A 70,886-nucleotide genomic window follows, 5' to 3' on the forward strand; every position below is an offset into this window, starting at 1 on the left:
TTTTTTATGGACAAAGAAGAGGGGGGAGGGGGAATCGTAGAACAGGTGAGGAACATGAGGTCTCGAAACCTCTCTATATATTTTAGGCAGAAACAACGCTACAAGTAGTTACCTCTTACATGTACGTACATGTAGATGAACCATTCTAGCCCTTTATCTCATTTTAATTCTGACCTCCACAAACTACAAAGTACAAGCGGCCTACTCCCACTTTAATGGCACTCAATTCGGACATAAAATTATGTTCTCTGCCACTAGCAGAGACACTCACCCTTGGTCTTCTCCTCCTCTTAACCACCACCAATTCTTGATCTCCTTCCGTAGTCGACTCTAAACCCTACAACGTCTGCGGCTTCACCGTTCGCTTTCTTGAAATCACCCCTAGCACCATCCCGTTCCAGCTACACCCACACTTTGAATACTATTATACTCATGTATCTGAATGAATCCTAATAAACCCAAAATCACACCGATCAATCATGAGCCGCCACATGTCTCGGTCAAAGTAGGAAGACCATCCCAAGGTCGGCCACCGTATATCTCACTTGATTAGCCCGGATGGGAAAAGACGAACAAGGAAGTCCAAGGACCAAGTCCAGGTACTACATGCAGGCTACTATCACCAACAACAAGATATACATTATCTCATGGGTACAGGGTACCGCCTACCAGCAACATAGTCCCAAATGGACTCAAGCACCAAGGACCTCATCCAACACACTAAGACGTATAAATGTCTATTTATCAAGAACATCCACCCTACCGGGTAGGGCTGCAACAGGGTCGGGTTGGGCCCGGCTTTACAGAACCCTAGCCCAACCCTAAGTCCCCTTAGCTGGGCCCAGACCCGACCCTACCCTAACTCAGGGCCAGAAAAATCCAACCCTGACCTGCCCTCAGGGTCGGGCCGGGCTGACCCTGATTGGCCCTGATCATGGGGTAAGAGAAAGAAATGCATGGGTTGGAATGGGCCGGGGAGAACATTATCAATTTTACATAAAATAACACTATAATAAAAAGTATATATCAGTTATTGTCTTCATATATAATATATTATATAAAAAAAATGTAGGTGACATTTAAAGTTTATAATGTATATATTATATCAATATATATTTTATAGTATAACTTAAATCAGGGTTGGGCCGGGCCGGGCCAAGCTTAGCTTGAGGCCTCAACCCTAACCCGACCCGACCTTGACTCAGGGTCAGAAATTTCCAGCCTTGACCCGCCCTCAGGGCCAGATATCTCAACCTAGGCCCTGTTCGGGCTCAGGACGGGCCAGGGCGGGTTCGGGCCGACAGGGCCAAACTTGCACCCCTACTACCGGGACTCTATCTCCAGTAGGAGAGCAACCAACCAAGAGAAGAATCCTACTACCTAGGAACGTCTATCTACTATGAGGGTTACTCGTAGGGGTGTCAATGCCAGGCCTGCACCGGTAGACCCGACCGCTTAAAGACCGAACTGGCCCGACCCGATTAATAAACGTGTTGGGCTTTAGCCCGACCCATTTATAAACGATCGTTCCCGGTGCCGGAGGTGACACCATCGGGTGCCCGACCTACCTGCCCGTTTAATAACCCGACCAAGCCCGACCCCCTTTGCCCCGTTTAAACCCGACCCCCTAAGCCCAATATATATTACCTATTCTACCCCCAAGCCCAAGGCAAGGCCATGTCCAAACGGCCAAAAGAGAAAAGACCCAAACGCAAACGTTCCAACTTCCAACGCCCTAACGACCTAGGTAACCTAACCCTCCTAAATGACTAAGTAACCATTAACCCTAATTAACCTTCCAAATTCCACCTCTTTTTTTCTTTTTTCTATTCAGTCTCGCAAAGTCAAAATTTCATAGTCTCACACATCACACATTCACAAGGCAAAGGGAGAAAAGAAGAAAAAGAAAGAAGGGAGAGAAGAAGAAGAAGAATAAATAACGGGAAAGGTAATAAACTAATAATGAATATATTATTTTTTATGAAGAATCTATTATTTTATTATATCGTTTTGTCATGTAGTATTCTAGTTCTTTCACTTTTTAGTTTTTATCTTCATCTCTCTTACTCTCTCCCTCATGGTTCTAAATGCTACACTGCCTACATCTGTGATCTTTATAAGAGACTAAGAGAATATAAATCAGATTGGCTTGGGGGTTGTGTAATACTTTAAAGGATCATGATTTGAAATTGAAAATTTCTTCTCAGACCGTTTAGTGCCTGTTTAGTGTCCGTTTAGAGTTAAATAGGCCATTAGCCCGACCGAGGCCCGTTTAAGACCCGTTTACCTTGAATAAGGCTGCCCCGATTAAAGACCGAACACCGACCGACCGAAATTAAACAATACCATGTCTGGCCAATGCAAGCCCGAACACCTAAACGGTCGGACACGTTGCAGCCTATAAAATTGGTGAGGCCCGTCTAGGCCCGACCGAGACCAACCGAACCCGACCGGTTGACACCCCTAGTTACCCGTCATCAACCGGGACTCTCCACACCGCCACAGTCTACTATAAATGCGAAGGTACTCTACCCCCATCAGCCCATGTTGAATGCTAACTATTCATCTGTTTGCTCAGAGAGATCTAACTTAGGCATAGGAAAGTCCTAAGTCGAAACCACACCGGTTCTTCCTTGTCACCCAGGTCCTTTTGCAGGTTACGGCACTCGAAGAGACCACCAAGCAATTTCTTGACACAACAAATCCAACCCAATTATTTTATTACAAATTCCACATATACACTTCTATCAATCCATGTTTGACTCTCATTGTTTCCAAATTTAGCAGCAACCTAATGTATGAAGGTAGTAGTGGTTAATTATTTTCATTACATATTACTAATATTTGTTTCGATTTGGACGATTTCTTAAACGTTTTGGTTCAATTTAAACCGTTTAACTAAACGGTCCTAATTTTAAAACCAAAACGGAACCATTTATTAAACGGTTTCACAGTTCCAGTGCAAACGGCTTGGTTTAGTTTCGGTTTGATTTTGACACCCTTGCTTAAATCACTGTATAAATTTTTTTTGATTAAAAACGAAATCCAAGGTCATCTGTTGTAGAACACGAAATTTGTAGTAAGCCAAGTTAAATTCTTCGAACATTCCAATATTACTGACATTTATTTAAATTATCACCAAATATTATTTCAAGAAAAACCATGCATGAAAGGTATAAGGGTATACAAATTTGCTAAAAAACGATTGGGAGGCATAAGATTGCAGGTTGATATATACAAAATCTGATCTCCAATGACACAACACGTGCAACCGACCAAACCGAGATACGGCTCATGAAATAAGAACCAGCAACCTAGTTGAACCCTCAACCGTACCGTTGCCTCACACCAGAATAATGCATAAGGAACTTTACACGAGGGCTACAAAGAGCAGGGACAACACCAGCTCAGCCACTGATAAATTCTGTTAACGGTTCCGCCCTGATTCTCCACATACCTAAGGAATGCGTGACTCAAAGGACAAGGACAAGTACAATGACTGAGCTCAGCTCTTCTCCTCTTCTCCTCTTCTCCTCTTCTCCGTCCAAAATACTCTCTCCATCGTAGGCTGGAGTTAGCTCTAAGCCACTCATCCACTCAGTCGATTGGTTTGGTTTCCTTGTGTGTAGGTTCGAACCAGACCAGCGGAGGATCTCACAGCAACACAGGTCTTAACAGTATTTATCTTGGAGGTCGTCTTGTTGGCGAGTTAACATTCATCCAAGGAAAATCGAAGGAAAACACTCTTGAAAGAAAAATGTGTGCAGAACAACAAAGAGCTACAAGTACAAAGGTTGTAGTTCAGTTCCAAGTACAACGGTTGGGTTTGATATTTTTGCTGTTAAGCGTAAGAGTGAGACGGTGAATCAACAAGTTTCGCCTACTTCAACCACTACAAGTTTCATTCAATGCAGTTGGGCATAATAGTAAGACGGTGAAATTACAAGTTCCATTCAACCAAGCCATTATTTACTTCTCATGCTTCCACTTCTGTTTCTTTCTCATTCAGTTCGGCACCAATAATAAGAGTGGTAAGAGTACTCTCTCTCGTTTCTTCAGGTCCCCAGTTTAAGGTTTCATGGTCAAAATATTTTGTTTCAGACAAGAAAAAAACAAAAGTTGCAGCAGAAGTTAGGAAACTAAGTGGAAGAAGATCAACCGAGGCAGTTGTGAGGTGGTGCAAGGACATGATCCAGTCTCTGCAGTTGTATGGTATATTGGTATGTACGGTTGGTCTTTTTATGGTTTCCCAGAAAAAAAATAGCAACCATAGCCAAGAAGACCATTTATGCAGCGGATCATAAATGCACTGATGGAAAGTTCTTTATTGACCAAAAAATTTGAGGGGAATTGAACTGTCGAAGGGAGCACATAACAGAAAAGCATCTTAGTGAATTTCTATTTCACATTATTCCACAATAGTATTGCAACACCCGTTAGTTCCTCCCCCTTTAAAAATTCGGTACTGAACGGCTTGATTTCAAAGATGTCACACATGAATACAAGGAAAACCCATCATGCTTGGAGCAACCCGATTTAATGAAAGTACATATATGCCACTAGGTGATGACAAAAGAAAGCAAACACTAGAACTCAAAATAAATAAACAGGACAACAATAGAGGAGAGATTCGTTCTCACCTGACCCATCAAATTTCCAGATCCTAGAATCCCACAACCTTTAATTCCTTGCTAAAACATATAGACTGGTTAAAAGTGAATTATGAACATTTCACACTCCGATAGGCATAGGATGATTGACAGTAGTCAAGCAAGTGGGGGTACCCGCTTTTCCATCTTACTAATTTAGCAGAGGCACATTGATCAGCCTCACAGGCCCCAGTTTCCCCAACCTTCACATGTTGCTCAAGAATAATTGTAGTGAGCTTTGCACAAAAGTTAGCATGCAAACCATAGATGCATCGCCTGCTGCTCACATTGCGTAGATTATCTCCCCACTGCTGTCTACATCAAGATCAGGATCAGTCTCCAGGTCCATGTCATCATCATCCATATCCAGGCCGTCAGCTAGATACTGATTGAGGCTACGAGTTCCTGCAGCAGGTATGGTAGCCTCAGCTATGATCTGCATGATATCATCAACACTCTGCATTGGTTGATCAGGTTCTTCAAATTGGTTGTTCATTTTCTCATCATCCATGAGGTCCGCAGGAAGGTTCTTTAGAAACCACTCGTGGTTCCTGATCTCAGACATGCTTATCCTCTGCCGTATGTAATATTCGAAAGTGTGAGACTTGTTAATAGCCCAGAAAGAAAGAAAAAAAAAAGAAGCAAACCATTATAGTTCGCAAAAGAGCAATCATATCATCAGGAAAAGTGATGAGAGAATGCAAAAAAAAATTATAGTTCGCATATGATTTAGAAAAGACGATAAAGGCAGACAAATTCATCACTAAAGAATACATGCAAAAGACAGCAGCAACATCACTGGCAGCTACTTTGCAAAATCAACAAATTTATTCCAGTAGAAATGTAGAATGATACTAAACAACTCAACCCCATATTTCTGTTTCATTACTAGTGAGGCAAAGAAATATGATTTGGTCCATAACATTAAACCCTAGGACCTCTAGGAGCAAAAAGGTACCAACCCTTTAGGTGGTTGCCCGACTACATATTTAGTCACTTCAAATAAGAAGGGGAAAAATGATTCAGAATAACACCCAGAAGAGGTTATTTAACAATACTATAAAGATCAAGAGCAAAAAAAAAAAATTCTTTCTTTTTTAGAATAAGGCTACTACAGGAATGAATTGTATTTCAACAACCATACTAACCAACAATTAGAAATATAAGTCACCAACAGATACTTGATAAAAAGGACTCCTTATCCTGGTTAATAGTGGGCTCTACCAGCAGAATACTGATGTTTATAAGGCAATATTAGTCCAATAATTTCACTAATTACTCTATAAAACTAGTACAACATAGAAACTTGCAGAATGTAAGGCTCATAAGAAACATATTTTACTAACCGTTCCTGGGTTGGAGACAAAAATCCTTGAGATCAGGTGGCGGCACTCAGGAGATATGTGAATAGAGTCGGGGATTGAATACTGGACACTCAATATTCGCTGCATAAGACAAATCCCCCACCCCCCAAAAAAACCAGTCAATATTCACAGTATAAGACAAAAACCAAATGAACAAATATTCCACTTGACAATTCTCTAACGATAATGACTGACCAAGTACCTGTATAGTCTTTCGGAAGTTCTTCGGCTCCTCTGGGTCCTCAAAAGGGTATGCACCCACCAGCATCACATAAAGGGTTACACCACATGACCACACATCTGCAATCTAGTATGGCAAAGAAGCAAGTTAGTGGCATGAGGTATGATTTTGAGATATGGCCTCATGTGTATGAAATCCAAAAAGATCTCCATGCTCATAAGATAAATACCCCACCCAAGTGGAGTTGGGAATATTAACAAATGCAAGGTTAGATAATGTTATATTATCAGTTCCGATAATCCCATCGCAGATCATGTGTATTAGAGGGAAAACTCATCTCTGAGTGTGTGTTTGTGTCTCTTTGCAGGGCAGGGAGAGAGGTTCTTTAGCATATAGTAACCCTAATCCACTTGGCATGGAAAAATGATAAAATGGCACACTTGGTCATCATCTGGACATTTCTATACTACAAACATTGCTGGTCCAGCCATAAATAAATAAAAATTCTATTCCAACTCATTTGTATTCGGCAGAGAAAATCACCTTCCTTTTCACTGGTGGCTGTATGTATGTGTGTTAAGGGGGGAGGGGCAGGGGGAAGGAAGGTCGGGTTGTAGAACCCTCAGACACTTGGCATGGATAAGCTAAAATTGCATGCTTGTTTACATTACTTGGTCCAGCAGAAAAAAAAAAAAAGGAAAGAGAAGAGCTTCCTACTCTCTCCACCCCCCTCCTCCCACCCAATGGATAACAATTTCACCGAAGGAGAGCAAGATAATGAACATAGACAAGCCCAAAAAGCGAAGGCACCAGCAGGAGAAAAACAAAACCGAAAGGTAAGAGCTACAGAACTATGGTCCCCACAAACTATTGTATGCCTCACTAGACACCATTGCTTGTTAACTAATGAAATGTACGAACAAAAGCCAAGAACCACACACTCGGCACGCCTAATTAGAAGCAAAAAATCTCCACATTCTTCCAGAATTCAGCTAGATAGATGCATGGTGGCTAGTGAAGGGAAGTCCCTCCACAATGAAATGGCTGCGACCTCTCAATCACGCCACCTGAGAGGCTGAGACCATAAAAGAAGGGCCTTGGCCCACTCATTGGCTGTGTAAACTAGAAACCTAGCTCCCTAGGTATTCCAATCTTGCCACCATCCCAGAAAGGCCCGTTTCTCAAAGTCGGCAAGATTCAAATTGAGTTTGACAATGCCAGAAGCTGGAGGGACGCAACCCAGGAGGAGAGGAGGGGATAGTTGGAAATCTATCTGAAAAGCTCATGTACTGCACCCCAAAGCTCAAGGCTTAATAGAACACTCCTAGAATGATCTACCATAACTCTCTAAAGCCCACAACACTCGATCCTCTTCACAGGACTGAAGTGTCAGCACTGCAGTATCCTTCTAACATCCTCAAGAATAACTCTTTACAAGACTAAAACCAAAACGAGGAGAAGTGGAACCAGGATTATGGACATATGGTCCAACTAACCCTCTGTCGGCGTTATTCACAAGGCAGGAATGCAGATGTGCCTTTCTCCTCTTATGATTGCTCGAGCAGTCCTTTCTTCTGTGATGAATTATTGGCACCAGTCCTACATATTTAGGAGAGACCAAAGAGAAAGTGGAGTTGAACAAAATTTTAACCTTGTGTCTCAGCAATTTTCCAGCCCAAAGCCTTTTTATTTGGTCAGTTCATGCCACGGGACTCAATGTGCAAAAAGAGATCCTTTCCACATTTGATCTACATGAATATAGGGATGAAGGTATCGGTAGAGTGAATCATGAAAAATTGATGACAGGGAAGTGTGGTGGAAAGAGTCCCAATTGTACAAGGATTGGGTATCCCAGTCACTCTAGGGGTCTTTAAGAAGAATCCTAGCTCAAGCAATGACTCTGAAAGTACAAATCCTTGTCACACAAGGATTTCTTGTCCAACTAAGATTATGGGCAACCCTAGAGCTACTAGGATAGTCCAATGCTTACCCAAATAGGAATCAAAACATAAGTTTCTAAACAAAAATAGGAAGTCAATTAGGTATCCCAACCCACATACGAATAGATAACAGAAATTATACACTAGTACTCCAAGTGAGGAATTAGAATCCAGACATAAGAAGAATTCCTCATTCAAATAGGCAATTGCAATTCAAACTTAGGCAGGAACTCAGAAAGAAATATCAGATTGTAACTGGTAGTTCAATCTGTTAGTACAGACTATTTAATCTAGCGCTAATACTGAGATATGTTAGTAGGGTAGTTTAGGTATTATGATTTGTTTCCTATTTTCTTATTTTACTGTTGTGTCCCATGGTTCCTCCAAGTGATTATATATTGAATGAAGTGGGAGCTCTAACACTAAGTTGAGACTCCCAAAGTTACACAACCTATTGTCTCTCATTGCTCTCTCCTTCTTCTCTCTTTCTCTTCTCTTTTTTTCTTCTCTTATTATTTACATGGTATCAAAGCAAGATCTCTAGAGACTGCTACAACTTTCCTAGTATCTTGTCTTTTCCCTTTCAAGGTTTCAATCATTATTCATTGATTCATATCATTTAGTTTGCGGATTCTTTCGTTTTTTTGTTTGAAGGGGTGCAGCACCCTATGCTATGTGTTGGGACTGTTTAGAGACTAGGTTCATGTTTGAAGATTAAGAACTAGGTTTCTCTTTTCGGTGGTGACTGGTTTATGGAGTGAAGACTGCATTGGAGTTCCAGATTCAGAGATTGGAGATCGATGGGTTCATCAGGGTTTGAGATTGACTTTTTATCAGGGTTTTGAGTTACAGCAGAAGTTTCAGACTAAAGATTTGGGAAGGCTGACATATTTTTTGGGTGTGGAAGTGGCTTAGTCAAGGAAAGGGATTTCACTTTCACAGCGGCAGTATGTTATTGATCTTCTTTCAAAGACAAGATTGTTGGGCTCTAAACCTCTAGATACTCCCATGGATCCTAATTTAAAGCTGAAGGCAGTGATGTTTTTGGTGATCCTGAGAAGTATCAGAGGCTTGTTGGGAAACTAAATTGTTAGACTATGACTCGACCTAACATTGCCTTTCCTGTCAGTGTTGTGAGTCAGTTTTTGTCTGCTCCACGGTCATCTCATTGGGATGCTGTTAAGTGTATCTTGCGGTAAATCAAGAAGTCTCCTGGACGTGGTCTGCTTTACTCTGACCATGACCATGGACGTGTTAAGGGTTTTTTAGATGCTGACTAGGCTGGATCTCCTGTTGGCAGAAGGTCAACTACAGGTTATTGTATGTTTGTTGGAGGGAACCTTGTGTCATGGAAAAGCAAGAAACAAACAGTTGTGGCTCGATCCAGTACAGAGTTGGAATATCGAGCTATGGCACATGTTACATATGAGTCAATGTGGGTGAAACAATTGTTGACTGAGCATGCGTTTACAGATGATTCGCCTATGCAATTGTGGTGTGATAATCAAGCTGCTGTCCATATTGCTTCGAATCCTATGTTTCATGAAAGAACGAAACACATCGAAGTGAATTGTCACTTTGTTCGAGAGAAGCTGCAGCATGGGCTTATTTCTCCTCGTCACGTTCGTACAGGAGAGCAACTTGCAGATTTGTTTACAAAGTCTTTGGGGAGTGCTAGAGTGGATTATATTTGTAACAAGTTGGGCAATGATTAACATCTATACTCCAGCTTAAGGGGGAGTGTTAGTAAAGACTATGTAATGTCTCAGTATTAGCGTCCTGTTGTGTCCCTTGGTTCCTCTAAGTGATTATATATTAAATGAAGTGGGAGCTCTAACACTAAGTTGAGACTCCCAAAGTTACACAAAACCTATTCTCTCATTGCTCTCTCCCTCTTCTCTTTCTTCTCTCTTTCTCCTCTTTTTTTCTTCTCTTATTATTTACACAATCCAAATAAGGAATAAGATACCTGAACAGAACTTTTGAAATTTGATCAACAAAACAGAATTTTGATTATTCCTAAAAAGTAGCAAAGGTTTGGATCAGCAAAGGGAAAATCTAGAACAGAGTTTCAGGTTTCAGATTGAATTCGTGATTTGAAACTGGAAACATATTTCCAAATAAAACGTTATTCTCGGAACTAGATTAGAATACAGAATTGAAAAACCTTGCCTAAAAAGCAGCAATCAATAGCTAACCGTAGCCAACTGACAGCTCAAGGCTTCCTCAAAACAAAATAACTAATCCCTTCCAACAACCCAAGAATTCTGGGTGGGTACAAGCTACAAAACTGAAAATAAACTTGCTACAGGACTCCTCAATGGACTAGAGTCACTAATTATAGGACCCCTTCATGGACTAGAGCCAATATAACTACTATATGACATAATAACAGAATCCTATTAAGAAACCCAAATAATTTTTTTCCCTGCATCAGAGTATCAGGAAACCACGCCCTCTATTCCCTGTTTATTACAAGTGGCCACCAGCAGCTCCTAAACCACCTCATAAATCAAATATACCAATGTCAATGTTTGGACAGTAGAAAACATTTCCAGGTGGGGACTAAACTACTTAACCCACTACAACTATGTCAACCCACTGTAAGAAATTTACACTAAATAAACCTGCCGGGGAGCCCCCAACACTTGGACGAAATGGTGGTACTTCACATCATGCATATGACAGTCACTTAGCTTAATTTCAAACTTGCAAACTTAACTGCAGATGATTGATTTTTTTGGATAGATTATCAAACCAAAGATGGTGTTAGACCAAATGGAACATTCAATAGTTCAGGCACCTAACTTCCCTTTACATGACATAGGTCCTGGTTCCTTGGGAATTTGCTATCGACTTTGTTGAAGAACTTCAATTCCCTAAGAGTGATTGACTTCATGGATTCAAACGCCTCCAAGATGAGTATACAATCCAGTCATAGAATGTGTCATTCACCAAAACCAATGGTGACTCCCAAATACATTTTCTTCACAAATCTGAGATAATCAGACTTGCCTATGATACCCATCTCTATCATTCCTTTACTCACTCTTTTCAATCTCTAGTGTGGTAAATATGTAAAGCCATTAGCAGTTACATACAATCAATGGAACTTTTTGTGTTTCCACAAAAGCAAAGGGGAGGGGGTTTATTGAAAAAAAGAACATCTGCAGTAGACCACCCTAAACTATAAGAAGATTACTTTAACAGTTCTGTTCAATCAACCGAATTTTCTACATTTCCCCAAAAGCAAGGTGGAGGGGCAAAAAAATAAAACATGAGCTGGTAGACCACCCTAATACATTATAACAGGACTTCTGCATTTATTACAGGAGGAAATTTCACGGTGTACTACCAGGGCCCTTTTTTCGCACAATCATGCCTCACGCTTCTCTTCAAGTTCGGTCTGGTATCATTAATTGTCACAGAAATCCAGCTTCTCTTATCAATTTCTGCTTCAGATTACATCGTCATAGTCAATCACCTCACCACAAAATAATATTTTCCACCCAACATCCATCCTTTTTATACATGGCAGTGTGCAGAATAAATAATCAACCTCCATTTACCAATATATTGCCCATCTGCTAAAATGCATCAGTGATATTCTAAGATAACGTGTTACAGGTGATGCCCAGAAAAACCTTGATGTTCTTGCCAAGAGGAATGTGCTGTCCTTGGCAAGGACAAGCGATAGGAATTAGCAGATCAAGACCAACAAAGGGACCATAGAAAGGTTCAAGAGATAACAGTCATTCCAGCAACCATGAGAATTTTCGCAACTTGAACTTCTGATTGCTTTCAAATCCAAGTATCCTTCCTTAGAGAAACAGGTGTGGTTTCTAGGTTTTTTCTTTATAAAGCTTATGCTAGTTTCTGAAGGCCAGAAGATTTTTCTCAACTTGAAAGCACTACTCTTTTAATTCAACCTCCATGTTTGTGCTTTAGCATCTGTTTTCTTCATTACACGAGCCAGAGCACTGCCCCCCCCCCCCCCTTTTTTTTTTAAAGGTCAAACAAGTGCTGACCAATCAAAAGAATGATGCTTTGCCTTTCACTTTACCAGGAGAGAAATGTCTAGGCGGAAAGAATGGGTGTATAATCTAAAGTCCAGGGCACTCATTAGTCTTATGTGATTAGAGAAGACTAAAATACCAATAAAGTCCTGTTTCCTCTATTTCTCACATCAACCCGCACACTGGGAAAAACATTTTAGGCCCTACACACATTTCCTCCAAGTAAATGAAAACAAATGGCGAAGGTTTGGGACTTTGATAGTGTTCAGCCTTCAAAAAGAACATTCAGCAAAGCCATTTCAATGTGTAATCCAAACATTACACGATACATTTACCAATATCACAACCAAGTGAACCGTGAAGCTTTCAAAGGAAGTCCTAACTCTCAACATACCCTCCACATGACACTAGATCTTATAACGCCAAACACCACCTAAAATACTCAAAGATAAGACTTTTAGGGAGCAAATTTTGGATGATATTGCATAATTCCTCTTGCACCAATGGGTAGGATTTAATACTCATACAAATTTCATATACAGAACGAGTAAAACAGTAATTTCAGGTGTTTGGTGTCAAAATGGTCAAAGTTACTGAATCTACAGCATATTATCCACTAAACAAATTGAGAAAGAAGATACTAAATGCTTAATGAAGTAGCTATACATTACATTGAATTTAAATGCATGACATAGTTGGTGAGAAGTGAGAAGAAAGACTGCATGTATTAATACAGATGCATAATCTGAATGCTATCTCCTACTAGAAGTGAAAAAAGAATTAGCCATTAGTCAAGTACTTGCAACACCAAGAGAATTAAATACCTTGCTGACACACATTACTGAGTTGCTAACATTCTATAGTCCCAACTATCAGTGCTCTAATTCCTCTAGGAAAGTCCAACAAGGAATGGCATTACTCACAGAAAAACTTAAAGAAGAGCTTATTCCTAAATTTCATGTCGACACAGTGTCATAAATCATTGCGGTGAAACAGTTAAAACAAAGAATAGAAGCATATCAAAAACTATATCTTTTGTGTGCTGTAAAAAGATATGCTATGTTAGCACAATTCAGCCACACAATGTGCAGGTTCAACCATATCAAGTCACAGAAGTTGAAATGATCTTTACCTTGCCATCATACTCTTTCTTCAGTAGAACTTCTGGAGCAATGTATGCAGGGGTTCCAACAGTTGACTTTGGTTGCGAATGAAGCACTGATGACTAAGAAAGCAGCCACAGTCAGAAATGTACAGAATTCAAATATTGTATGACCAGAGATAACCAATGAAAAACAGCAATTGGTCATAAGAATAATAGAGACACTTGACATTTTGTAATTTCAGCTCTGAACTCCATGGTTCAGTATGATATAAAAGACTAAGAGCACTGGAATATTGACATTGCAAGAATAAGAGAAAAGGGAAGTACCTTAGAATATCCAAAATCACATATCTTTAAACGAGGGGCAGGACTTCCATCCAACAGTGTGTTTTCTAACTTCAAGTCTCGATGGCATACTTGCTTCATGAAGACAACATGGAGAAGTTAGACAAATTACTCTTCACATCCTAATATTAAATAAGTGGAAATCCAAACAGAGAGCCTCGTTGAACTACCATTGAGTGACAATAGCTGACTCCTGATATAAGTTGCTGGAAGAAGAAGCGAGCCTGCAGCCAAAAATGGAATAGACAAATGTTAACTAGTCTGCACGAACTAGACTATAAAAGAAAACAAAGGATTGAATTTAAGAACCTCATCCTCCCTAAACCGGCCTGCGTTGCATATGCGTTCAAACAGCTCTCCACCAGATGCATATTCCATCACAATAGCCAGATGGGTGGGCGTTAATATGACCTAGAGTGGATGGTAAAAGAAACTTAAGACATCAATCTTTTTTGAACAAACACTAATGAAGAGATTGAAACAGTACTGACCTCTTTGAACCTAACAATGTTGGGGTGCCTTAGTGATCTGTGATTAATAATTTCCCTTTGTACATTTTCATCAATCTGTTACAAATAATAGCAGAATCAGAATGAACTCAATATTTCATTGACTATAAATTGTCAGCTATTCCAATCCTTGGTTGACTACTGATTTATGAAAATCTGAAATATGCCACCAAAATCCTTCAATAGAGTCAGAAGGTTCCTATGACACACGGTTTTAAATTGCCAGACCTTTCATACCCTTGTTGTCTAAAGTAACATACTGCTTTATCAAGACATAAACCCTTACTATTAAAAGACACCAATGCTAAATTAAAACCAGTTCCATCTGTTGACATATGGGTGTAACTATTCTGCCTTCGGTTTTGATGATGAACTCATAATGAGATGATGGTCCATGGGATTACTAACATATGTGTGAATGTGAAAGGATGGTCCATGGGATTACTAACATGTGTGTGAATGTGAAAGGATCAATACAATCCCAAGTGCACAAGTGGACAATCATGCATTAGAGAAAAATTCAGCTGATCAAACTGAAGCCATTTCAGCTGAAAGGATGGTCCATGGGATTACTAACATGTGTGTGAATGTGAAAGGATCAATACAATCCCAGGTGCACAAGTGGACTATCATGCATTAGAGAAAAATTCAGCTGATCAAACTGATGCCATTTCATGAGTAATGAGCAAAGTGGCATGGAAGCTTGAGGAACACAATTGAAAAACTTCATCGTCCCAAATCCATCAATGGTTGAAGACTTCAAGACTTGGACGCATCATGAAGAAATCAAGCTCCATAGACATAGGATTTTGTACTGAACTTGTGTTCTCTTTTAATCCTATCTATCTCTTTCTCCAAGTCTAAAAAGCTCACATTTAAGTCACCTAAGCCCTAATGAAACAAGCCTCTATGATAAGAAATCGACTCTAGCGACTTAATTTGATCTGGATGCAAATACTCTGTTTCACGGACGTCTGCTAAGAAGGCACAGACATCCAATCCGAATAGTGTGTAAAACTACATTAAGTCCTATCTTGAGGACATCCAGGAGTTATCACGGGCGTCCGGAGCACAGCATGGACATCCGAGGTGAGACACGGACATCCGAGCAGAGAGAAATGAATCTCAGATACTTCCCAGGTCTGTGAGACGTCCGCAAGAAATCACAAATGTCCGATAGACTTGACAACAAGGTTTTAGGTCTCGGCTTCGCCCCTGGTTACGCCAGGCCACGAAACCGAGTTCTGCCGAGATCTCAGCGAGTTGGTCTATTTTTTTCTCGTCTTGACTCAGTGGTGGGTTTCGGTGGCTATATGGCCAAGATATGTCTTGAAACTTGACATCCACCCTATTTGTTGTTTACAAATTCAAACCCAAAATAGTACTTCGACTTCGGACCCTAAGTTGGTAGTCTACGGCATAGGTGAGCTCTACCCTAGGTTGTTCCACAAAATATTTAAAACACATATAATTAAAGTAGAGGTGTAAAACAACTTAATTAAGTATTAGGAATTAATAAACATCAAACCATTTAAGCATTAGGCATCATATTCATAATCATACATGGTGATAGTTTGACGGTTTGTTAATAATTGTTAGAAACTTGGAAGTTGGAAAGAAACATAGATTAAACAAATACAAGTGTAAGTGTGTAACAAGTCCTACCATTTGAGAGTAGATAGTACTGAAACGAATGTCTGGCCGGATCATCAATATGACCATTTTGTTGTTGTTGTTGTTGTTGTCGTTGTTGTTGTTGTTGTCGAATCAAACTCTGCTCTGATTGAATCATAAATGTTGGCCATGACATATTATGCTGGAAGTAACACTCGAAGTCATCCACAACAGCCCTATAAACCGAATCATCAGCATACTGGAGGTACCCTAACCTAGGGTATATATCTTCGAAACGTAAGGAACTCAATCGAGAGCCACCACTACTAGATGGTGCCCGTGGAACCCGAATTGGCACCGACATGTATGGTTGGGGGGCCAAGAACCCAAAGATGTTTTCCACAAAACCAGACCCAGTATGTGTTTGACCCTCATACTCGAGAGCCACCGCTACTAGATGGTGCCCGTGGAACTCAAACCGGTACCAACATGTATGGCTAGGGGGCTAGGAACTCAAAGATGCTTTCCACAAAACCTGACCCAGTGTGTTTCTGACCCTCGTACTCAAAGGCGGAGGATGATGATGATGAATGGTCAGCCTGCCCAAAGGCCACAAACTAACCATACCTAGTATAGTGACTGTACTCGACACCGTAATTCATACATAGTATTCTTTTGTGGGTACAGGGTTTTTAGTGTGCAGATTCTTTATTTGATGAGAGAGTGAGATTCTTTTGTATCCTCGGGTTGGGGTAAGGTGGGTTATGTCCCCCCCCCTTGTAATTCTTGATCATTTAATTTTGGATTATTAATAAATTGCCAGGGGCCAGCCCGGGTCCCAAATAATATTCGGGATTAAAAAATATATATATATACTCGACACCGTAGATCGACCAATGGTGTCCAACATATATTAAATTGAGTTCCAAACAATGAGTATAAACCATTTTTTTTTTTAAAAAAAATTTTGGAAAATCTTATATTTTATAGCAAAAATAAATAAATAATTTGGCCTCTGTGAATTCATAGATCGGTGGACATTGTATCACATATACAACCTACATAATCAACAAACAAGTATTGATCATATTTCTATGAAAAAAATAGTTTTTGAGAAGAAAACTTTTACTTAAAACTGTTTTTGAGATGCAATGCAGCTAGCTCCCTCTCTTGATGTTGAAGCTTCAATCTTGAACTCAAAGCTTTAATCTTCAGTTGATGTGAGATTTGCATAAAAAAAACAACAAAACCCTCACTTGGAGATGTTTCTCCTTCACAGTAGAGCGAGAGAGGCGAGATTTCGAGATGAGGTCGAAATCTCAACCGAAAAAGTGTCTTTTTATAACATGGGCTTGGTCTAGTTTGATCGAGTCGAACCGAGATCAAAACATAAACCGAGATCTCAATCGAGATAATGTATAAATCCCATATCGCCTTGCGTCTTGTCTCGAGATTTCACGAAACCAAGTTTTTAGCTAGATCTCGCTGAGAACTTGTACCATGCTTGATGGACATCAGAGGTAAATAGCCATTAATATGATCGTTGGAGTTCGAGGTAAAGTGACGAACGTTCGATGTTAGCTTAGAAGGCCAAATTGGGGTCATTTGTTGTGATTTGTGAACTCTCCTTTGGTTACATAAAGGGACTTAGTGGGACCTTTTACTGATTCAAGAGTCTAATATCTTTCCCTCTAAGATTTAACTAGAGATATATTGTGATCCTTCGAGATTTAACGGTTTTTTGTGAGATCTTGCTTTAACTTGCTTATCCTACCTTCTGAGGTAATTCATTTGTACTCTCACATTCTTCAAATTGCGTCCTTGTGTGTAAGGCATATCCTACACAGGTAGAATCACTAAGGTGATTGGAGAAGGTTAGTAGTGAGCCATATGGAAAACTACTTGCAAGGTTTGATTGCTACTGGGTAAAGCAATTGCGATAATGGAGTGTATCTCCCTGGGAGTGGATATAGGCAAAGTTGCCAAACCACTATAAATCCTTGTGTCTCATTCGCTCTTTTCTCTCCCCTTACATTGTGCTTCAGTTGTGTGAGTTCAATCTTTTGAGTTAGCTTTCGCATTTGCAATTCCTTTACGAAAAAGATTGTCACTCTACTTGAGAGTTTTTAAATATCCAATTCATTCCCATTGGGTTGCCAACCGATCCCACACCATCTACTCCACTCAAGACCAAAGGTAGTGCAGGGAACTTTCTTAAGTTCTTCCCATCCTTGGTTGACTGCTGATTCATTATAAATCAGGAATATGCCACTAAAATCCTTCTACGAACTTGAAGGTTCCATCCGATTAGGTATTACGTTGCCAGACCTTTCAGACCCTTGCCGTTAAAGGTAAGCTGCTTGATCAAAACATACAAAAACCAAGAGGACAACAAAGCCAAATTCAGACGCTTCCATTCTACTCCATTAAAGACCATAAAGGCAGAGCAGGGAACTTCATAAAATAAAGTCAATCAACAACAGGAACCAATATCAACAAGAACTTAGGGCACTAAAAATAGTTATTCCCCGCCAAAAGTAAAGCACAGAATTTCACAAAATGGAAATAAATGAACCAATATAAACAAACTCTTAACTTCAGGAAAAAAAAAACAAGCAGCGGTCTCCATATATGAGGATTTAAAAATTAGGAAGAGAGGCGGAAGGGAATTAGGGAACAATCAAAATCTCAACTTGTCCTTCAGCCATCCCCTCACTCCCATTAATGAACTCCTCATTAACACCGACGCTCTGAGACGGCAGAGAGGAACACCCATGAAACTCAGTAAAGATAAACCGAAAAAATACTCGATAGAGCTAAAGTTCAGCCTTTTCTCATCCATTTCTAAACGGAGATCACAGCCATCAAAAAAATTCACGTTATTTTCGGCATTCGTCACCAATAATTGACACAGCAACCAACCAGTAACCACGACAGTAAAATAACAAAAAATAAAGAACTCAAAATGAAACAAATCAGCAAAGTGGAAGAAACACAAAGGAATCAATAGCCAGACTAACCTTCTCCCCCCGCTCGATGTACTTCACAGCGACAAGCTCCTTAGTCTGCTTATCCCTCATCAGTCTTGCGACGCCGAAATTCCCCGCACCAATATCTTTAACGAGCTCATACCGATCGCTGTCGTGCATTATCGGCATATCCATACCAGGACCAACATTGACTTGAGATCGATCCATCGAAACAATACCTTCTTCTCCGACAAAGTCTAGCTCACATTATCAGACTAAAAGAAACCGGTAAACAAACCCTAATCACGATCGAGCCAGCGCACAAAAACGTGACGCGGGATCGATCATCCGTTGCAATCAAACGATCAAGAACCCCGTTGGTTGATGAAGACAGAGACGGATTATTAGTTCAAGTCCGTGAAGCTTACTTACCTTCAACAAATTCTTCTGTTCTTCATTTCTTTACTTTCTTTTCAGTCAAATTGGAACAAAGATAAGTTGCAGAGCTGGTGAGAGCTCGTGAACTGCTTTTACTTCTCTTCTTCTTCTTCAATCGGAAAACCTCACGCAGTAGATATTTCTTTGATCAAATCGATGACGGATTAGGCAACATATTTAAACTATACAAATAATAAATGAACCAAAAAAAGCTATAAATTACAGAAATGTCTCCTGCTTCTTCTTCAGACGACCAAAAGCTCCCTCAGTTTCTCTCTAATTGACCAGACACTCCCCTCGTGCCCCTTACTTCGGATAAGGGTCACAACTCACGAGGGAGAGTCCTTTCGTTGGTCGTCGTGTGAAGGGACGGAATTTAATGTAAGAACCATTTAGACCAATAGATCTATGCCGCCAAAAATGGACGGTTAGATTATAGCCCTTCTCTGCTACCTCTATATTAATAAAGAAAAGATAAATGACAAAGAAGGATAAAATAGTAAATTGATATGTGGGGACAAAGTGAGGTTTTAATGGTTTATTCTCTTTTAGCTGGCGGTGGAATTAATTTTTGGTTTTAACTCTAGTTCCAGCAACTTGCTCGCCGAAGCGTCTGGACTTTTCTTAAACGGGTCCCACCTGACCTTTTTTTATGACTAGAATGTCCTTTAATGGGGGCAGGTTGCTCCGAGGTTTCCCGACATTGGAAGGGTACCAACGTAATTTAGTCAAACGGAAAGTGACAATTCTTGCATTAGTTGTACGCTACAGGCCTGCCGTTGACAAGGAAATTTCGGAATGGCATGAGACCGGCACACCGGTACTAGTTGTTGTCTATGTTATTACTTGAACTCTTATTACCGGTCAGGACGGTCACACTGCAGCATTTAAGTGGCTTTAGTGCAATAAATACTTTTTTAGAGTCTATTAGCTCTCCGCCGACTTCCGATTTTGGTCCGATTTAAGCGCTACAGACTTGCGGGTTTAGGCCTTTAGGGTGGGCTACTGCGCACGAAGTACTTTTTTCCACGGCACTATAATTCAGTTTGAAGGAAAGCCATTGTGTTCTTCGGATCACTGTTTTATGGTGTCAGGTTAGACTAAACAGTTCACAATTGGAATCTAACTTGATTGTGAGTCGATCAGACGGCTGTAAGCATGATACACATGAAGTTTCACCATCACATGTATAATTTGGGTGAAGGGTGTACCAAAAGGACTCTCTGTCCAGCACCGTGCTCGGGCTGCATGTGCAGCGCGGGACTTGGTGAGGCGTGAAAAGACTGCCTCACCCTTGCTCAGGCAAGGTGCTCGAGCAAAGGTGAGGCGGTCTTTTCACGCCTCACTGTGTCCGACGTTGCACATGCCAGCCCAGGCAAGGTGCTGGACGTACAGGAGTTGAGTCCGAGGGTGTATGGTTTGTGTGATATCACAAAAAACAAAAAAATTTGAGCGGAAAGTTATATTTTAGGACACCCTCATGGCAGATTTTAGTGCGAGAATCATTCTGTATGCTGCACAGGAATCCAAGAGAGTGAGCGGATTCTGTCTGTGTCTAAGGATGTACAAGAATGATTTTGGTATGAGAATCTAATCCAACCTCCATCCACTGACCACCTTGATTAGGCATATACAAGATTATTAAACTTGGATCCTGGTTTGAGTCGAACTCGACTAGAATTGATTTGAACCCTAGAAACCCAGCATGGATCGATTACTCTGGATTAGTCGGAATCAAGATCAAGGTTGCCTGATTCGATCGATCCAATTCTTGAAACTCTAGATACATATCCAAATAGACAATCAAAACTGTTGGTTCGAGTTCGATCACCCTTAAGGGTTGATCAAGAAGAGCAAGGATGACTTAATTAGATGGGTTCCATGTGTTAGTTGGGTTGGACCCACTTGGGCAACTAATATACCACTTGGTAGACATGCATATAGGGGTGTAAATGAATAGCCGAAATCCGTTTTCATATCTGTGTTCGTATCCATTTAGTACTATCTGAATCCGTCTGAAAACTAAACGGATGCAGATATAGATAGGCTATAGCTATCCGAAAAGTTATATTTACATGTAAAAGGATAAAATATCCGATCTGTATCAGTGTTCGTATCCGTATCCGTTTAGCACTATCTGAATCTGTTCGAGAGCTAATCAGATACAGATGCAGATATAGCACTATCTAAGCCGAATCCGATCCGTTTACATTCCTACATGCATAAGATGTGGAAAAGTGACCGTGTGATGTACTGAGTGTAGTTCCATGACTTGGAATGAAGGGGTTTTAGTCCACATTGGTCAGAAACCAAGATCACTAGGCTTGTAGATGTTTGGAACCACACAATCGTGCCCTAATTGGCCGGACCACGGAAATTTGAGTTGGGGTCAATCAGAACCATATGGTTCAACCCTCTGTTTGGTTGTAAGCCAGAACTCACCTTAGGTTTTGAGATTAGATTAAAGAATTAATTGTATGGTGGGACCCAGTAACGCACTTTTACTCCACCTTATCAGGAGTTGTTACAAAAAGCTTCACGTGGTATCAGTTTTAATCAGCAGAGTAAGTTCACCAGTTGGACTCCATTCCATCTACATGGGATGCCTCGTGTTCGATGACCGTGAATAAAACAATTTTCGCAAGGGAAATAATACAATGTCACGCATGAAGATAAGTGATCGTGTACCAACACAAAGGTACACGAGGGATCTAAATGGATATCCGAAAATCTGAATTCAATCCGCATTTGTATTCGTTTAGAGATATTCAGAAAAATATCTGAATACTCCGATAAAAATTCATTCAGAAAAAAATTCAAATATTTAATAATAAAAAATTAAGTAATGAGGATTTTTTAAGATTCAACAAATTATAGAATATGAAGGAAAATAGAATCATGATCTAAGAGATATGGATTGAGAGTGAATTGTATCCGCCAAGGGGAGGTAGGTCCGGGTAACACAAGGCAGAGATGTAAATAAATGGTCGAAAATTCAAATTCAATCTACATCCGAATCCGTTTAGAGGTATCCGTATTCGGCCAAGGAATCTCTGGATCCGATCACATCCGAGACAAATCCGTTTCATTTACATCCCTAGTACACCTATACATGTAGGGTTGTACGAAAGGCAGAATTTGACCTATCAAAATTCTGATGTTGAGTATCATGCTCAAACTGGTTTCTTATGCTATTTCAACGCACAAGATCAGATCAAACACAAATCCAAAAATGGCCAGCCCCTCGTAAGATTAGGGTTAGTTTGCATATTAGGATCTACCAAGTGCATATCTATGGGGGAGCGTGGCCACTGCGCACGCAAGGGGCACGCACAGAAGCATCAAAAGGAGTGGCATTTCCACCTTTCATGAATGAGGGCAGCAAGTGGTCATTTCATCTCCCTCTACATCTAGGCAGAGGCGCCATGCTCCCCCCACAGAGTTCTTTTTTCCTTTTCACATATATAGGTTTCGTTTCTTTATATTTGTAAAGCGGTGAAAATTAAAAATAAAAATAAAAAAAATCAGTAAAATAGGATTTTTTTTATTGTTTATTTTAATATAAAATGTAAAAAAATTCATTTTAAAAATAAGAAAATTATATAGAGGAAATTTTTATGCAAAATATTAGTTGCATAAAAAAATTTACAACAAAATAATTAAATATAGCCTAAAATGAGAATTGCATAGAAGCTATTGAGATTTGAGATCCACTAATCTATGAAAATCAATAAAACACAAGAAGAATTAAAATAGCAATATTATGTGTGAGAGAGAGAGAGAGATGTTTGTTATTGAACACTTCCGTGCCATCCAAACAATATTTAAAAAAAAAAAAAAAAATTCAAAATTTAAAATAAAACAAAAACTTAGAAATGTATGCACGATAATTCCACTAACAATAATCAAGAAAAAAAATATATGATTAAAAAGAAATTTTATGGGTGTTTGAAACTACAAGGATCTATTTCGTTCTTAAATATATAAAAATATGCAAGCAAAGAAGAAACTCAAGCGTATTATTAGGAAGAAAAAAAGAAAGTCACAACACGGCTATAAAAAAAATGGGCTCATGTTCTCTGTGCCACAGCACAGGCTGTGCCTAAACACATAGGCCTGCCACTCATGGGGACAGGGTGGTCATTGCATCCACCCCCATGTGTCAGTGCGCAGCCTACGTCCCTGACACAGAGAACATTCTCCCAAAAAAAAGATAGTAACAATAAGAACAATGGTCATAACAACAACAATAATGAATTGCATGTATATATGGAAAACCTTCTTCTACAAAATCATTGATTTGGACACTTACCTTATGCTTGTACCATTTATATTTATATTTCTCACTCTTCTACGCCTTCATGACACCTAAAAGAATCACCATCATTCATGAAGACTGAATAGCAAGATTTCAAAACCATGTAATGCAAATCGTGCAAGGACTTTAAAGTTTTCTAAATGTCAGAATTGAAACATTGTGAGTTATTGAACATGCAAGGGAAAGGAAGAAACAATGAACCTGAACCAGCTAATAGCGATAATTTATATTAAAGAACAATAAACGTTCACGGAGAGCCTTGACACCTTTGCAAAAATTGTCGATATAGATAACACGTGAAAAAAAAGCTAAAAGCTTTTTCGCAACTCAAATTTTTATGGACAAATTTTTCCTCCACTCATAGAGGACGGTTCACCCATTATCCTAAGGTTCAAAAATCCCTCTTAGGCTTTTAGTGTGTTCCAAAATACCCTCCTGATACCCTTTCCTGCCCATCGATGAATGGGATACCATTTACCGTGGATGGAGGGAAACTCGGTCCAATTTTGATTACCAATATACTTTTTTCTAAAATGGATAATTTACTCTCTTTTTCCTTCTTTCTTTTTCCCATAATAGCGATACATTTAGCTAGAAAAGCTCAATGTTATTAAGTAGAAATCAAACTATTAGATTGTTTTTAATCTACCTTTCAAGATTGAGCTTCAACGCTCATTGAGCAATCAAGCTACTATGCCATCGTACCGTGGTAGCAGTAAGAAAAAACGTTAATGTCCCTTATATAAATGAGCGTGCTAACATGCGCACCCATCAATCTAACTATTGCGCTAACGTTCAATGGTGATTATAGATCAGCTAGTCATTGCTTGTTAAGGGCGAATACTTTTGATTCAAAAACTCAAAAGACATTGACATTTTAATTGTCCTAAAATAACCATGTGTATCATGTTAAAACTATCAAGACCCACAAATATATGAGTTTGTTAGTTGTGTTACATATTACCATTTATTTATTTATTATCATTGTTGTTTTTTTGGGGGGGAGGGGGGGGGGGGAGGGGGGGGGCATGTTCAAGTTAATACTGAATCATTTGTGATGGGAAGGAATCATGTTTAGGTTATTACTGAGCCATCAGCGATGTGAGGGAAGTATGTTTAGGTTATTACTGAGCCATCTGTAATGGGTGAGGGAGCATGTTCATGTTTAGGTTATACCTTCTGACTCCTTCTTCTTTTTTCTTTTTTTCTTTTTTCCTTATAATAGAATCTTCTCCCCCTCGTGTAGATGAGTACAAGTGAAAGATCTTGCTTTACTCTTCTTGTGAAGCGGAAGGTTTCTCAAAAAACTTATTATTAGGGAAATGGTTCTTTGAGTTGACTAGAGAGTATACACTAACACCTTCTTTTTCTGTCCATCTCCTCGGATCCTCACATGGAATGATCTCTTTGTTCCCTATGTGTGAAATCGTTTTGTTGTTCCTCAATAGTGTGCTCTCATATGCTGCTTACTCAAAGAACCCTCTATCCTTTTATAAATAACAACTCCTCCCACTCTAAAAGTTGCATGAAACTCTAAAGCTTGAAATGGGGCTAGAAGCATTTAACCAACCATTTGTTATACACTTTATTCAATTCCAAACTGACAAATGTATCTTTGCATTTTGTGAGATTACAGTAATAAAATTACTTATTTTCGTTGGATACTCTACCATTTTCATGGTCATTTTGATAATTTAACTTTTACAAATTACGGACTTTAAAATTATTTCATTATGTCCATTATTCTCTATCTTTCACAAAGCTTTTTAGTCTCTTAATTCTTTTATTTTTTTTTGGTAATAGTCTTTTAATTCTCAACATAATTAAAGGCATTGATGGATATTCATGTCCACATCATTTTGTCTTTCACGACCAGTTAGACGTAAAGTTGTTTAGCTGCTTTGACATTGTATCCCTAAACTTGTATTACGGGAGAGCATGTTGGTTTTCAATATATCAATATAAGTTTACATCAAAACTTTACCAAATATAATGTTAAGTATAAAAGTGCAAACAAACAAACAAAGAAGAAACAAGTAAAGATAAGTTTTATATAAAAACATTAGGCTCACCCAATTATTACTATCAGGTTCCCAAGCATTAAAAAGTTAAGAACAACTAAAATGTCATTTACACATGATTCCCTCTTATCTCTATTATATTATCATAATATTCTTTCGTGTTAGCTCCACAAATCAAAGTTGTCTGTCTATTCTATCTTTTTTTGTTAAGATTTTTATAGTTTAAGTTTCAATTAAACATCCTTCCACCTAGAGCTGGCAACTTGCAAGTCAAGTGGGTTTTTAAATATCACTAAAAAGATAGAAAGTGGTTTTATTTATGGAAAATAGAACGCTACCTAGTCGTATCATTCTTCCAACCAAACACAGGAGTGCGCAAAGTTACCACTTCGTCTCAATAAAATCTAAAAATTACATTCATGTTGATGTCTCTGCACGTGCTCTCATTGGCCCCAACGCTGGTGCAAGGCTATACAATCAAACAATGATTCTTGCCCCTTATTTATTTATTTGTTAACTTTGTATTTCGAAAGGAGATATGCTTTTATCAAAAATAAAAAAATTCACATGCCTTCTGTTTGTTTGTTATTTTTTTAATCATGCAAATAATATGACTTGGTATTTTAACAGTTGGATAAATTGTAAATCTTTTCAAAAGATCATATATATGTCAAATTTGATTATCTATCTCAGCCATGTGGCGATGTATTGGGCTTCTTCATTTTAATTTATTTTTTTATTTCATATTATTAAAAAAGTCTTATTTTTAAGATAATTTTCCAAACATAAGTGGAAAAGTCAGAATTATTTGGATTGAAAACGTTATAAGGTAATGATTTTGACATTTGATTGTAAGTTTAGGTAGGAACTTTTAGCTTCCACATTGTCGTAATAACCGGCACCTAGAAAAAGATACCTATACCACGGAGTAGTTTTGACCATCCGCAACAGGGACTATGAGTTAATGAAGACACAAAAGTCCAATCACATGGTTACATCGCCAATAGATTTGGGTAGAGGAAAACTTATTCCAAAGAAAAAAGTGTCAAACAATTTATCTCAATGTGTTAGCCTAAGCCGCATAGCCATGGCTAGTATATTTGAAGGGGTGATTGCGATGGGATCAAGATCACAGGCTATAAATCATACTAGGCTTAGTTCAGGTTAGACTAAGCCTAGACTATTATTTGGGCGAAATAAGCCCATATCAAGTGGTATAGGGAAGCATACTAAAACAAAATGGTACTGTATATAAGAAGGCAGTGAGGTCATTTCCTGTGAAAAGGAAAGAGACATACTACTAGCAATTAGCATACTCAAAGAACATTTTTCCTTTATAAATTAGGAAGAGGGTTCGCCATACTGCTACTGTGGATAATCTTCCATGACACACCAATGGTGATGGTGGTGTGCGTTATCATTCATATGATATCCACATGATAAGGGAAAGAGAATAAAAATTTAAAAAAAAAATTCATGTGAGAAAATATACCGCACATTGGTGTGAGGGAAACTTAACCCATTAAAATTATTTACCAAGATTATAATTAAGACAACTTGTACATTTTAAAAACATTGTTGAATTGGATATTCTCTTATCCAAATTCAGATTCTAATCTGATTCTGCAATATTTCTTGCCAAGTTCCACCTTAATCTAGAAGCTTTTTATATTTGAAAGTCAATCTCATTAAACTATCCTCATATTAGCGTGTATACCTGTTGGCAAAGAAGTGGCGATCGGACTGTGAAGGGTCTGTTTATTTTTTGGATCCGTTTACAAAAATAATATCGAGGGCAAAATAGCAAAAAACCAGTATTGAAATCTTAAGGCCTTGAGGGTGTCCGATCTGGTCTGATACAGTTGATTTCTATCGATATCGGTATTGGCGACGACTTATACCAATACCGATACTGTTAAGTAAATCCTTGGTTATTTGGCAGTAGAAGTAGTGCTGGCCACCCCGGGTCCCAGGTAATATTTGGGATAAAAAAAAATAGAAGTAGTGCCGGCTAGACATACGAGAAAAAGTACATTGATGTGAAGAAAATTACATGTTTCCCCATACATGTTTTATTGGACAAGGAAATTGTTTAAAGTTAATCTAGAAAAATAAATAAAAAAAGGAGAGGGTTCCCTGAAAGGTGTTAAGAAAACAACGCCTAGAAATGGGATATTGTAAAAGAAAACGTAAAAAGAAAGAAAAAAAGCACACAACACCAAAGATTTATGTGGTTTACCCCCAAGAAGGTACGCTACGTCCACGGTCGGTGATAGAACAGTTTCACTATTTCTCTGAAGCAACTTACAAACCCTCAAATGTCTCCACCCTTATTTCAATGAGACAAAGACACTTTATAGAAAAGCCTTAACCTAGAAAAGTACAGAAATACCCCTAGAACTAAAAAATGACCAAATAGTCAAGATCGGATCAAAACTAAACATATGTCGAAATACATATTGTTTTGAAGGTCTAGACGAGCTCTACACAACGTATCGCCATAGGCGATGATGTATCCGCCTTTTAGGCCATTCGAGCTCGTTTCGAGGCCGAAATGACCCTCCAAAGATCCGATCCTTACTACGCTTTCTGGGCTAAGATCAAGCTTCACCAATAACAAAAGGCAGTGTGGCCCTTGCGAGTTGCGGCAACACAACGGGCAATAGGAGCATACGTGAAAGCATCAAAAGGGATGGGGTTGTTATTTCGTGCCACACTGCCTTTCAAGGTTCTTTTTCCCTAAAACGTATCAATGCCTCGATTTTCCTAGAGATAATTAATTGCAAATGGAATCTCACTCTCTCTGTCTGAGTGTGTGTGTGTGTGTATGTGTGCGTGTGCGTGCAGATGACTAAAATACAATTCCCCGGCCACTTCTAAAGAAAATTGAATTGGATTTTTTTTTGGTGAATTCTTATCCAATCTCTCGTGTCTCCATGAAAATATTGGAGTTTTCCTCCACTCATGATGAAAGACATTATATCAAACCATGATCACACCGAAAAAAGGTATTACCGACCTTCATCAATGTAAGGGACTGGAGTTAATGATGAGATTTATTGTTCCAAGAGTCCACTTGTAACATAAAATCACCGTAGAAGAAGAGATTCTCTATTCACCTAGTTACATGAAATTTATGCCAAAATATCATAAAGCATATTTGGAGAAAAGATTTGTACAAAAAACAAAAATAGTTAAGACCGGCAAGAGTTCTTTGTGGGGGAGCATGGCCCCTGTGCATATGAGGCGGGCAATTGAAGAGCGCACAACAACAGCAATAGGGAAGTCTTTATGACCTTTCATGAGGGGTAGGGCTGTCATTTTGCCCCCATGTGTCTGGGGCAGGGGGTACACTTACCCAGAGAGATCATTTCTCCAATTGTTAAATAAAATTTGAGATTGTGCACATATCCTGCTCAAACTATTGCACATAACCTTAAACCTTTTTCAAACATTTGCACCACAAAAGCTCAATCTCTTTGAACAATCCTTGCTAAACTTTGCCAATGGAGATGCCCAGGCTACTAAAAATCTATTTTAACTGTGGATGGTGAAGCAAATTTGGAAGGAGAGAGATGAGCTATTGAGAAGATTTGACAATGCCATCCTCATTTTTATGAGATTGTATGTTAGCCCATTTTCCTTGAGAAATTTCCAATTCTCTGTAAAGTATTTACTTTGCTATGACAGCAAATTTGCCACCCCAGTGAGGGAAATTTGTGGGAACTTTTGGGAATTTCCTTTGCTTCTTCTTTTCTATCCACCTTCAACTGTCTCACACTTTCCCACCAACAAAACAAGAATCGTTATCCTCTCCTGTAATTGCACGGTGCAGTACTGCATCATGCGGCGCAGCAGAAGTCATGTGGCACAGCGGGCCCCACATGGTGGACATAACCTCTGTAACTGCCGCACGATGCAGTACTGCACCGTGCAGTAACTGCATAGGTTAAAAATTCACAAAACAAAGCCTAAAGAATCAAACCTATGCCTTGGTACAATTTAAATGAGCGAAATATTTCGTTACTTAAAAAAAGGGTAAAATATTTTAAACCCTTGGTAAGCCCATGGGATTCAAAACCCAACCCATTCATGTTCCAAGTCATGGACTCATGGTTCCAAACTCTTGGCACTCTATCTTACCTCATTGCTAGAAGCCTAGAGTTACGTTGTAATGTTTTGAGAAAGAAAATAAAATGGAAAAAAATAAAAACTCTAACATTAGCAATAATATTTTGCAACTAATTTAAAATTTATTATCAACTAAAAAATTTAAATTTATTAAAAAAACAATTTTCAATTCTCTGTAAAGTATTTACTTTGCTATGACAACAAATTTGCCATCCTTCACTTTAGTGAGGGAAATTTGTGGGAACTTTTGGGAATTTCCTTTGCTTCTTCTTCTCTACCCACCTTCAACTATCTCAAACTTTCCCACCAACAAAACAATAATCGTTATCCTCTCCTGTAACTGCACGGTACAGTAGTGCATCATGCGGCGCAGCAGAGGTCATGTGGCACAGCGGACCCCACATGGTGGACATGGCCTCTGTAGTTGCCGCACGATGCAGTACTGCACCATGCAGTAACTGCATAAGATAAAAATTCACAAAACAAAGCCTAAAGAATCAAACCTATGCCTTGGTACAATTTAAATGGGCGAAATATTTTGTTATTTATAAAAGGGTAAAATATTTTAAACCCTTGGTAAGCCCATGGGATTCAAAACCCAACCCATTCATGTTCCAAGTCATGGACTCATGGTTCTAAACTCTTGGCACGCTATCTTACCTCATTGCTAGAAGCCTAGAGTTAGGTCGTAATGTTTTGAGAAAGAAAATAAAATGGAAAAAATAAAAACTCTAACATTAGCAATAATATTTTGCAACTAATTTAAAATTTATTATCAACTAAAAAAATTACATTTATTAAAAAAACAATTTTCTCGAATATAAATATCTATTAAATATAGTAATTAAATTTTATTTCACTTTTTAACCTAACTAATGTGATTCAATAAAAAAATATTATGAGTGTTAAGAATCCATTTAAAAACTTTTAAGGTAAAAATTCTTGTGGTCAATCCACCAATAGAAGTCTTCATGGATTCACCATTTACGGTACCACATTATGATTTGACAAATATTATTTTTGAATAGGAAATATTTGATTTTGATTGGTCATATGCCAAATTTCATAGCAAAACTCAATCATTTATTTGCATGTGTTGTCATCTTTCCCCATTTTTAAGTTATTTGTTTTTTTTTTTTTTTTCTTTCTCTAAAAATTAACTAATCTACAAAACTTTGAATTACCATATGACCAAACTTGATTGGTAGTTAGAGTATTAGGGGACCTACTTTTACACAAAAGTTGGATCTACCTAATTTGCCATGGGCAGATATTAGGTTCTACCACCTATTGTCTTCTAGATAAACTACCATACATCTCCCAAGGTTTTAATTATCACATTGTTCATATTTTATTGGAAAGAAGAACACTACCTGGTTGTGTGGCTCTTGATCGCCTGAAGGTACCAACATGGCCCCCATGAAATCAATAATTGCATCTATGTTGATTCCCGTGTTGGTGTAGGGGCTACATGGTCAGACAACAATATCTTGCCCTAATTTATTTTAATTATATAATCATAATTATACGAGTTTTTGTTAAAAAAAACAATATTTAATTGCCCTTTATTGTCCTTTAATTCATCCGAAATGGGGTTTATGCTTTTACATTTTTATAATGGAACCATAATGAGTAATAATATTTAGTAGCTTATGATCCAAAATATTAAGAAGATGTTATGGATCAGCAAACACATTTTTCTTTAATTAATAAACAAAAAAATAAAGAAATTTGTAGTGATTGTTCGAGGTTAAAATGGAAACCCCAATCCGCTATATGCTACATTTGGTATGCATTCTAGGTCAATAATGCATTTCAATAAATCATACCTAATGAAACTTTAATTTCAAGATCTACTATACGATTCCCTAATGCTTTCAAACTATTGTTCATTCTCTTTAACTATGATTTAAAGTTGAGATCTTGGGGGTGGGTCCCTAAGGCCCACAAAATGTTGAAGTTCAGAAAATAAAACAACAAATATACATTAAATAAATAATGGGTCTGGATGTTTTTAATTGTAGGTGGAAGACTAAGGCTGCCTTCGATTTGATTTCTTAAAATGCATAACTTCATGGAGCATTGCCATCTGCCTTTTGCTTTGAATAAGATACTCAACAATCAAACAAACCACACACCAATCCCAAAAGGTTAATCGATTTTTAAGACCGTGGAATGACAGATATACATAATACACCACACATACACACACTCGATGTGGGACTAAACCCATGCACCCAGAGCACACATCACAACTTTTTTTGATGAAAGTGTAATCATACAAACTACACACCAATTCCAAAAAGTTAACCGACTTCTAGGCTCGTGGAATAGCGGATATACACAACACACATCACAAGTTCTGCTTTGTCAAAGCCTTAAGGGTTGGGTTTCTTATGGCATGTAATAGGTTGAGTGTTGATGGCTTCACGTGGAAAAAAGAGATTGAGTGTTGATGAGGTATACCTTGGAGAAGTTGCTTCACGGTGGGGATTTGGGTTTTGTATTTCCTTACACTTGTGGTGTCCACTGTTAATACGTATCTAGGTGCTTGACATACACAAGCACGCAACGCCTTCGGGCCTGGTGGGTCATGTTCTTATGATCAACACAAACATATATATGGATAGAGATGTTTAACAAGGAATAAATTGAAATTGATGGATCAAATTCTTTATCATTTTGATATTGACTTTGTTTTCTAGAAATTGTTACAAGATTGAAATCGATCGGAGCAACCTATGAGACTGATCAAAATCGATCATTTGAAGCAAATTGAAAGAAAGAAAAACACCCAAAAACAGACCATTAAAAGAAATTGATAATCGATCAAAACTGATTGGATCGATAGCTAGCGGTTTTGGTTTTATTTTTTTAGACTGAACACCTTATTGGATCAGTTTCGGTCTAACCAAGTATATGTAAAAAATTTCAAAGTAAAAAAAAAAAAAAAAAAAACCTGAAATCGAACCAAACAAACCAAACACTTTAACACCCTACACACACATCATCTACTTATATGTTAATTTCCCCCTTCCTCCTAAATTGGCCCAGACGCTGGTGTAGAGACCATGTGATCAAGCATCGATTTCATGCTTAAAAATTTTTATAGATTTTATTTAGAAGAATTTAAATACAAAGAATGAATCTATACAAGGTAGGTCCATAAAAGGAAATAGAGATATTACAGAAGATATCTCTATTTGACGAAGCGTTGATGGGATTCATGTGATCATGCATGAATCCCTTCCCCTTTAAAATATGACCACAATTTGCATTTTGGTAAGAAATACTACCCATATTAAGGGTGTTAATCGTGAATTTTTCTCCTCTCAGGTTCCCTGCCCGGTCAGGTTCGTAGGTTCCTCTCATAGGGAGGGTGGAAATGACGACCTCACCCCACCTGGGTAGTGTGTTCGGGCAGGGGGTGAGGTCATCATTTCTGATCCCCCATGAGAGGAACCTATGAACCTGACCGGGCAGAGAACCTGAGAGGAGTCAAGTCCGTTAATCCTTTGGTTTCAGCTGAATTGGTGTCAGTGTGGTAAGGATGAATAAAAAACCAACCCATTAAGGAAACCTTTAGCTTAGTTTCGGGTTGGTTTCGGTTCAGCCAGGTTTGAATTCGGTTTGACAAATATATGTATGCAAGATTATGGAAAAAATACGTTTTTAATGAGTTTTGGACTGGTATAAGGTTCTTATCTGGTTATGTCGGTTTGGTTTCAATTTTTTTTATTTGATACATTATTTTCCACCTGTTTTCAGTTTCGATTACAAGTCAAATCGGTTTCGATTTGATTTCAGATGTGCAATACTCCAACCCAAAGCCAATCCAACAAGGATCGATTCAGTTCAGAGTTTCAGACCAGTTTCACCGGTTTGGGCTAAGGTTGACATTCCTAAACCCCATACTATTGAGCCAAACATTACTTGTATTTGCAGGTATGCTTTTTCTCTCATTTTTTCATTGGTTTTTCGATTTTTCGAACCCATGGTTTGACCCAGTCAAGATGGGTCAGGACCGGAGCCAGATTCTATTTCCAAATTGATCGACGACCCGATTTCAAAAAAATATATACAGTTCCCACATCCACCTGAAGGTAAAACCCATTTAATTCTACTGATATATGAAGTACTTATTGGTAAAGTTGAGTTTTTCCTTACAATGGTTTGTATGTGTAGGAAAATATTATGTTGTAGACTCTGGGTATGCAAGTCAAGTTGGTTACTTAACTCCATTTCGAGGTGAGAGGTACCATATTCCAGACTACAAGGGAGCTGGGAGAAACCCAAAGACTGCTAAAGAGCTGTTCAACTACAGACATTCCTCACTTCGGAATGTAATTGAGCGTACATTTGGGGTTCTGAAAAATAGGTTTAGAATATTAAGACATATGACTAGTTACTCAATCAGAGATCAGACTTACATTGTGATGGCCTGTTGTGGGTTGCATAATTTTATTCGTGACGAACAAGAGGCAGACAAAATATTTGCTGGTTTAAGTGCTGATGACAAAGTAGTCATAGATCCACTGAATCCTGTACACTTGCCTTATGATACATCTATGTCTACTCTCAATCAGAGAGAGAGTGCAAGAATCATGAATGGATTGCGGATAAACATTGCAAATGAATTGGCCATAAGTTGTAGGATGGCGCAACTTACATGAGTTTCTTTTGTATTTGTTTGACCAAACTAGATATTCAATCAGAGAGACAATGCAAGAATGTGATTTGAATGAGTTTCTTTTGTATATGTTTGACCAAACTATGGCTTGTTTATGTAACTTCTGTTGGATTTTATAGAGTGATAATTGCGGATGTGAATTTTTTCAATGGATAGAAGAAGGCATGACCTCATCTTCTAGCCAACAGACTAATGTATCAGTGGTTTGTCCCTCAGGCTCAACAGCTGTATCCGCTCCGTCTTCTTCGAAATTTCTGAAAGGTTATTGCAAGAGTGCAATTACATCCTCGGAGAATCATGCCAAGATGTTCAAAGACATCCTTAAAGGTCTTACCAAGTTAGACTTGAAGAAAGAAGAAAATTAAATCATGAGAGAGGTTGTCAAAGTTGTAATTTAATGACTTTAATTAACTATAAGTTGACATATTTTAATTATAGACATATTTTAAATTATGTTAAGTTTAGGAATTTATTAGATATTTTAATCTATGTTAAATAAGGAACTTATGAGACAATTTTAATTTATGTTTGTAGAGAAACATGTATTTTGAGGTAAGGATGGCATTATTGTAATTAACATCAAAACTGTTCTGAACAAATTTTACCAAACACCATTTCCGTTCTGAACAGCGTTCTTGAGAACGTTACCAAATGGTTATTTTTGGTCTCAGAACGCCGTTCCAGACGAAGAACGCAAAAGAACGTTCTTAGTCAAGAACGGGCGTTCTTTGTTCAGACCGTTACCAAACGCAGCCTTATAGTTGAAAGGGATAGCAAGGGTAATTCCGCCAAGTGACAAGAACAGGTGTTAAAGAGACAGGAAAGTCTCACTTTCAGGAAAACGAGAAACGGGTCTACTACATTTTCTATATTACCACAAATGTCCTCCCTGCGCGACTCCGTCGCACGCTCTAGACTCACCTCGTTAAATTCGTCCTTTCCTCATTAGTCCATCTGAGCCCAGAATCCCCATATCACAAATCACGATAGAAGAAAATAACTTTTCTCAGAAATTGACAAATAATACTCCTTCTACTATCTAGCGAAGCGAAGCGAACGAGAGAGAGAGAGAGAGAGAGAGAGAGAGAAAGGATTTGCAGAACAATGGTGTCCGACTCGGAGCTTGTCGGAAGGCTTCAGGAATTTCTTCGAACTTCGGACCTTACCACCACCACCACTGCTATCGTGCGTCGGAAGCTTGAAGAAGATTTTGGAATCGATTTATCGGAAAAGAAATCATTCATTAGAGAGCAAGTCGACCTTTTTCTACAAAGCCAACTCGAGAAAACTGAGGAAGTAGATGAAGAAGAAGAAGAAGAGGATGAAGAGGAAGGAAATGCAGGAGCAGACAATGACGGTAAGCGGAAAATAAAATCCGAAGAGAATAGTGGTTCCGATTCTGAAGAAGAAGATGAAGATGCAGAAGGAGAAGTAGACGAAGATGAAAAACCAAGACATGGAAGTGGTAGCGGGAAAAGAGCGTGAGTGTTTCTTTCTGTTTCTCTCTTTTCCTTTTCGATTTTTTTTTCCTCTTCTATATTGTAGGTGTTGTTGTTGTGCTTTCGTTTGGTCTCCTAGTTTTAGCCACTAATATTGAAAGTTGATTGGATTAAAGAAACCGATAAGATTTCTAGTGTGCACCTGTACTTGTTATGTTTTGCCACATTCTGATTATATGCATGTTTACCGGCGATTGATATTTATTCAATTAGGCGATGTATGGAGTCCAATTTCGTAATATAAGTCTATGATTTCTTCTTCTTTATCTGCTATGTAACTCAATTCAACAAGGCCTTATGCCAATTACAGTTCCTCCATTCTACTATATCTAGGGCATATCCATTGAAGGTGAACATGATTATTGCATGCATTGGAGACTGATTGTCCAGTAAAGTATGCCCAAATTCAATTGCATCAAGTAAAAATCAAAATTTAAAAAAAAATAAAATTGTTCTCTCTTTATTTCTTTTAATTGACTAAAATAAATTTACTGTAATCATCTTTTTTCTATGCTGTTTTATGCGGAATGCATAGCATCATCATAGTTTTATAAGAGGATTCGTTTATTTTGTTTGATTAATTACTTCTAATCCTTGTCAAAAGTTCCTTTTTTCTGTTATGCAAAAATTCAGGAAGTCTTTAGAACTCTCCTCCCTTATTATCTAACCATTTGGTCGTGGAAATTTTGTTAGCCTTCTTACTAGCACTGGTCGCATTATTAAGAAAGCTCGGGACCATATCCTATCCACCAAACACTGCACTCCTGATCTTGGCTTTCCAGTAAATTTGTTCCCTCTTCAAGTCTCATAGAACTGTTTTCTGCCTGACATTTGTGTTACCTTCACTCTTATTAAGCCTAATCATGTTCCTCAATGCTACCCAACTTCTGTTCCTGTGCTGAACCCCATTCTTCTGTTCATACAGTTTAGCCCTGCATTTTGCAATAAATTTTTTTTTACTTAATGATTTAAGCAAAACTAACCCCTTGTGTTTAACTCCTAATTTAAGCTTTCTTATTTCTTTAGCCTTTTTGTAAGCTATGGTACCTGACGTTCTATTGAATCCCTCTTCCCTTTATTCCTTTTGTCAGTTACTATGAATAAGTCTGTAGTTTCCTCCTCAGAATTTTTTTTTGAAGGACAAACTGTTGCAGCTCCAATATCCCTAACACTGCTAAGGAGCCAGTTTGGGACATTTTGAACAGATTTTTGGTAAACACCAAATCTCCAGTTGGTATGCTAATCTGGGGTCTGAGATCCTCATCAAGTCGAAAATCCACTTTTCTCTCCTCCAATAGCTATCTTCATTCCCGTTGATGCAGAACTTCTGAAATGTTATTTTAATGCCTGAATACTTTTATTGTTGAATGAAGAGATCTCACTGATACTTTATAATCCTGATAAAGCAAGCCCAATATTCCTACCTTTCCATTGTTTCAAGAAACCTTAGACTCAGGAACTAAATTGAAAAGCACATGCAGTCAGCACACAAAGGCTTCTGTGTGCTTTACTACTTTGTATTTGCAGTACTCTCACAGCATGCCTGTTTGCATGGGTGAGTGGATTTTAAATAGGCACAGCCCTTGCCACTATTTTATTGCCTCATAGGACTCCACATATACATATAAGGGCTTACATCCAGGCCTGCCAACAAATATATTCTTATGCACCTCCCGAGCTAAGGGCCATGCGTACATACTAACTTTTTGGTAGAGGGGAGGGAAGAAGATGAATAGGCAAGAAATATAGAATAGTTGTGTGCCTCCCAGAAGATATATATTTTACTAGTGAAAGACTGTTTGCCCTTAGGCTTGCAGAAAAAGATCAAACAAGGTCCCCTTTGACTACATTACACTTGAGGAAACACGTCGATGTCTGCCATGTAAATCCCAAGACCAAGCCTTGGTATGCTGAGTGCAGCTACGATGATAAAATTTCAGCTTATCCTTGTCATATTGTCATTGTTAATGGTTGGACTATCTGGCTCCCATTGCCACAACCTCGTTCACTCCTTCAACTAACTAGTCCTAAGCCCTCTCTAAGTTGGTCGGGCAGACCTTTTGGAGCGACTGTGTTAGTAGACATATGTTGTAATGCAGTTTGAAAATCCATATTATGGATCTCTCAGGTGCAAGCTAGCCCAATGATCAATTCTGTGTTTAGTTCTGAGATAAATGAGGCAACTGCATTGTTAAGGGAGGAAATCAGATTGATGGAAGGTGAGGGAAAAGAGATGAGATCAAATTTTTTTTGGGAGGAAGAAGCGAGGAGAGAAGAGAAGAAATCAGGTGTGCGATACCAATCCCTTATGCACTGCTCAACAACACCAATACTCTTTTAAAATTTTCATATTCTTTACTCAAATCATCTCTAATTGATGGGGTGTATTAGATATATAATACCTTCTACAATTCCAAAATTGACTCATAAAAGAACTCCTAATCACATTCATACACTGAATTCAGTAAATAAACTCAACATAGAACTCTATTTAGCTATGAAGTATTCTAATCTAACTCAAACACTAAACTTCTAATTCCGTGCAGTAACTTTGCCCCCACTTTATGAGCTTATAAATTAGGCCCATTACATTAATAAACCCAAAAATAACAAGCCCAAGGCCCATAGAACCCAACACTGTGCCAAAATAAGGTCTTTTGAGTCCCAATTGGCCCGATTGGACACCCTTAACTGCATCAATTCTCCCGGTGTTGGAAAAAACTTGTCCTTGAATTTTATAGTTGGGGAGAATCAAGACACTCGATCAATATCGTCAAACACTTGCTTTGACTTGATGGTGATCTAGTGTTTCTCATAAAAATCAGCAACAACTGGTTTTATTACTTCCAAGATTTGTGGAGGAAGAAGAAAGTCTACTGTCTCGATCTCCTTATGAACAATGGCAAGTTGCGTCTCTTCGATTGGAATTTGTTCTTCGGGCTCCACATCTTCAATCAGACCGTTGATCAAACCCTCAGCTTCAATCTCATGTTCTTTGCAAAGGGATTGAACAGGTTGGGTTGTATCCACATCATGAACCACAATCTTTTTGCCAACCTTTGGCATTACTTGTGGTTCTTCTTGTGGCTGGATTGCTAATGTTGTCTCTTTTGTCTTCGAGCAAACTTCATCAACCAGTCCTCGAAGAGCAAACACCTACCATAGATGAGAAGGCTTTAGGGTACACAAATATTTGTTGCGATCAACGATGCCACTTTGTGCTTCCAATCACTCTTGACCCATTTTAATGATGCATTTGGAGGATTCAAATATCTTAAACTAGGGGAAATTGAAAATTTGAGGAAAACATCATCCTCTGACTCAAAGATGATCTCATTGGTGTTTTTTTAACATATCCACCACAGAATGTGAGACGGAATTTTCACTTTGCCCTTCATCTATGAATAAATAGCAGTTTTTTTTGTTGGGCAAACGAACTCTGGTCTTGTAAACATAGCTTTTCATGGCCAGGTTTGGCTTTGATACCAAATAATGCAGTCTAAAATCCATATTATGGATCTCAGATGCAATTAGGTCCAATGATCAAATCTGTGATCATATCTGAGATAAATGAAGCAATTGTGTTGTTAAGTGAAGAAATCAGATCGATGGAAGGGGAGAGGTAAAAGAGATGAGATCAATCTATTTGGGAGGAAGAAGAGTAAAGAAGAGAACAAAAGAGAAGTAATCAGGTATGGGATACCAATCCAGTATGCATTGCTCAACAACACCAAAACTCTTAAAGAAAAACTCATATTCTTTACTCAAATCGTCTCTAATTGATGGGGTGTGTATTATGTAATATGTATACAAAGACTTCTAAAATTCCTAAATTGACTCATAGAAGGACTCCTGTCCACACTCGCAGAGTCAATAGAGTAAATAAACTCAAAACAGAACTCTATTTACCTAAAAAGTATTCTAATATAACTCAAACAATTCACTTAGCTACTAATCCTGTGTACTAACTTTACCCCCACTCTATGAGCTTATAAATTATGCCCATTACATCAATAAACCCAAAAATAACAAGCCCAAGGCCCAAAGAACCCAACCGTGGTTCAAAAGAAAGTCTTCCGAGGCTCAATTAGTTAGATTGGACACCCTTAACTGCATCAGGTTGGCTCCTGCTATTTTCACTGTGAATGTAATTATACATCTAAAAGAGAGCTTGGAAGGTCAAGAGCCAATACTCGTAGCTTGTCATGCTCATCCTATTGGTTCAATCCAGTATGGTAATCAGGAATTCATGTAATTTGAAGCCGTTTCTCGAAGGCTGCTACACCTTAAGAATACCTTTTGCTTGAAGAGTGTGACGATCCATTTCTTCTGACTCGTTTGCCAATGTAGCATAAGGGTTGGTATGGTTCAACACACCCTGTCAAGTATGAGAGACATCCTATTGCAACTTATACCATTGAGGAAAGTTTCCTACTTGAGAGTAGGTTAAAGCCACAACACCCTTGTTTGGCTTTGCTAAAGAATGGAAATCCACTGCATGCTGTGAGATTTCAATGAGTGCAAATTTCTTGATTTCATAGTTAGATTTTCAGATTCCTACTATTTATAGCTTGGATCACTTTCTACTGGAGCAACTTTTTTCCCATTCATATAACCTAATTTTCCTTTCCCTGCCTGCCACTAATGATCATCTGGGATAATTGAGCCCGTTGAAGATAATTTGTGCCTTAGTTCCCTAAGGGAGCTCCACCATCTTGAGGAGGCACATTAATGGACTGACTCACTTCTGACACTGCTAATCAAAATACGCTTAACTAAGAACTTGTCATAAAAAAATTTGGGGCCAGAAGTACCTCTCCCATCAAGCAGGAGGTCAATGGCTGATCCTCACAACATAGACCAGCCACAATACGTGGTCAGGCCCTTCAAGCGACCGACAACACACCAGCCAGACAGCCAGCATCTCTTTACAGTGCTGATGGGTCAGCTGCCACTCTCCCTTTCACACAGAAGGAAACATACAACTCAACACACAAGGAAATTCAATGAAACATAGATGGACAATTATATAAGTAAAGAGCATTTCAACATAGCTGCCTTGGGAACGGAGATGTGGCAACAAATAGAAATTCAACAACATCCACCTACACACTTGGAGTAGAGATGTATCCCAAAGAACTCTGTAACTGTAAAAGTGGGGTCAAAATACTGTTGATGTATACATTGGCCCTGCCCTTCCCTAACAGTTTGAGCTTTTAGGTGAAACGGTAGCAAACATGGTATCAAAGCAAGGAGGTCAAGTGTTCGACTCCTGGGAAGTACATCGGAAGAGTTTTGCCGACATTTCTTTTCCCTCGGTGCTGTGCGAAGGAAATGCCGCCTGAGCTCCAAGTACAAGGACCATGTGATCTTGGCCTGCACATGCGGGGGAGTGTTGATGTATACATTGATGCTGCCATTCCCTAACAGTTCGAGCTTTTAGGTGAAACGGTAGCGAACAAATACTTAGGTCCCACTCACTCAAATCTCTATGGAATGAGGTATGGTGTCAAACTGGGAGCTGGACTGATTAGGCTGATCTCAAACCTCCAGATTCAGGTCATTAAAACCAACCATTTGCATACCGATGGGTATTCATATTTAATTGGAATTTGCACGAATTTTTGGGTTTTCAAATGAGAACTAAAACGGCTGCAACAGTTATTCATTTCTTCTGCTATTGTGCCACAACTTTCCCTTTGGTAAGACCCATAGAGTTGTGGTTGCACAACTGCATTTGCTATGGCAGATGAGTACACAGCTATGCAGCCAGTAGTGTAGATTAGAGGAAGGGGAAAAAAAGAAGTGAAGGAGAGTTTCTCTGCCTTACCGGTGGAAGGCCATAGGAATAAAAAATGTACGAGAGTTGTGTGAAGAAGAGGAGAGTACTCACATATTTCACTGATGAAAGAGCAAAAGAAGAAGACAGGCGTGAGAAAGTGATGCACATACTTGCCATGTTTGATGTTGCTTCCTTGGATTTTTCTCAAAATATTCTGGTCACATGCTAGACTGCAGTCTGGGCCACCTTAAGGCTGCATGCCATTACGGCCATGTGTTTGGGCTGTGGAGTGTGGATAGGGTCGCACAAACCCTTTGTGCCATGTTGAACATGCACCTGGGTTATGGACCTGGGCTGCTACAAGGCTGTGGTGTATGCATACATCCATGGGCTGTGATGATGCCCAAATTTCATTGTTTGCATGTCCCTGCTATCCTCTGCAAGACTTCTGTGTTGCCCCTTTTTGCCTGTCCAGTGCCATTTGCCACTTGTCAAGGCTCATGGCTGGGTCACGTTCTTGTGTTGCTCAAGTATTTTTTCCTTTTTTCCTTAGTTTTTGAGGCTCATGGCTAATGTGGCTTTTAGCCTTAGTCACGTGGTTTCCTCTTCTTTTCGTACTCTTCTTTCACTATAAACCACTCTGTACTCTTGTTAAGAGTTATTGGTAAAAGTTGATACATGGATGATAGCTTACTTGAAGCAGAGGGCTGAATTCTGTAAAATTAGTTTTTGTGTTCAATTTGTTGAGAAAGATATGTGAGTGATCAAAATCAAAGATTATTCTTATCTCTGTAACGTTGTTCTAAATTGATGCTCTTCTTCTTATAGTGAGCAATCCAGATGCAGAGTTCCACTACTCATGCGGTTCCTATACCTTATTTGTGACAGCATTAAAACCTGAAATCTGTACCTGCGCATGGAGAGAAGAAGAAAGGAAGTAGAAGGAGAAGAAGAGCAAGGAGAGGAGAGCGTGTGGAGTAAACACCCCATGATTAGAGAGAGTGTTTTCTCCACTTATGCAAAGCAACGGAATACAAGACATCGATACCCCCAACAAATCACCCCAGAAGAACTCTGACTGGTGTCATGAAATTATGCCACTTCGGTACTCCCATCGGTCATTGATGTGTTAGCAAACTGTTGTGCTCACTGAGGCTTCCCATGCTTAAGCCAACACTTCTCAACTGTATGATTAGTGCGGCCACAATGTGTATACTGTCTGACGGACTGGTCAGTCTGTTGTTCGCCACAACCACCCATACCGCATCCACATCCTCCCCTTGAATCATGATCTCTATTAGGAAAACCAGAGCCACAACTACGTCCACCGTTGCCAGCAATGAAGGCAGAACAATTATTAGAAGAGGATGTGGATTCAGATTTAGAAACGGAGGGGAATACAATCTGTTGAATCCTTTAATATGCCTCATTCTTGGAGGGAATTTTCTCACCAGCTAGTATTTGACTCTTGACAAGTTGCAGGTTGGAGTCTAATCCAGATAAAAATTCAGCATGCTGAGATTTAAGGACTTCAATATCAGTAGAGAGGGGCTGTTAAATGTTAAGTTCATCCCATATGCCCTTTAGAGCACTATAATAATCACCACTGACTTGCCATTCTGCTATAAGGAATTTTTTTTTTTCCATACAGTTGGTATACTCTGGACATATTCCTATCTTGAGACTAACTCTCCTTGAGGTCATCCCAGACACCCTTGGTTGTGGTGTGAAACATAACATTGGCAGCCATAGAAGGCTCCATACTATTCCGCAGCCAACAAAGCAATGTAGCATTCTCTGTCATCCACTCCTTGTATTCAGGTGAGTTTGTGCCAGGCGGAGAAGAGGTCAGATAATCCTTTTTTCTTTTGGCAGTGATATACACCTTAATGGTTTGGGCCAAGAGAAGATAATTGAAACACCATTCAATTTGATAGACATGATTTGGACATTTATATTGTCTGTAGGAGGCTTAGGTTCTGCAATGATACAATATTCAGCAATACCGACTCACAGAGAAGAGCTCAGAAGCAACCACCCACAAAGATCCAACGTAATGCACAATCCTTATTGTTTACCAGCCACAAGGAACAACAGAACTGAACCAAAGAAGACCAAAACAGCAGCAAAACACACCAGAAACAGCCAGCCTTAGGGTACACAAAACCCAAAAATCGCAGGGTGCAAAACCCCTAAAATCGCTTTGGGTTAGGGCTATCTGTTAGGTCTGAAATTTTGACCAGAGACACCCCGATATAGAGAGAATATATCCCCAAAATTTCACAATGATCAACTCACAATAAATAGGGTTTTTGAAATATCTCCCAAAAATTTAGGGTTTTGCAAGAACTGAGGAAATCTGTTCCAATGCATAGAAAGAATATGATCAGTCCTCAATATTGTACTCACAATAATATTCTTGACTTATCAGAGGAGGAGAATATATCAACAACACAAAAACATCACAAGGAAAGCCCTTGTGCGCAAGCACAGGTAACAAAACAGCAAACCCTTGCACAGATGAATAGCATCGTCAATTAGACTTCTTCATAAAACGCAGACCACAACTCCTCCAGTAATCTGTACAGCAGTACTTGAAGAACCCTAGTTGTGCATGTTAAGAAATTAGGGTTCTACCAAACAAAAACAGCATATGTGGCTGCACACCACAAGATACAGAAAAACCCCAACAGTCACTCAAAACAATGCTGAAAGAGAACAACAGTTACTGAAATCAATGCTCTGATACCATGTGACAGTATTAGAACCTGAAATCAGTAACTACGCATGAAGAAGAAAGAAAGTAGGAGGAGAAGAAGAAGAGAGAAAGAGGAGAGAAGAGAGAGAGTGGAGAAAACACCCCACAATTAGAGAGAACAGAACTAATCTCTAATGGTGTGTGGGGGGGGGGAACTTTTATAACACTAAACTATAATGAAATTACACATAAGGACATAAAACATAATAACACTGAAAGAAATACCCCTGCAACACTACTAATCTCTTAACATTACTAATGAAACTTACCATTTTATTTTCTTATGTATAATATCTGATGTAGAAACTTGTCTCATATATTCTAGTTGTCAGAAAATTATTGATAGGACATTCCAATTATGGCACAGAAATATTGGTTGAAGAGCTATTACTTTTATTCTATTCTGAAGGCTAAATATGTTGTTGTGTAATGTTATTAAGCAGGTCAAGTAAACCTACCAAAGATGTCAAAAAAAGAGGTGGTGGATTTACCAAATTATGTACTTTGTCTCCTCAACTTCAAAAATTTCTTGGAGTTCCAGAGTTGGCCAGAACTGAGGTATATTTGTAGGAAGTTTCTAAAATTTCTTTGATCCTTTTTCATTTGGTCATTTTGGAGGATGATGGAGCTTTTGGTACACAAATTTTCTTGCTCTTTTATTTTGGTTCTAGGTTGTCAAGCAAATCTGGGCCTACATTCGAAAGAACGATTTGCAAGATCCAAACAATAGACGAGACATAATCTGTGATGAAAGATTGCATGAACTTTTTCGTGTTAAATCCATCAATATGTTTCAAATGAATAAGGCTCTGTCGAAGCATATCTGGCCACTGGATTCAGAAGATGGTATTTCTTTTGAATTTCTATTTGTTCTATTCATAGAGTCGATATGCATCTGGAGATTAACTCTGTTTTTCCATGTTATTTGGTAGTTCTGCAAATACTTGTCCAACCCAGACTGCTGCAGCCAGTCTAAATGGATAAACGGGGGACTGTGACTCTTAGTGAGTTGGCCTACCTAATGACCTGAAGTTCATCAAGAAACCCGAGTTGTTAAATGGTTTAAATGTTTTCTGAACTTATTAACCTCAATGATTTGGATAAAGTTGATCATTCTTGTATGCAAAAACAGAGGGGGATTATGGGACTTTTTGCAGAAAGAGAGAATGGAAGGAAGATTCCAGATAAAGTTTCTTCATTCTTTAATCCTTCATTGTACCTCCTTGCTCATCTTCGTCAACAATCTGATTCTTGTGATGAAATTGGACCAGTTTCTAATGCAGAGCTGAAGCATTATATCCGCAAGAAGAGGAAGAACAAGAAGCTGCTGCCCAAGTAGAAGTAGTACTAGTAGTAGTATTAGCTCCATACTTAGTTTTTTAAGCAGTTTTTATGTTTTTAAATTGAACCGGCCCAACCTGGTTGAACCAGTGGTTCAATTTAAGCGACTTAAGTCACCTCTTTTTATTATTTATGTTTTCTTTTTTCTTTGGGCCCACACCTCTCCACGATTTCTATAGAGGGAGTGTTTTGTATTTAGACACAGCCTAGGCTGCATAGGAATTTAGGCCTTTGGCCAATATAAATAAAGCTAACCGTGGGGCTCCTCTTTACCTCACTGTTTATGAAAATCTGCTCTTGCAAGCTGCTGCTATCTTTCTTCTCTTGAAGAACTGCTTTGTATGTGATCAAAGCTGGTGGGATTGGTGTGTGATCCAATCAATACCTTGCGGTGTGAAGCCCGGGTGGTTCGTATTCAAGTTCTACTTCAAGTTTCTGTCCAAGATTCAATTTTATTCAAGTTACTGCAATTATAAGCTGCTGCCGATCATCCTCTGCAACTGCAAGTAAGTTTGGAAGTACCCCCAACCCCATACTTCTTCTTCTAATCCTCGACAGCCCAACCCTAAGTTTTCCCCCTTCTTGTTTTCAATTTCCCACAACCCTAAGTCACCCACAGAACAAATCAGCCATCACCTCTGCCCCAAATTTGGATCGAATCTTCCCCTCAGTTGGGAAACTCGATCTGAGTTTGACCTTCAAACTCCCTCACAAACCCTAGATTCCATCACTTCCATTAAAACCCCATAAACCCTAATTCTGCCCAGCCCATCCCAACCATCAGAACCTCACCCAAAGCTGACCGAGTGTCCCCCTCCACACTTGGAAAAATCGATCCAAAGCCCACTCCCAAATTCCCCCGTTAAACCCTAGAATCCCTCACTTTACACTTTCCTAAAACCCAAAACCCATAAACCTAGCCTGCTGCCATTCTAGTTTACACTTCTGCTCATCAAAACATCTCAGGACCTTCACTGATAGACTGGCTCACACCTGCCTAGCATAACCAATACTTCTAACCCTAACCCTAACCGTTAACCAAACTCTAACCCTAGTTTTGACCTAATCGGATCACCAGTTCATATCAGATCCTGGTTTACTGGCTCCTAGTTGATGCAGAACCAAGGGTGTACTCGAGTAAGAAAAAGAAGAAGGTTGCTGCCTAGTGCCTACCTTGGCAGCTAGCCACGATTTTGAGTCTCAACTACTACTGGTGTAACACTGTTCACGTGGACAGTGCTGTTCTATTGGGTTGTTATGTTTTAATATTAGAGTCATGTAATAAACCAATGAACCGGCTGGTTCAATTGGTCTAGTTTAAGTTATGGTCAGCCATGTAGGCTAAGTTAGTAGTCTAGGATATTTACTTTCTAATTTCATTGTAAGAAGTTAGTTTTTATTTTCAGATTTAGTAAGTGTCAAGATTTAGGACTTCACATCAGTTTAGAAACTGATAGTGTCTGTAACCCAAGTAAGGGGTCAAGGTTGGAAGTTTCTATTTTGGGACCTTTTAATTTTGATCCTCGCTATTTCTTTTCACTGCAATATATAAAGACAACCCAGGAGGGCAAGCAGCCCACGATTTTGCTATTCAATATTGCTGTCAAGCTGCTGCTTCTGCTCATCTACTGAAGTATTCCCTTGGTTTTTGATCCTTGGACAAGGAGCTAGTGTATGATCTAGCTGACTCCTTGCGGTGGGAAGCCCAAGAGGTCTCTTCCAGTTGATATTCTTCATCCCCTTCAAGTTCTCAAGCCATTAGAAGCCTCATCCCTTCAACCGAGCTGCTCTGCTGCTGCTGCCCAACCTACTGTTTTCTGGTTACTTTCTATTTTCAGCCTAACCTTCTAATTCCATTACACCCTTCCCCTGCTCAATCCAACCATCACCTTTTTCCCATCTTTTGAGCACACCTTCTCCCCTCCAAGACCCCCACTCGATCCAAGTTTCAGCCGCATCTGCCCGGCAGATTGGCTGCTATTGGGTTTCTCTCCAATTCTACCCAAACTAGTTTTCCTGGTCTTTTATTTTTACTGAATTTTGTTTAACCCTTTTAATCCCCTACTGTTTCAGTCTCATTCAATCACCTTACCCTAATCCTAGACCAACCCCTTAACCCATCTGAGCTTTCCAGTCCTATTTCCATTAACCTAAGTCACCCCCCTCCTGATTTCAGATCCTGTTTTGGGACTGGTTGAACCTTCATTCCTGTCCTACATTACTATTTGGTCTTCTCCCAATCTAGGACTACATTAGTTTCCTGTTGAAGTAAATTATGCCTGTGGCTTTTCATGATCATGTGATACTGGATTTCTGTCTCCAGATGAATGCTTCCGTTTTTGTTTAACTTTTCAATTACCTCATTCCTGCAGTCTGTTGAATCTTTTCTTGCTTAGAAAGGAACAATTTTCACTTGCTATTTAAAAACCAATAAACCTCAGTTCCAAGAAATCATATCTTCCACCAAGGAAGTGGAAGCTCTTTTGAAAGAAGCTCTTCAGGAACAGATGGAGCACTGTTTTCTACTTCAGGAGTAAACATAAAAAAGAATAAACACTCTTAAGAGGAAGCATTGATAAGCTTAAAATTTTTTCCAATATTGTGGTTGCTGTTTATTTCCATTTGTATAAAATCATTGCTGTTCCATTTGATAAGTTCTATATTTATCATGGAAATCATTACATAGAATCCTTGCAAATGAAATGAGTTACCAAAATCAACAAAATCAGAAAAGTTTGGGTAGTGGAATCACATTATCTTGAAAAGAGGTCAGCTTGTGATCTGTAGTTGGGAATGGTGACTATAGGAGACCTGACGGTACTCTTCCTCCCAGTTGGCTAAAATTGGAATGGATCAACTTTCTGAGTACCGAATAATCCTGATTTCAGCCGGGTAAACACAGAACCTTTTAAAAGAAGATCCATTGAAAATTTCTATCATCAAATTTGAGAAACTTTGTATTACTACATGATTCAATGGTCTCTCTTCTTCTCATGAGCATAATGAGTAATGCTTCCATCCTATATGTTGTGATTGAGCCATTTATCTGTGCACCCTCTCCAATTCAGCCTTAGTTTTGCAATAAACTGTCATGAGGCCCTTGAAAAACCTGTAAAAATTCAGGAATTAGACTGAAAAAGTTGAGTTCTTGTCAGGGACATTTTAAATACCCTTTTACACTGGTACCACTGCATTGTAATTCCTGACTAAACTCCTTGCAGCAGGCATTTTGTGCTAATTCTTTACTCTCTGGACTTGGGCTGGCTTTTATGCTGTAATCATTAAAAGCATTTACGTGGATTGTTGAATCATTTTCACGTAAATATCTAATTTAAGCCTGACTATTTTTATTCTTCTTTGGATTTTTTAACTCACTTCATTCAGATTTTCTGTTTGTTATTTTGCTCTTTCGTTGTTCAGTTGCCCTCTGAATATATCATACTGGTGTGTTCTGTGATATTTATTCTTATTAATACTCACATTACCCTTAATCCTGTAACATTGGCAAATCCATAATTGCTTAAGAGATTACTGATGTTGGTTATCAATATAATTAACAGCACAAAACAAGTCGACACAAAAAGAAAAGCCACGAAAGCAAGAGAGAAAAGAAGGTGAGATTAATAATTCTTATTATACTCACATTACCCTTAATCCTTTAACATTGGCAAATCCATAATTGCTTAAGAGATTACTGATGTTGGTTATCAATATAATTAACAGCCCAAAACAAGTCGACACAAAAAGAAAAGCCACGAAAGCAAGAGAGAAAAGAAGGTGAGATTAATAACCATTCAACTTTTGTTTCTTTCACTTGGTGTCATTAGCATATGGTAAAGTTTTGCTTATTCGTTTGATAAAATATTTGCTGTTGATTAAAAGGGTGATCCAGATGTGGTGTATATTCAAATGGGTAATTTTCTATTTCAGATCCAATTGATCCGAAACCAAAAGAAAAACGGCAGAAGGGAGGAAGCTCTGGTTTTCTTGCTCCTCTTCAACTTTCTGAAGCCCTGGTGAAGTTCATTGGTACCGGTGAGAGTGCACTGTCACGGTCGGATGTTGTAAAGAGAATGTGGGAGTACATAAAACAAAATAACCTTCAGGTATTTGTTGCTCTTCTTTCTTGAACCATATGCTGTGATAGCCGGTTATTGAGTCACCTTAGAAACTGTAATTTGGGTACCCTCTAGTCTTAAACTATTCTTGTGTATTCTCTTTCTTTAAAAGTTTCTCCAAGTTCAATATGTAGCCTTCAGTTAATATTTTTTAAAATTTAGCTCCTTCAAATAAGACAGGCTGCAGTGTGCACTGGGGATTGGGGGACAATTTTATGGTTAAGAATCCTCTTAAACTAGGGTATTAGATGCCCAATGTATGCTGCATAAACTTGTATGTTTGTAAAATTTGATTTATATCTTGTGGTAAAATACACTGCTTTATGGACTGATAGAGCTTATCATAGGTTTTAACAGAAACGCTAACAAATTGTTTAGTGGCATGAATTAATACTTATTTATGGACCTTGTGATTGAACAACTTAGAGGAGAGACTGCAAGATTTGAAAAACAAGCTGTATATGATAACCAATGGTGGACTCAGAGAGCTTATCATAGGTTTTAACAGACAGGCTACCAAATTGTTTAGTAGCATGAGTTAATACTTAGTTATGGACCTTGTGATTGACAACTTAAAGGAGAGTCTGCCAGACTTGAAAAAACAAGCTATATAACATCCAAGTTCCTTAATAACTTTCCAATGAAATAAGGTAAGACATGCATCATCCTAGGAACAAGCGCAAGCCGGCTTGCTATGGGCTCGGGGTTAAGTATGATTGTGGCTTTTGGACTTGAGGTAGAACATGGGTCAACATCAACCCATTTTGATGGACTTTTGTTATGGACCTTTTAAGGGAGCCTGTATCCATCAATTTTTCTTAACATTATGCTATGCATCAAGTTATTTGGACATTGGGCATCTAAGTACGATCCTACATCATAGTTTCGACTTTCAACTTTATTGGGCTATCATGGTATAAGCTAGTTCTAATCACTTTTGAGGGTTGCATGTCAATTGTGTAAATTTTAAGAACTTAAAGATCTTCTCATGTCATTCTTAGGCACTTCTGTCTGCTTGTCTAGGCACTTGTGGATAGAAAACTTATGAAATTATGCAGAGTTTTGCTTTAGTAGTCCTCTCTCTCTCTCTAGATTTGTAAATTTATTGAATTTGAAGCAGATGCACCATTATCTGAATTCTGAATTCAATTTCAACTTTTAATCTGATAAATTCTTCTTTTATTAGTTCTCCTAGTGTAAATCGATTTTTTTAAAAGTTAAAATAACCTAAAATTTTATTTTTCATAAAATTATAAATGAAAACATATAACAGTATTAAAGTAGTTATTATATAATCATCGTATAATTTTAAATTATGATTGGAGTGGAAGCATCAATGTCCAGTTTCATATCTGATTATATCCCAATATTTTTCATTATGCATATTCTTGTCCAATGCCCATTCAAATAAATACAAGTGATTTGGATCGTATCCAGTTTTTTGATTACCCTTTTGCTACCCACATTCTCTCTTTCGTTCTCTCATTTCCAAGTAAAACTCCTCAATGTCTTATGCTTGTCCATGAAGGATCCATCTGATAAGAGGAGGATAATATGTGATGAGAAGCTGAAAGAGCTCTTTGAGGTCGACTTTTTCAATGGATTTACAGTTCCAAAGCTACTTGCTACTCATTTCATCAAGACAGAACATTGAGTTACTCCAACCGGTTTTTATGTTAAACCCAAGGAAATGGGCAATTTTGGTCATGGATGTAATTTCAAATTTGAACTTTTGTTCTGCTGACTCAAGTTATGTATCCTTCTTCAAAGTGGCAAAAGAGCAATAGTAAAAGTGGAATAGAAATCAGTTCCTTTTGTCATTTCAATGGCGTTTTTTTTCTTCCGGTTTTTGATTGCTAAACCTTGATATCATCAGAACTTTTCATTTTCTGATTCTCAAATGGGAAAAAGATTCTGGCATCACATTGGCCAGTTCACTCCATAGGAATTATGCAGAACCCTGAGGTCAAAGAGGCTTTCAACCATGATTTGATCATTCTGAGTTTAGATTTAAACCTTCATGAATCAGCTACCTGCTTAGTTTCCTTCATCAATATAATAGATCTTGAATTTCAAATATATTCTCAGTTCCAATTTAAGAATACGCCCACATGGGTTTTATAGTCTTTATTGGTGTTATATATCGCCGGATTGTGCTCATATTGTTGGACGTGAATTTTATTTGTTATGTGGGTGAATTTGTCTAAGCATGGTGGGTGGATAGTGATTTGGACCATCATTGGGTTTCATTAAGATTTCAGTTTCCATTCAACCGACTTATGGCGAATTGTTGGCGAGTAAATTGGCATGAGAAAATCACAAAGAATTATTGTGTAACATTGGCTTCGACATTGCAGTATTTGACATACGGATCGAATCATATGCGGTGGAATTAACTTTTCAGCTCAGTATTGTGCATAAACTGGTCTAGCATTATGACTACCATCATCATGTTATGTATCCTAAGCTGTTTTATATTTATTTGTTGGGTGGTATCAAGATTATTATCGATTCCCATCAATTTACGGACTGCAAATTTGTAGAGGTACAGTAGCATGTAGCCATGTATATGACTGACTTTGTTGCAGTATCTGATATAAGAATCGAACCATGGATGAAGTTCACTACTAGTGTTTAGAAGGTGAAGGAATGAGGCGTTGGAGCCTTTCACCGTTTAGCCACTGCAGTGGATCATTTATGGGAAGACATGATATTGAAGTAACTATTAAAGACGGGCATGGAAGGATGAAAGTCTAACAAATTGACTTTTGTCTTTGTCTAAAAGAGACATTCACCTTGCCTGGAGCTTGGCTGTTGTGCATGAATTTGTTTTGTGTCAGTCCATACATTTGTAGATTCGCAAAGGTTGTCTGCTTAACTGAACTGATTGGCTGTCTTGTTATGTTTTTTTTATCTCATTCGATCATTATTTCTGAATTTGATTCCATGTGCACCCGATGCTGTAGATTTTCTTTGGTTCATTAGTTGGTCAATTGTTTGAAATAGATACCTTTCAGTGAACTAGTTTGATTTTTGAGAAACTCACTTAATCAAATTGACCAGGAACTGCAAAGTGGTTCATGGATCTTTAAATTGATTCATGAATTTGGTTGATTCCAGATTCTTGTTAATTCTGAAATATCATGAAATTGATTCAGTGGGAATGAATTCAAAACATGGAAGTTGTGTGAATGGAGCCATCAATTGCAATTTTCTCATATTTTACAATATCTGGATATATTTCATATGATGCTTTACATTAGGGTTGAGCCTTGGTCCATCCATTATAAAGTTATATTATGTTATTTCATGAGTCACCTGGAAAAAGTTTGCAACCAATGATTGATTACCTGGGAAAAGCTCTAGAAGCTCTCATAAAGTTAGTTGTTGATAAGCCTTATGACTTTGTGTGTGCACTAAAGATCCATTTTTTGGCGAGTTGCAAACCAATTAACTTTGTTGATCTGTACAGCTTAAAAGTAAGTTATGATCATTTGAATATTACAATTTTAAAAATTTGAGATGTGTTGGAATTAATCTAAAGCTGAATCTGTTTCTCCTCTTCCCCCCTTCCCCACACTTGTAAAATATCTGGTTGTTGAAAGTTTTTAAAATTATCCCTTTATTTGTCTTCTAAAAGTTATTAAATATGAAATTCAATTTTCTTGGCACTAAAATTTCGCAGATAAGTTTCAAGTGCTTGTCCTGAAATTCACCAATTCATTTCTTTTAGCCCGTAAAGTTGAGGCTTTTAAAGTCATGCAAATGAGTTAATATATATTATGGAAGATTAAGTTATTCGAGAATCCACTTAGATTCTTTTTGCCTGTGAATTCTGAAACTGAACTGGTAAAGTTTTTCATCCTTTCAAGTAACATAATGAGGTTAAAGCAATGAGATAGGAATCTAAAACAATATAATGGGCCCTTTTCTGAAGTATTTGGAGTCCAAAATATGGAGTCTTTTCTTAAGCCTTGCTACTTTCTTTTGAGGGGTCCAGCAAATAAACTTAGTCTTGTTCCTTCTAACGCATTAATTCTATTGCAAACATTATCTTAAAGATAGAGTGATAGACATTATGTTTGGCGTTTGAATTTTTAACTTTTCTTAATTTTGTCCAATAAACTTGTTAATATTATTAAAATGATGTTGAAAGACCAAGACAAGGCTCAGTGAAGGTTTTCAGATAGCAAGAGCTTACAACTTGGGGACTGTGTAGTGGTTATATGGTGATAATTTTAGCTGTGGTAGTTTAATGTTATAATAAATATCTGTTCTATTGTGGCTCAATAAATATTTGTCTTATTGGTACTCCATGGTTTAGTGGTTGGGTGAATGTAAATCTCTTTCTGTTAATTAGTACAGTCTCATATGATTGGTCATGAGCATCAGCATGGGAGAGAGATTTATGAGAATTCAATAGTAGTATCAAATCTTAGAGGAAATGAGCAGGAGATTGCCTGTCAACCATGAAAATGTCTTGGTGATTGAGCAAGTTTTGGAGTGAAGAGAGTGGTAAGTACAAGCATAGTTGGAAAACTCGGGTTTTGGTCTCTTTTCGGCCTGATCGAAATTTTGCTGAAATAATGCATTTTTTGCCTTGAGTTCCGGTTGACCATTTAGGGGGGGTGGGGAAAACAGCTGAAATGATTGAAATTTCTACCGAAATTTTTGCCGGAAGTTCATTTTGTCTACAATGTAGACATGATCGAATTACCAAAATGACCAGAATTTTGACTGAAACAGTGCCGATACCTTAATTCTCCTGTTATTAGCCTCGTTGAAATCACTGAATTTTTTGAAATATCGGTGAGTTTTTGAACTATTAGTCAGAAACCAAGAATTCAGCCACTTTGATTGTGTGAGCTACTGGCCAGATGCATGAAAGGGCCTATTACAAATGTAAAGGTTTAATTGATGAAGTTGAAATAATCAGCATGGAGGATTAATCTAAATTCTGTGCTGCAGTTGAAGCTATACCTCTCTTAATAGGAGTTTGTTTGGAACCATTGCAGAACAAATAGAAGGTGTCTTGATGGTACAATCCTTGATTTACATACATTTCTTCATTGACTGATTGGAACAAAGATAAGGTTTCTTATAAGGGGTTTGAGTGCTCTGATGAAACTTGATATTGAAATAAGTTGCCAGAGCTTCACTTGGCTGTTATGGTATGCCACTATTAATGATATTCATTATTTTTTGGGTATCCAAGGAAATTCCAATTTCTATTCATTCTGTCTTGCATTGTTGTTTTGAAGCATATTGATGGTTGGGAATTGATCATAGGTGCAGTAGTCCCCATAAAGAAAAATTGATAACTGTTGTCAAAAGCAATCTTCAACATGGCTTACAGTTAAATGTCACAGAATACTGATTCTGAATTCAGGAAAATGGTCTTTTTTTGCCCATTAAGATTACAAAATGATCAGACACAGTGCTTAGTTGGTCTTTACAGAGAATTTAAGGGATCTGTTCATGTCTTCTTAAGCTCCTTCTTCAGATTCCATGTCTGACAACTCAGTGAATAAAGATGCTGTTGAACAGGTATGCATAGTTCTCTGTGTTTTGTTAGTTATTTTACCAGAAAATGTTTTGTTGCATTATCCTAGTGGCAGGTTTCTTGATGTTCTTGTGCTCATTATGCGAGTGACACTTGGTTCTTGGAGCTCTGTTTTGTATATAATCTTTTCTGTTTCTGGAATTAGGCTGATCCAGCCCCTCAGTGAAGCATAAAAATTTTGGGTTTCATGATTAGTTGGTTATGTAGGAAATTTTAGACATATTCACAAACACATATTTTCCATCAGAGGCAGGTTTTCATTAAATTTAAACCCAGTAGTTTTGTTTGGTGATTATCTTTCTATGGAGCCAAAGAGGACCTAATTATCTCAACCATTGGATGCCCTAATCCAGGGAGGTACAATGGTCGACCACCTGTATGGTCGGTCTATGGCTTTCCAGTTGGATGTTTTGATTCTTGGGATTTATTTTGTCATCTTTACAGGGTTGCCAAGAGGAATCAACTTTAAATGATAGCTACTATACACAAACCACGACCCATGATTCCAGTCATTGAGACTGGAAGTTAATACCCATCTTTTTTTTTCCTTTTGGAAGAATAAGTTGAAAAGAATTTTGCTGGTACACTTATAGAGCAGGAATGTTCCTGCTACAAGGCTAGCAGCCAAGGAAATTTCGTCCAAATAAGTTATACCCAAAAGGAAGTTTGATTACTTTCAACTGGAATTGTCTTCATTAGGAAGGAGTGGTTAGAATTCCATGCGAAAAGGACCTTCAGAAAGAATCAAACAAGCGAAAGGATATAAATTCAGGGGGAGTGGATTGAATTCAAATTGAATATTACACTATCCATATCTGAATCTGCATCCGATTAGTTTTCGAACAGTTTCAAATAGTTTACAAAAAAAAAAATTAATATAGATTCTTCTAAACGGATAGGAATTCTCCATTTACATTTCTAGTCTGAATCGAATGGACTATAGTCTCACCATATACGTTGAGTGGAGGAGAATTGGAGAAGGCATTTTCGAGAATACAAGGTGGTGGAGGGTTGAATACACTACCCGATTAGGGATTTAGGGTTTATGTTGAAGTGTCATCTGAAAATTACATAGATGTCCTCATGAATTGATAAGGATATTTTAATATTAGAAAATAGAGTGGGAGATTGTCGTCAAGGTTGTGTAGCCCCTGTGCCCATAGGGAGAGTGAAATGACCACTCGCCTTTGTGAGTCAACCCTTGTTGGATGTCTGTACACGTACTTCCATTAGTCTTCATACTAGTGTAGGGGCCACGTGATCTGATAATATTGTTTAATCATATTATATAATTGGACCTAAACGGATCCGATTTAAAATTAAAACATCCGTATTGGCATCCAATTAGCTTTCAAATGGGGTAAACAGATATGAACATGTGTCGTGTCGAATATGGATTTTCGATTGTTCATTTACATACAATGATAACATATCATGTACCCCGCAAGATACAGCTTTTCAGATTGGCAGGAAAGAGGATTAGAACAAGGTTAGTAAACAGAATTGGCTTGACCCTTAGAAATCCGGTATGGATTTTGGATTAGTAGGAATTGGGTTTGAGCTCGGCCAATTCTGCTCGAACTCGAATCCGAACCTAATTCGATCAGACGGATTCTGATTTTTAAAACCCTGATCAGAAAAGTAAAGGGAAGTCCATCTGCTGAAAGGGTTCCTTGTCCTTAGATCTCTTGAGATGAAGACAATCAGCAGTTATGGAGAATTATATCTCAAGGTCCTGTTCATAAGTGAAGTTTCATTCTAGTCAGAATTTTCTAAGTGGTCAAAAATCTAATACTATGAGAGAGAACACAATTGTCGAAGTAATTTAGGCACGCATGAAAACTTTCACCGGTAGTCAGATTGAGTGGTGCTTGTGCTCAAATACAGGAAGGACAAAATGACATCCTCGCCTCTCGGTAAAATAAAAAATCTCACCCTTGTCGAATGCCCCCTCCCCCACTCTCATTGGCCTCTCATTGGTGCAAAAGCCGGGGAAAGAACACTGCTAGGTGATGTGGTTCCTGGGTTACAGACAAGAGTGCATGAAATGACCGTTCATCCCCTAGTGAAATAAAAATTTTCATCCAAATATATACCTCTGTGTGTATGCTCTCATTGGCTCTTACATTGGTGCAGGGCTACATGACCAGGCAATGACCCCCCCCACCTTTTTTTTTCTCAATGGATTGATAGATTACCCCGTGGTAAAATATAGGGGCCGAGGTTTGCTTGTGCCACTGTTTTAAGAATCGGATTCGCTTGAGGGCCGATCCCAATTTTTTGCTAATCTGGCTGGATTAGGGCACTTCTTGTGCAGAGTATGGACCGATCCGAGTTGCAAGGGACGTGGATTGCCTCAACTATTTGTCCATTCCCTTATGGGTTTGGTGGGACCCATTTTCTTAGAAGCGTGGTGGCATTAGTAGCATTTGTGCCACTGTATCTAGGAGTGTAAATGAATAGCCGAAATCCGTTTTCATATTCATGTTCGTATCCGTTTAGCACTATTCGAATCCGTCTAAAAGCTAAACGGATGCGAATATGAATAGACTATAGCTATCTGAAAAGTTATATTTACATGTAAACGGATAAAATATTCGATCCGTATCCGTATCCGTATCCGTTTAGCACTATCCGAATTCATCCGATAGCTAATCAAAAACAGATGCGGATGCAAATGCAGATATAGCATTATCCGAACTGAATCCGATTCGTTTACAGCCCTACTCTGCATCGCATCTTATTCAAAATGATTCAATTTTAGGTCAGACCATCTGCCGTCGTCGGGGTTTATTTTAAACTTTAATTAACGGGTTAATAACCCTTAATATTAATATAACATTCGAGTGTAAAAATCTCGACACGTGACTAAACAAGAAAAAGGTCCCGCCCAGGCGCCCACCACCTCACGACAAATCACCTTGTCTTGTCGGAAGATAGATTCTTCACCTATTTCCATATTTAAAAAACACAAAAAAAAAAAAAGAAATATTCAAAAGTCAAACGTTCCAGAAGAAAGAAGATAAGATTCCACCAGCTTATGAAGGAAGGGTCCTACTCAGGTCCGCTGTAAGCAAAACGCGTTAAAATTTTTCACCATTTTAAACACGTTTTGTCGTATATTTTTTAAATATATAGTAAAAAATGGTAAATGTCAAGCATTTTCATTTTAAGTGCGTTTCAAATACGTTCTCATTTTTTTGGTATTTTTAAGACCTTTGACTTTACTGGCCATATCTTTTATTCTCTCTAACTCTGATTGGCTTGATTCTTTCATCGACGTAAAGATGACTCGAAAGGTTACATTTTTCATGATATAACCTTCAACTCAAAGTCAATGCATAGATACCGAAAATAGAAGCATGTATTTCAAATAAAAATTTCTCAATTTATATGAGAATAATGGTGTGTTTTTTGTTCCTTTTTTTTGAAATATAAACGTTTAAAACCCGTACCGTCTGTTTTACGTTATTTACCATTCTCTTTTTTTTAACCGTTTTATTTGACCGTCTGTTTGCAATTTTTTACTGTTTAAAACCCGTACCCTAAAACTCTGTTTTATTACCGTACCCCTTTTTGCTACCTATGCTCAGGTTCGCAGAGCACACAAATCAAGTATGGGTGGATCGATGGAGGGTATTTCAGATATTTCATTTAATAAGTTACAGGGCAGCCTACAATGTGGGTGGTGTGATGTATCATATATTAGAGGGCGAACAGGTTATTTCGTGGGAGTAGAGAAAGACATACATTAAAGGATAACAAAGTCATTTCATATGAGGAGAGACAGAAGTGCTAGTGTACTTGCCTTGACCCCAAACTGTTCAATTCTCTAACCAACCATGGTATTACAATATATTTGGATCCTCTCCAATGAGGAATGCGTCCAATGAGCATCCCCAATGGTTGGGATTGGACACACGTCGAGATGTGTGTAGTTAGCCTAGCCGTTGGATGTTTCACTAGGCGATCTCCTTATTAGAGAGGATCCTGATCCACTTTCTCTCTGATTGGTTAGATCAACATATTGATATCGGGGGGGGGGGTCAACATTGATTCCTGGCCAATCCCATATCGCTAGATCAATATAAACCAAAGGTAAAATGATTTAAAAAAAAAAAAGATTTTTAAATAAAATCAAGGGCAAATCCATTAGATACTGGCCGATCCAAATCAATATCAGATCAATATTTTCCGAGATCGATACCATATCCGATACTAATTCCTAAACATCTGATGCTGCTTGCTCAAGATTACCCTCTCAGCTCTCCCTATATTTCGATGTTGTATGTTAGCAAAAAGTACATCTTTTCACAAGGTTGTTTATTCATTTTCTCTCTCCTCCCTAAGCATTGTGCCCCACTATTTACTATTGACAAACTCATTGCCATCGGTGTGGCATTGGAGAATCAATCCTCTTAATTTAACAGCTTGGAAAACCCTCCCGATGGTAAAAGGTTCAAGGTATGGAATCGGGACCAAATCGGCCTTCGTCGATTCCATTTTGATTCTCATTGAAATCAGCCAAAATCACCTGAGCCCTATAAATTTTGTTGAGAATGGATGAAACGAATTGAACTAAATTGAGATTGTAATCTATCGATTCTAATCCAAATCGATTGAAATTTTGAAATGGGTGATCTGATCTGATCTGATTACGATCCTTCAAACCACGGCCAGATGAGAAGGTGGTGAAAGAAACTCATTAGAAAAAAAAACAGTTAGCTACCGTTGAGCATGGATCAGGTTCTCGTACGCTGTAAGGTGCACAGATGGAATCCAATTAAATGAGTGCATGAGTGGGAGTCGAGGAGAAAAGGGTATCTTCGTTGTATCGCAGTCACACGTGTGAAATATTATCTCCTTATTTTCATCGGAAATCAAATTCTCGGTATTTTCCAGGAAAACCGTATCTGACAAAGAATCTTTAGCCAGCCGGTAATGTCAGATCTGTCATGAATCTCACGAATTGTGGGTCCGTACGTAGGCTCTCTGGCTCTGTTGTTAATTTAAAGTACTGTTTGGATTGCTGTGAGACTTTTATTAATTTAAGGTACTGTTTGGATCTCTTGATTTTAATTATGCCCAAGGTCTTAGATATTGATACCAATATGGATTGGTTTTATTGGACCCTTTTACCTCTCAAAAATCAAAATATTCATACTTTGCTTTTTAATGGATTATTTTACGGTTCTTTGTACCGATACCATCACTATGGGTATTGAATACTAGCGATACCAATGCGGTCGATACGATTTCAAGATCCATGATTATGCCCAGTACTCATAATTTAAATTTAGGTCCATTATAGATATACACAAATCTCTTTTTTTTTTGTTTGATAATTTTCTACTTTTAGTCAATGAAGTATATAAGACTAATGGAATTAATCTCTTGTAAGTTAGTTGTATAAGATTTTTGAAGTTTTTTTTTTTAAAGAAAAACATTAAAAATTCAAATATATATGAATCGATTTCTAACCTATTTTGATTCAATCCGGATTAGAATCAATGTAGGCAAATCCCATAACCTAGTCAAAACCACCCAAATTTTTTCATAATAATGGGTGTCAAGCTATCAACAGAAGATTATTCTTTTTTTTTTTTCTTTAAAAAAAATTAGGTTTGGGGCAACCGAATGGTCCAAACCAAAATCATAACCAGACCATGGTTCAACGATTATTATTTCAATTATGGAAGAGGGTTCTTTGAGTAACTGGCATAATCGACTGCACCAGTGAGATGTGACAGAATGGTTTTTTATATAGAAAACAACGAGATCATTTCATGAGAGAGAGAGAGAGAGGATACTAGCGTTACCTCCCATAGCAACGTAGAAGAATCTTTTTCCTTTAATTAGTAAATCGAGTTTAATTATTTAATTAAAATTCCTTCAAAAAAATGTACTAGAATTCATAATAATTTAGGGAACAAGAACTCTGTCGGAGAACATACATATTATGCCTCGACACAAAGAAATGTAAAATGATCATCCCGTCCCATGAAAGATGGAAATATCCACCCTATCAATGCTTTCATTCACGCTCCCATTGGCCCGTGCGCACATAGGGGCCATTCGAGAGAATTCGAATCTCTCCCAATAATTTATTTAGACCTCACTTAATTATTGAAAATCAAAATTCAACCTAGACTCCAATAACTCAATTGCTAGCCCATCATGCGACTTTATAGGTAATTTAATAGACATTGACATCCCTTTGTAATAATAAATAGGTCAATCTAACCACAAAAAAAAAGGTAATAAATAGGGCAATCAAATTTCTAACCGTTTTTATTGACCAATACACTCAGTCCTGGATTGACTCATGAAGCCAAACCAGCTTCAAAAGGATTGAGGTTGAAATCTGTAAAAAAAATTTTCAAAATCTGTGATTTTTTTGGAGTTTTGTGTTCAATAAACTTAAGATCTTGTTACTGGAAGTCAGTTTCATTAATTTTTTAACTATTTTACTGATTAAAAGAAAGAAACATGGCAAAAATAAATATTAAACATTAATAACTATAGATTCAAAACAAGGGTTGCAAGCATAGGCTGGAATTGGAAATGGATTTTTTTCAAGGATAGTGTAAGAAGGGATGTGCACATTACAACCAATGACGGATTGGAAAATTGTATCATCTATATGAGTCCACGTGATTAAAATCTGAGAAAGAAATGTCAATGTGAGTCATATTGTTTATTTGAGGAGGGTATACTGGAATATGTATATGGGCAATCTAGCAATCTTGTTTCCTAATTTTTTTGGGGGTTTGAAAATAGGGAAAAACTTTCCCAAGGGGTCCATTAGAGACAGACCCACGAAAGGGCCAGAACAATAGACCCACAAGAGGCCAGAAGGGGCCCATGAAGAACCAAAACTTATCACAGAAAGACTTGACTTGCTGTAGATGATAGGGGAGGAGGGGTCTCAAACTCAAGACCAATATACCCGAACCACCACTGCAACTAGTGGTCCCAACCATCAGTCCAAGACCGATGTTCTTGAGAATGAGATTCTGAGGTTCTCCCAAAAAAATTCTAAATTTCAAAAAGTAAAACAGTTAGAAAACAAGCATTGTCAAACTCATGTGAGTATGTTGAATTTTTATCATCTGATGTGAGGAACAAATTCTGTCTGTGATAATAATAGAAATCTGAGTGGAGAAGGTTGAGATAAAGCCAAAAGCAATAATAAGGGCAAAGGAGAAGTCCTAATCTTAAACAATAGAGGTACTATGAGGTGAATGTCATTCAAACCCTTACTCCTTGTTTTTGGATTCCTCTGCTAAAGAAACTAATTAACCCAACAAATCCCTAACATTTGTCTTTTAGCTTTTGATAACTAAAAAGGCTCATTAATCTTATCAGAATCAAGAAATCTAAGCACACTTTGATTCCTTACTTATTCTTCCTCCACATGTTGACAAAGAAAAGTTATTTAAATGATAGAAAATAGAAGTTAGAAGATAAAAGATGGATCCAAAATCCTCCACCGCGTGCTGCCTGTAGCGGTCTGTGCGGTGCAGATTGAATCGCGCACACAAACACCGCCTTATTATTGCCCAAACGCCTTGCCCAAGCAAGGGTAAGGTGATCCTTGCGTGCGTGGTCTAGTCTGCACCGCACAGACCGCTACGGACAGTTGCGCCGTAGACGATCTGAATTGATAAAAGATAGAGTTTGCTAACAAGGATTGAGTGTTGTTTACTTAGTTTAACATTTGGCCTCTTGTGGTGTATTACCAACCAAGCTAGAGATAAGGACATTATATATATATATATATATGCCCTGTATCTCTACTTTATACTTTTGTTTTAACTTTACAGTTGTGATCAAACGCACCAAGCATCCCTTTGGTTTGTAAAGCTTTTCCATTTACCTCCACCACTACCACCACCATCATCATCATTTTACTAGACAGACATGTTTGGTATAGATATCGTCAAAACCAAACAATTAAGGAAGTTTCGATTTTGGTCTGGTTTCTTAACGGTTTATTGTTATCGATTTGTAATTGAACTACTACCATCTGGTTAGATCCGATTTGATTTTGGATCTACATGTATACAGAGAGAAATCAATGGAAAATTTTCTATTGGGTTTTTGTTGGTTTTTCAGTTTCTATCAATTCAGTTTGATTTCGATTTCTATTAGTTCTATAAAACCCTAGACCAAAACTAAACCGATAAGAGTTCGATTTGATTCGTGTTAGAAACCTTTTATACTTCATTTGAAGAAGGAAAGCTGATAAACCATGCAATTAATAGAAAATTGCAAAGCACAAACTAATCGACCAAATTGGTGTGGGAGAGGACTCGAACTCGAGTACAAGCCTTAAACCAAGCTTCGACAAGCAAAACACAAACCAATCAACCAAATCGGTTGAATTAAACTATGATATTTGAGACATGGCTAAACCAAGACATAATTAACTATATTACAGATGTCAATTATCAAAAACACTTTTCGAATGTGTTCTAAAACCAAGGTTTTGAAAAGCGAAATCGGGATCGTATCAGTTACAGTCGATTCGGATCCGAATTTGTCACAATTGACCGAAAATAAAGTAGAATCGATGGAAATCGATTGAAATCAGCCAAATCAATTTGAAACCATGGGCTTAACCCTAGTAATTGGATAATTAACTATCCAATTTACATGGACTCACCCTACTACTACTGTTTGCCAGAGAGAGAGAGTTTGCATGTATTACATCCAGATCGGGATCAATCACCTTGGAATCTGATATGATACTGATAGGAATCGGCATGGATCGATTCAAACTTGATGGTTTTGCCCCTAGTTTTCCTTAAAAAATAGTTTTTACTAATTTTACCCTTGATTGTTATTATTCCCTAATATGAGATCAGCTAGGTATCAATATTGTCAGTGGCAATACATGACTGATACCTCAAACCACCATGACTACTACTACTATAGACCTTGTACCAATTTTACCCCTATTGTATACTAAAAATTGAGTTTTATTTTTTTTTGATAATTTTACCCTTGATTTGATACCATTATACCAATACCCAATCTAAGATCAATCAGGTATCGATATCATCTTCAACTGGTTTCGATACGATCCGGCCAATCCAATACTAATACTTCAATCCATGTTCATGACCGATACCTCAAACCAAATGTACTACTACTTGGTGAGATAGAGAGACTTGCAATGGAAGTAAAGTAAGGTACTTTTCCTAATTCAAAAGCTACAACTAAGCGAGAGAAAGAGAGAGAAAGTGGAATGAGGAATAAGGAATCTAGAGTGGTAAACTATAATAGGGAATATTTTACCAAAAAAAAATAAAATTAACTATAATAGGGAATAGGAAATCTGGAGTAAGACTTGGAAAATACGAAATTGGAATTTGTAACGGTCGTTTCGCGAGATTCAATCATGACAGAAACTCTTTGAATGAAAGAATGCGACGACGCGCTTTCTTGGCGTATGGGTAAGTTTATTATATGAGTCAAGATAGTGATTGATTAGCGTGAAAAAGCCAAGGAAACAAAAAAAAAAAGTGGTAAACACTTGGGTCCCTCGTATTTATAGATTAGGTGAGAGAGAAAAAAAGTAAGAAAACAATGGAATCGGAGAGAAAAGAATCCAAAAGGAATGGTAGAGACAAGACTACGAGACTACAACATCACAAAACCAACCAATGCCGCTCATATGCGGCGAACCGGATACTTAATGGCCACGTCAGCAAATCCATTACAAAATAGCCACGTGGATTAGAGATATTGTTGTCTCTTTTCTCTCATCTACTATTCTAGATTTCTACTGGTCCGTGGGTGGAAACCCGAATCTTTCTCTTTCTTTCCCAAATTCCATTTTTCTTTTCCTATCTTCTATAGAAATCATTGTATGGGAAAAGCAAGGTTGGAATCTTTAATTCTCTTCCCCACGTTTCTCTCTCTTTCTCTTAAAAAAGGATGGACTCAGATGATTTACTTAGATATTAAAAAAACCATCAACTTTCCAAACATTGGATTAACAAAACAATGGACTCCTCCATTATTGACTTAGATTCTGGTCACTCTCATCCAAACAGATTAAAATTCCTTTTAGGGTTTCTATGTGATTTTAGAATATGGAATATCTTCTTTTTCTTTTCAAAAACTAATTAAGAAAGACTTGTAGCAGATAAAGAGACCTTAAAAGCATCCTAAATTCCTAATCCAACTTACTCTCACACGTCAGTACATATCTAATACTCACCTAATTTATATTACTCAGTAATTTACACCATTAATTAAATAACAAATATGTGGTTTTGGGGAAGAAAAAAAAAAAAAAAAAAAAGCTTTGAGAAATTATTGACAAGTCAGTTGTTTAATTTTTTTGGTAGACAAGTCAACTGTCTACATGGTACCGACAATCATATCGGTCACATCAGCTAACAATATCAATATGTATCGGGCCATATCAGGTCGATACTGGATCAAAAAATCATTTTTTTATCTTATCAAAATCATGTTGATTGGCCAATACGTTTGTCAATACGTCGGATTTGATTCCGATTCCTATAACCATGAATGAAATGACTTTCCCAGCCTGAAAATACAAAAAACAGGAAATCAACATATAATGGGTTATTATATATCGGAGGTAAGCAATGACACTAATTTCACAAATAATTCATCCAAAAAATATCATGTTTTAATTGAACATTTGATCACATCTTCTCTCTCGAAAGCAAGAATTCCTCAAGCTACTCATGTTTCATGATCATATTAAAAAAATATATATATTTATCGTAGTTTTTTTTTTTTTTTTCTTGTTTAAATAATATTTTTATGGGAACTTGATCTTATTCAAGCAATCTATAACTTCTTTTTCCAAGTTTGATGGGGCGGATAATGTTACATCTTTTCATGTAATTTCTCTCACCAATTTATTATATAAGTTTATAGCAAGAAATCTTGTTAACAGATTTAAATTGTTTATTGGTGATGTGGTGAGTAATGAACCCGAAGCTTCCTTTGTCATTCTCAGAACTTCTTCGTAGTAACTTTGTTCCATGCCTCATTTCATAGGGATCGACAAAGTGGCTCTATTTTATTATATTCAATCCATATCTCAATTCCATTCATTTAATATTCATTTGGCGGTATTGGCATAAGATATGTTGTTTCTAGTCTATCTCTTTCTATTTATATATGGAAAATGAATAAATCATCATATAATATTGTGGTAGATAAATTGTAATAAAAAAGAAAAAAAAAGGGAGGTTTGTGACGATTTTGAAATCTTTTCTAGTAGGTAATCTGTCATCCCTATGCATGAAGATAATTAATTCGGTAGTTGTGGTCGGAATCTATTATGGATTTTTGACTACATTCTCCCCTCTTATCTCTTCCTTCTCTGAGCTCAGGTTATCAAGCAATTAACTATTATCTTAGGTAGGGGTATATCCGATAATATCCTCCTTTGTCACGAGGTTGCCTAAGCTTTTGAAAGGCAGCATCATCCTTCAGTTGTCCTCCTGAAGCTTGACATCTATAAGACTTTTGATTCCCTCCTATGAGAATATTTTCGTCATATTTTATACAGAATAGACTTCCCTCTTAACTTTATTCATTGGATCCATTGATATATCTCAGTTCTAGTTATTGGCTCTCCCCTAGGGTTATTTTGAGTCTAAGGTGAGAATTTGGCAAGGTTGTCATAGTTCTCCGTTGTTGTTCTCCATTTCTACGGATGACCTATCTAAAAGTTGGAAAGTTAGACTTATGTAGAATCTAATCCAGTAAATCCCAATCTCAAAGTTCTTAAGATTACAAACTTGGCTTTCACTGATGATCTCATGATTTTATTAAAGTTTTCTTCTCTTCCATTTCCTTAATTAAGACAGCTTTGGATTCTTTCTTGGATGTATCTGGTTCCATCACTTGCCACCTTGAGTTGGATGGTATTCTTTGGTATGCTATGGGCATTTCAGTTAGTTCGTATTAAAGGAAGAGTAATTATGCCATTAATTTGCATGGTTGAAGTACTCCCGATCACAAACTCTCCTAACTGGTTGGCGGCGTAGAAAAACTTTTGCCTAGTTTCTATCTTGAAAAAAGTAAATAACATCAATATTTCTAGGGGCGTTGTTCTCTGTGCCGCATTGCAGGCTGCGCCCAGGCACATGGGGGTGGACGCAATGACCACCTTATCCCCTGAGTGGCAAACCCATGTGCCTGGGCGCAGCCTACGCTGCGGCACAGAGAACATTCTCCCATATTTCTATTTGTGTTTTTGTGTTGTGCATTTGGATAATTGAAATTAATTTTTTTGTTGAGATGTTGAGACTTATTGAGGTATATGTGTTTTGATATACTCTTGAGTCATCTCCACATAATGCCTTAAGGTTTACGATCGAGCAATCCAAAACCAATTAATAATAATGATGTCTCCAACACCTATTTACAAAAAGGGGAAGGGTTTCCAACAAAAGCAATGTAAAAAGGCATCTACACCCAGATGATTTGGACAATGATATCATCCATATAAGATACACATGGAGCACACATGATCAGACAAGGAGAGAGAATGTTAGTGTGAGACCGAAAATGATATATTAGAATAATATGCATAAGGGTGGCACATGCTTTCTTTTCCTTTACAAAAATAAAATTAATTTTTGCCAACCCACATAAGATGCCAAACGTGACCTTTGAAATTAACAAATACTAAGGACAGTGCATCTCATTCCTATTATTATTTAGAAGGAATAAAAGAATAAAGAAGTAAAGATTCCATCATTTGTGAGATTCTTTTCTGTTATTAAGAAAGTCACCGTCATACCTAAAGGTGACGAAAGTTCATGCACCCAATTATGATTTGTGGTAATATATATTGAGGGACAGCATCTTCTACACCACTACCTCTGGTTAATAAGATTCCTTTCTTTTAATTTTTTTTTTAATATAAGAAAAATTAAGATTCCCTTTGTGGAGACACAAAAGCTAAGGCTGTACACGCAAGAACAACCAAATTAAAAAAAAAATTATATATATATATCTTCTTCAAGTTTCAAACTTAAAGCATGATCATTTTAATTAATTAAACCCAAAAAAGGAAATGACACGTTTCTTCCATTCAAAACAGCATTTTGGGATATTCTTTAAGCTGACCCATTAAGGTATAATCCATTTTTTTAATCTATCTTAATCCAATCCATGTTTGGGTTATTAATTGGATATATTACTTGAATATATATGTTGATTTTTAATGCATATTAATTGTCTTCTCATCTTATCATCATTTATTATTGGCAAAATTTTTGTAGAAGAATACTTTCTCCAATGGTGATGTGACCCTATGATTGAATTTTGAGTTAATATATAATTAATTCCCATACATATTGTCTCTGATAAAAAAATGCCTCTCACAGGTTTTTTTTTTTTTTGGGTAGAAAAAAAGCTATTCATTCATGCACGTCCAACGCCAAACAAAGAAGAACAAAAGACGTAATATTGATAGATAACATGATAAACACAAGGTATGGATATCTGGTATCCAAAACTAAGGAGTGAAAATTGTCCTGGTCTCACATGCCATTGACTGGGTCATCCTGACTAGGGTATGGTTTACAAACACTACCCTTTCATGGGTTTAATTAGAAGATTTAAATGTCTATAGTGAGGAGATTTTTCATTCACCATGGATGAAGAAAAACTTGGTCTTTACTTATTTATTTGAAGGCTATGCTCTATGTACGTAATTACAAATTAAGACAACTTAGTAACACAAAAGGCCATCTTTAAGATTAGCAATTTGGTTCTACGTTCTCATTCTCACCAAGTTCTCCAATAAGGGAGAATGATTAAAAAAGATTTACATAGATTGTATAAAATTTTTGTTGGACCATATTTTCCTTCACCTACAGTGGAGGAATCCCCTCACCACTGCCATCTGTCAATTTGATTGGACCAGGGATGTATGTTTTCGATCCTATACAATAGGGGTGGTAGTTATGACGAAATGAGAGTCCAATTCCTAATGGTGATGGGATTCTTTCTTCTCCATAGGTGAAGTAGAAATTTCTCCATTTTCTTCAAATCTTTTTTTGAAGATTTAACAACTTCCCCTAAGTTTCTTTGAAGGTGTCCACAACTTAAAAGGCAACTCTCTAAATTTACCATAAAAAAGAGGAAGAAAATTTCAAGGCAGAAACCTAATGTCAACTACTAGGTATCATTGCATGAGTCATTTTCCATCATCCATTGCTTACACTACATTGTTCAAAGATGCTCAATCTAAATAAGGCCAGTGTATTATGTTGGGGAGTTGACTAATATATGATAAAAAAAAATTTTGGTAAGTAAATGATCCAATTCATCACAGTTATAATGTAATGGTTTTTTTTTATGAATGTGTTGTTTCTTTCAAGGGAAGACCATTATGTTATTGGCGAAGCCTGATCTTAGTCTAATCCAAGAAGTATTCTCATATCAATGGTCTTTCTATTGAGAGTATATCACGCTATTTCTTTTAGGGAGAGATTATCATGTTATTTTTTCTAATGTGAATTTTTGAGTCATTTATTCTGAGAGGCATTTTTGTACTTTCAGAGGTTAAGGTTTCTTTATATTACAATATATCAAAACGCTATACATAAGAGTGATTTTATAAAGAAACGAGAGTGTTAGGATTTGTAATTTCTTCATCAGAATATTGGAAGCTTTAGTTTATTGCTCGATCGTGGAAGTAGCCCATCTTGGGTGAACCACATAAATCGTAAATAGTGTGTGGGCTCATGTGTGTGTGTGTGTGTGTGTTTCTCTTTCATATAAATGAAGATCAGTATTAGAAGAACATATTTAGTCTTTACAAATACTTGTACGTACTTGTATATCATAGTAGAGAATGGTTTTAGGGAAGTTCTATTAAATAGTTATTGCCTTGGTGATGTTTTCATCTCCCTCCTCCTTCTTCCTCATTGTGTGCCTTTGTATAAGATGATTTGGACAAGTTTTTAATTTTCAATCATATATATCCACTTCATATCTATGATATTTCTTCTTAATTTTATATTTCATCTACTCTAATACAAGCACTTCAATGGCATGATCAACCTCTGTAGCATTTTGCATTTCGAGAGATTATAAAAATTTGGACTCTCTTTAATTAATAATACAAACTACATGATTTATTTCAATGCTGATTGAGGAGCATCTATAGTAATCAAAATGGACCATTGTTACAAAGTGAATAGTACTAAGTTGTAATGTTACTTAAAATAATTGTTAAGATAATTGCATATCTAAAATGAGAAGAAAATTGATTAATAATATACATTATGGGTTAACATTGTAATATATCTTTTAAAGTAAATGAATATTCAAAAACTTTTAAACTTTTTCAAAGAAATTTAAAATATAATTCCTATTTTTTGGAGGGTCTACCTACCTATTTAACTACCTAACGGAACTTTAACTACAGCTACAAGAGAGTAGTGGGGGAAAGAGGAGGGGAAAACGGTGCCATATGACATTAGGTGAAGATAGGAGAGTTAAACCCGTGACCTCCTAG

The 70,886-nt window shown here is 37.7% G+C and overlaps 3 protein-coding genes across 5 annotated transcripts in view; 2 read left to right on the forward strand and 1 right to left on the reverse strand.

The window, feature by feature from the left end:
- Positions 1-4,500: 4,500 nt before the first annotated feature.
- LOC122661364 (serine/threonine-protein kinase SAPK10) lies at positions 4,501-19,277 on the reverse strand. Its single transcript, XM_043856735.1, has 9 exons — positions 18,744-19,277; positions 14,092-14,166; positions 13,910-14,011; positions 13,771-13,824; positions 13,583-13,675; positions 13,283-13,375; positions 6,216-6,320; positions 5,996-6,094; positions 4,501-5,223 (listed from the first exon to the last, which is right to left on the reverse strand). Exons 1-9 carry the CDS (start codon positions 18,918-18,920, stop codon positions 4,933-4,935), a joined length of 1,089 nt encoding a protein of 362 aa, XP_043712670.1. The 5' UTR covers positions 18,921-19,277; the 3' UTR covers positions 4,501-4,932.
- Positions 19,278-22,898: 3,621 nt separating this feature from the next.
- Positions 22,899-51,608, forward strand: LOC122662475 (upstream activation factor subunit UAF30-like). Of its 3 annotated transcripts, none has more exons than XM_043858111.1 (7): positions 22,899-22,916; positions 35,352-35,771; positions 44,770-44,887; positions 45,001-45,175; positions 49,231-49,284; positions 49,601-49,776; positions 51,317-51,608. In XM_043858111.1, exons 2-7 carry the CDS (start codon positions 35,395-35,397, stop codon positions 51,440-51,442), a joined length of 1,026 nt encoding a protein of 341 aa, XP_043714046.1. In that variant the 5' UTR covers positions 22,899-22,916; positions 35,352-35,394; the 3' UTR covers positions 51,443-51,608. The 3 variants fall into 3 exon arrangements, with proteins under 3 accessions (XP_043714046.1, XP_043714047.1, XP_043714048.1); XM_043858112.1 differs by having other exon boundaries at positions 44,773-44,887; XM_043858113.1 differs by lacking the exon at positions 22,899-22,916 and having other exon boundaries at positions 35,254-35,771.
- An 18,498-nt stretch (positions 51,609-70,106) lies between these two features.
- LOC122663431 (transcription factor HHO5-like) overlaps positions 70,107-70,886 on the forward strand; it is a 10,768-nt gene continuing 9,988 nt past the window's right edge. The window contains exon 1 of the mRNA XM_043859144.1: positions 70,107-70,122. The gene's annotated coding sequence lies outside the window, so the exon portion shown is untranslated. The remainder of the gene's footprint in view (positions 70,123-70,886) is intronic.

Source organism: Telopea speciosissima, chromosome 5 (assembly GCF_018873765.1).
Source record: "Telopea speciosissima isolate NSW1024214 ecotype Mountain lineage chromosome 5, Tspe_v1, whole genome shotgun sequence".
Classification (NCBI taxonomy): Eukaryota; Viridiplantae; Streptophyta; class Magnoliopsida; order Proteales; family Proteaceae; genus Telopea; species Telopea speciosissima.

Bases quoted from the DNA above. Each gene is read 5' to 3' on its own strand.
- LOC122661364 (XM_043856735.1), bottom strand. From the start codon at position 18,920: ATGGATCGATCTCAAGTCAATGTTGGTCCTGGTATGGATATGCCGATA. The intron at 13,676-13,770 runs GTAGTTCAACGA...GTCTTCATGAAG, and splicing joins TCAGCTATTGTCACTCAATG to CAAGTATGCCATCGAGACTT. The intron at 6,095-6,215 runs GTACTTGGTCAG...TGTCTTATGCAG, and splicing joins ACTTCCGAAAGACTATACAG to CGAATATTGAGTGTCCAGTA.
- LOC122662475 (XM_043858111.1), top strand. From the start codon at position 35,395: ATGGTGTCCGACTCGGAGCTTGTCGGAAGGCTTCAGGAATTTCTTCGA. The intron at 35,772-44,769 runs GTGAGTGTTTCT...AATGTTATTAAG, and splicing joins AGTGGTAGCGGGAAAAGAGC to CAGGTCAAGTAAACCTACCA. The intron at 49,285-49,600 runs GTGAGATTAATA...TTTCTATTTCAG, and splicing joins AAAGCAAGAGAGAAAAGAAG to ATCCAATTGATCCGAAACCA.